The following is a 72,089-nucleotide window of genomic DNA, read 5'->3' as shown; positions in this document are numbered from 1 at the left end:
GTACCAGCAAAAAGAGACCAAAAGAAAAACACCCCAAGACACATCTCGTTACAATGACAAATCCCATAGATAGAGATAGAATACTGAAAGCAGCAAGATCAAAAAGGGAAATTACATTCAAAGGAGAATCTCTAAGACTTACAGCAGACATGTCACAAGAAACTCTCAAGGCCAAAAGACAGTGGTGGGATATTGTGACAAGACTGAATGAAATGAATGCCTCACCAAGAATACTGCACCCAGCCCGACTCACATTCAGGTTTGAAGGAAGAATACATAGCTTCATGGATAAACAACAGCTCAGAAACTTCACAGATGATAAACCAGCCTTAAAGGAAAAACTGACAGGTCTACTCTAAGACAAGAGAGACCAACAAACACAGCAAACTTATCTACAAAGATAACATTAAATCCTATGACAATCATCTCCCTCAATGTCAATGGACTAAATTCACCAATTAAAAGACACAGAGTGGCAAAATGGGTCAAAAAACTTGAATCCAACCTTCTGCTGCCTACAAGAAACACATCTGAATAGTCATAACAAACATAGACTCAAAATCAAAGGCTGGAGGAAAATCATCCAAGCAAACAACACCCTCAAAAAAGCTGGGGTGGCCATATTAATATGATGGCATGATGACACCAACTCTATATTCAGAAAAGTGGTAAGGGGCAAAGATGGACACTATGTACTAATCAAGGGATATGTGTAACAGGAAGAAATCAGAATATTAAACATATATGCACCCAATGAGAGACCAGAAAAATATCTAATAAAGTTACTGACAACTCTGAAAGAAGACATCAATAACAACACAATAATTGTGGGAGACCTCAACATGGCCCTATCAACATTTGTTATGTCAACCAGATTGAAACCCAACCAAAACATACTAGCCCTGAAAAGAGTTATGGAAGAAAGAGGACTAGTAGATATATACAGGACACTCCATCCCAAAAAACCTGGATACACATTCGTTTCCAATGTACATGGGTTATTCTCCAGGATAGACTACATGCTGACACATAAAACATACCTCCATAAAATCAAGAGGATAGAAATTTTGCAAGCTACCTTTGCTGACCACAAGGCTCTGAAATTAGATGTGAACTACAAAGCCACACAAAAGAAAAACTTTAACAATTGGAAATTAAACACCCTGCTACTGAACAACCAGTGGGTCCGAGATGAAATCAAAAAGGAAATAAAAACTTTCCTAAAAACAAATGATAATGAAGACACAAACTGCCAGAATCTATGGGACAGAGCAAAAGCGGTCCTGAGAGAAAAATTTATAGCTCTACAAGCACACATCAGGAAGGAAGAAGGGGCATACCTGAATAACTTAATGACGCAGCTCAAAAAATTAGAAAATGACCAACAAAAGGAACCAAAAATAGGAAGACAGAAGAAAATAACAAAGCTGAAAGCAGCTTTTTTTGGTGGAAAACCAAAAAAAACAATCCGAAAAATCAACGAAAGCAGAAGTTAGTTCTTTAAAAAAATAAACAAGATTGATAGACCATTGGCAAAACTCACAAAGAAAGAGAGAAATCTGATAACCCATATTAGAAATTAAAAGGGGGAGATCATGACAGATATTGCAGAGATCCAAAGGGTAATCAGAGACTACTTTGAGAAACTTTATGCTACTAAACATGAGAACCTAGAAGAAATGGAAAAATTCTTGGACACTTATAACCTTCCACATTTAAGTAAGGAGGATGTAGCATATATAAACACCCCATCACTACTGAGGAAGTTGAAACTGTAATCAAACATCTGCCCAAAATAAAAAGCCCAGGCACAGATGGATTTTCTAATGAATTTTTTCAAATCTTTCAAGAGGAGCTACTACCAATCCTAGCCAAGCTCTTCCATGAAATTGAAAAAACGGGAACACTCCCAAACAGCTTTTATGAAGCCAACATCACCTTGATACGAAAACCAGACAGAGACACTGCCAAAAAAGAAAATTACAGACCAATATCCCTGATGAATGCTGATGCAAAGATCTTCAACAAAATCCTGGCAAATAGTATCCAATGCATCATCAAGATCATACACTACGACCAAGTAGGTTTCATCCCAGGAATGCAAGGATGGTTTAACAGCCATAAATTTATCAACATCATACACAACATCAACAACAAAAATAAAAATCACATGATCATATTAATAGATGCAGAGAAAGCATTTGATAAGGTCCAACACCCATTCTTGATCAAAGCTCTCAGCAAGATGGGAATGGAAGGAACCTTTCTCAGTCTAGTTGAAGCCATCTACCACAAGCCAATGGCAAATATTATCCTCAATGGAGAAAAACTAAAAGCCTTTCCTCTAAATTCGGGTACAAGACAAGGCTGTCCGCTCTCACCATTCCTCTTTAAGATAGCACTGGAAGTTCTTGCTATAGCAATCAGGCAAGAAAAAGAGATCAAAAGAATTCAGATAGGAAAGGAAGAAGTCAAGCTCTCATTGTTTGCAGACGACATGATACTCTACTTAGAAAACCCTAAAGACTCTACCAAAAAGCTTCTAGAAACAATAGATTCATATAGCAAGGTGGCAGGCTACAAAATCAACCTACAAAAATCAATGGCCTTTTTATACACCAATAATGATAGGGAAGAGATGGAAGTCAGGAAGGCAATCCCATTCACAATAGTGCCACACAAACTCAAATATCTTGGAGTCAACTTGACCAAAGACATGAAGGACCTATACAAAGAAAACTATAACACCCTGCTCCAAGAAATAAGAGAGGACACACGGAAATGGAAACACATACCGTGCTCATGGATTGGCAGGATTAACATCATTAAAATGGCAATACTCCCCAAAGCATTATACAGATTTAATGTGATTCCCTTAAAAATACCCATGAAATTCTTCAAAGAAGTGGATCAAACACTTATCAAGTTCACCTGGAACAATAAACACCCTCGAATAGCTAAAACACTCCTAGGGAAAAGGAAAAATGGGAGGCATTACTTTCCCCAAATTTAAACTGTACTACAAAGCAATAGTTATCAAAATAGCATGGTATTGAAATAAAGACAGACCCTCAGATCAGTGGAATAGGCTTGAGTTCTCAGAGAACATTCCCCAGACATACAATTACCTAATTTTTGACAAAGGAGCAAGAAATCCTAAGTGGAGCAGGGAAAATCTCTTCAACAAGTGGTGCTGGCAGAACTGGTTAGCCACTTGCAAAAAAGTGAACATAGACCCCCAGTTAACATCATGTACGAAGGTAAAATCCAAATGGATTAAAGACCTTGATATTAGACCTGATACTATAAGGTATATAAAACAACACGTCGGTAAAACACACCATGACATTGAGACTAAAGGCATCTTCAAGGAGGAAACTGCACTTTCCAAACAAGTGGAAGCAGAGATCAACAGATGGGAATACATTAAACTGAGAAGCTTCTACATCTCAAAAGAAATAGTGCCCAGGATACAAGAGTCACCCACCGAGTGGGAGAAACTATTCACCCAACACCCTTCAGATAAGGGGCTAATATCCAAAATATACAGGGCATTGACAGAACTTTACAAGAAAAAAACATCTAATCCCATTAAAAAATGGGGAGAAGAAATGAACAGACACTTTGATAAAAAAAAAAAGAGTAATACAAATGGCCAAAAGGCACATGAAAAAAATGCTCCTTGTCACTAATCATCAGGGAGATGCAAATCAAAACAACAATGAGATACCACCTCACACCACAGAAATTGGTGCACATCACAAAGAATGAGAACAATCAGTGCTGGCAGGGATGTGGAGAGAAAGAAACTCTTATCCACTGCTGGTGGGAATGCCATCTAGTACAACCTCTATGGAAAGTGATATGGAGATTCCTCCAAAATTGGAAATTGAGCTCCCATTTGACCCAGCTATTCCACTCCTAGGAATATACCCTAAGAACACAAGAATACAATACAAAAACCCCTTCCTCACACCTATATTTATTGCAGCACTATTCACAATAGCCAGGCTCTGGAAACAACCAAGATGCCCTTCAACAGACGAATGGCTAAAGAAACTGTGGTACATATACACAATGGAATATTATGCAGCTGTCAGGAGAGATGAAGTCATGAAATTTTCCTATGCATAGATGTACATGGAATCTATCATGCTGAGTGAAATAAGTCAGAGGGAGAGAGAGACACACACTTAATAGTCTCACTCATCTATGGGTTTTAAGAAAAAAAAAAGTCAGTTTTGTAACAATCCTCAGAGACAATGAGAGGAGGGCTGGAACACCAGCTCACTTCATGAAGCTCACCACTAAGAGTGGTGAGTACAGCTATAGAAATAACCACACAGAGAACTACCATAATCATGTGAATGAAGGAGGGAACTGGAAAGCCTGTCTGGAGTACAGGTGGGGGTGGGGTGGGATGGAGGGAGATTTGGGACATTGGTGGTGGGAATGTTGCACTGGTGAAGGGAGTGTTCTTTACATGACTGAAACCTAATCACAATCATTTATGTAATCAAGATGTTTAAATAAAGAAAAAAATGAAAAAAAAAAAAAAAAGAAAGTAGAAGATTCAGTAACTTCTGTGCACCCCACCCACATCAGGAGAGAGGGGAAACACCTCACCACTGACCTCCCAATAGCTGTGCCTAGTGGGCGGTGATTGTTAAAGGAGCATGGGAGATGTAGTTTATACAACACCTCCCCACCCTATTGCAGAGCAAGAAAAAGAAGGGGCAAGTCTAAGTACAAATACAATGACCTTCAACTCTTCCGGGACTCAGATAATGTTCCCAGGCCATTAGGCCCACAATCCTTGTTGTGAATAGCTTGAATCCACCCACGGGCAAATGTGTTTGTGGGCTAGGCTATTGCAAGAGGAGGACCCTGGTCAGTTACAGGTGCTGAGGACCTTCCACAGATATCAGAGCACCTCACTGAGTGGCAGGTCTCCCCTGGTTCTTGAATCAGGGCTGGTCACCCTTCAAGCTCCCTTCTTGGGCCAGGAAAACAGGTCCTCTAACATGTGTGTATATGCCCCTTCACTGAAGCAGCAAGACCAGGAGGGAGCTTTTATTTCCTGCCATCAACAGAGCCCAGGTGAAAGCAATAGGGGTAGGCGTGCGCTACATGGTCGTCCCTCAGCCTCTGGCCTCTTCTCCTGGCTTGGGACACATGAGAGAGGCCAAACAGCCTACCTCATTTGACAGGTGAGGAAATTGAGGCCTAGCCTAGAGAAAGCTTTGTTCACGGGTCTATGGGGGGCAGAGGGACTATCTCCAGTGTCTCTCTCTTTTTAAGGGCACCTGCCCCACAGGCCCAAGTGTCACAAAATACTTAGAATTTGGGGAAAATTCTAGGAACTCTTGCTTTCCACCATGTAACAGAAGAGAGAGAAGAACTGGAAAGAAATTATTTCAGGCTGTTGGAGTGAGAGTGGAATGGGTAGGGTGCTTGCCTACTGTACTTGCATGCCTCCAATGCAGGTTTGAACTCTGGTATCCCATATACTCCCCTTAGCACATCCAGGAGTAATTCCTGAATGCAGAGCCAGGAGTAATCACTAAGCATTGCCAGGTGTGGCTCCAAAATAAGTAAAACAAATAAACAAACAAACAAAAAAGAAATCCTGCAGGAGGGATTAGAGACACCAACAATCCACACAAGTCATAAGTAAATTGGTCCCTAACCTGAACTGTCCTTCAGGGACTTCTCAGAAGGGGACTGAGAGAAAAGCTCCAGGAACGCAGTCACAGTGAGGACCTTACTTCAGATCTCAAGAACCTACCAGCAACTATAATTGATGAGTTTGTGCTTCCCTGTTCCAGGAACAGGAATTGACTCATTTCAACCTCCCATTGGCTCTAAGGAGAGGTGAGCAGGATTGTATACTGATGAAGTATCAATGATACCAAGAAGTTAACTAACTCATCCAAGGCCACACAGCTACCAAGTCATAGAACTGGTATTTGAACTATGAAACCTGGCTTCTGATTGTCTGTTTTTTTTCATACATCTCCACTCCTTCAGCTTCTAACACTCCTATATATCAGTATCTGTACTATAGTGATGAAAACGCTGATATGGTGGGGCCAAAGAGATAGTATGCAGATAGGGCACTTGCCATGACCAATGACCTGGTTTCAATTTCCTGAGCCCACCAGGAGTGATTTATGGGTATAGAGCCAGGAGAAAGAAAAAAAAAAAAACGTGCACTGTTAGGTATGGCCCCAAGCAAACAAACAAACAAAAAGTAAAAATAAAATGCTGTGATGCCAGGAGGAACTTGCTTGAGATTTAAATCAGCAACAAGCTAACAGTTGTGCTCTATTTTGGATCAGGTTCAAACAGCAATTCCTTACCTCACAACCTGTCCCTGGAGAAAAACAGGACATGCAAGGGGCTGACCTCTCACCTGGTGTGATGTGCTCAGAGTGGGTAGGTATGTGTTGAGCTCCTTGGAACAGGAGCGCATGTCATCTATGCATGAACCCATAGAGGAGGATGGTTTCCCCCATTATACAGATGAGAAACTGAAGAGAAGTCACACACAGTGATATCATTTGGCCCCAAGTCCTGAGTTGAGGCTTCTTGCACTGAACTCGCTGCCCCATTAGCATATGAGTAACTGGTGAGTTACTCTTGTGGGTGGGACTCCCTGCCATAGCCCACGCTGAATGACTTTTTGAAAGCTCTTGATGGACCTCAGTGAGGATTGAAGAGGACACTGCTCTGTGGAAAAGAGAAGGAGGCTCATGGAAGAGTTGACCCGGGGCTGGACCCCGAAGGTGAGTTCAATAATGAATGTTGCTGATGGGGGCCAAGACCCCAGCTCTGCATAGGGGCCACCTTGTTGCCAGAAACTGCCAGGGTCAGTTCTGCTGTGGGTCAGGATGAGACGGGCAATGGGAAGAGGAGAGTGGGAGGTGCAGTACAAAAAGAAATAAATTGAAGGGAGGGTGGGGAGGAAGAGGAGAAGAGGGATGGGGACGAGGAAAGAGGAAAGGGAAGAGACAAAGGTGAGGAAGAAAGAAGAGGAAAGGGAGGAGGAGGATAAATAGGAAAAAGAAGAGTAAGAAAGGAAAGAGAGGATGAAAGAGAAGAAGGAGCAAAAGGAGGAGAGGAAAGAGAAGAAGAAAGAGGGGTGAAGTGAGGCAGGAGAAGGAATAGAAGAGGACTGGGAGGAGAAGGAAGCTTAGGCAGAAGGGTAGGAAAGAAAGGAGAGATGAGAAGACATTTTAGTAATTGGAGGAGAAGAATTTGAGTTCATTTTAACCTCCCCTTTTCTGGATCCCTCAGTGTACCCTCTTTCCTGACCCTCCCGATGAGATTGCCTTTCTAACAATGAGATCAGCATCTTGTACCATAATTTAAGATAATAATTTAAAAACTATATATTTTAGAGCATGGATGACTAAAATGATAGTCCCCTTCACTTTTTTTTTTTTTTTTTTTGGTTTTTAGGTCACACCCGGCAGTGCTCAGGGGTTCCTCTTGTTTCTACACTCAGAAATCGCGCCTGGCAGGCTCGGGGGACCATATGGGATGCTGGAATTTGAACCACCGACCTTCTGCATGCAAAGCAAATGCCTTACCTCCATGCTATCTCTCCAGCTCCTCCCCTTCACATTTCAAGATGGGCAAATTGGACTTGTGAAGAATGATCTGGGCTCCAGGAAAGGCACCAGAGCAGGAAAAGTAGCCTCAGCCTTCTGTGCAAACACGACAGCCTGACGTCACTGAAAGGCCAACAACCTGCTCCAGCAGTCTCTTCTGGGACCCTGGGAAGGAGCTCACCCCTTTCTTAGTTCCTGCACAAAGTTGGAGTAGGGGAAGGCTTGTGGGTTTCATGGGACTCAATGGAAAGATGAGGGTGTCACACCAAGAACAACTTCTGATAACACGTTTTCAGGGGTCACTGAATCTTGAAGTCAGGGTGCTGGCTGCACTTGGGGCCCAGAAAGCCTGGCAGGGGGTTTCAACAGGGCTTTCTGCCCTGTAGTGAGAAGTATCTGCTGCTGTGGGCCTCACCTACAGCCCACAGACACCTTATGCAGAACCCCTCCTGCCTCTCCTCTTCTGTCTCCTCCTCCCCCTCTTTCCTTCCTCCCTCCCTTCCCTCCTTCTATCCTTTCTTCAACCTCTCCTTCTTCTCCTCTCTCCCCCATCTCTCAGATCTCTCTCCCTCCTTCCCTCCTGCCATCTCTCCTCCTGCTTCTTCCATTTTCCTGCCTTCTCTTCTCCTCATAGTTCCTTCCTTTCATCCCTCCTCCCTTCCTTTTTCTTCTTCCCCTCTCTCTCCTCCTCCCTATTTTTATATACAACCTTTTGCCTTCTTCCCTCTTCCCATCCTTCCTCCCTCCCTCCATCTTTCTTCCCTCCCTACTTCCTTTTCCTTTTCTCTCTCCCTTCCTCTTTCTCCCCTGCCTTTGGTCCTCATTTCCTAACAGTCAAAACCAACTCTGTGCCAACCCATTTTCCAAATTCTGATGAACAAGACCAAATTGTCCAGGTGTCCCCATCATTTACAGTTCATGAACCAACACGCCCACCACAGAGACTACAAGTTGCAGGAAGAAATGTGCAGGGGGGTTCTGACTTCAAGAAGGCAGGATAGGTTAGAGGTGACCACGGAGGAGTCCAGGAAGACAGAAACACACAGAAGGAGGTAAAGTGAGGGCAGGGAAAGTGGAGAAAAGCCTTCCCTGGGGTGATAGATGCTGTCTGGCTGCCCTCGGGACTGGACCATAAAGGCAGGTAGAGATGTCTCAGGAAGGGAAGCTGCAGCATTGGGGGTGGCCCTGCGTGGCTCTGCTGGGCCACACCCTTACCTCACAGGCATCGTACTCTAGCAGTGCACGTAGGAGCAGCTCCTCAAGGAACACTAACTCTCATCACCCCTGCTGGTGCCTCTCTGCCAAGTGTTATTACCCCCTTTTTGCACCAGGGAAAAATATGCTTCCATTTCCATTGATCCATCCTGAATCAATGCTTTTAAAAAATCTCACGCACATTTGGCTTAAGAGCCCAGGCCTGCATTTTATGTTCTGACATGGTGTCATCGATCGCAGGCATGAGCGTGTGCCCCACCTGCCGGAGCCACCCACCCACCCCCATGGCCAGCCAGGTCGCAGTGCGTCCTTAATGGCCTTGCCCCCGCCAGCACCTTCCATGCCTCCCTTGGCCCTCAGCACGGGGCCCTTTCTCGGGTTTTTTGAAAGAATCGATAAGGTGCTGAGGCCTCCCACCGCCGCCTGTCACTCACACTCGGCCGCACCATAAATTATGTATCTGCCTCGCTCCCTCTCCTGTGCTCTCATTTCTATTGCATTTGTCGGGGCTCAGCGATGGTTGACTCTTCTCCGCCTCTAAAGCAGGCGTTTGGAGGAACTTGAGTGAGAACCTAGATGGGGATGCAGGGGTAGGAAGAGAGTATATTCTGGGGTGGAGGGCAGAGGGGGACAGAAAGGGATTGGGTTTTGGAGCTCAAGAAGGCTGAGTGCTTCCAGGGCACTTTCCCATGAGTGTGGAGAGATCAGAGCTCCAGACTCAGCTAGGAAGAAATAATTTTTTAAAGGTTTTCTTTTATTTATTTTGCTGGGGGAACCACACCTAATGGTACTCAGGGCTTTTTCCTGACTCTGTGCTCAGGGGTCACCCTGAGGAGTATCAGGGACTATATAGGATACAGGGGATTGAAGCCAGGTTGGCTGTGTACAAGGCAAGTGCCCTACCTACTGTACTATGCACCAGGGGAGGAATTTCTTTCAGAGAAAGAAGGAAAAGAATGAAGGTGGCTTATGAAAAAGAACATCACTTGCTGGGTCTCAGGCCTGACTCTTAGATCTCCAGGAGCTTGGGGAAGGCTGGGGGCAAGTCCAGTGAGTTGAGATCTATTCACTGGCACTGGGCTTTTCATACTCAGGGATCTACGTGAGTGATGTGACTGCATGTACTACATCTGTGTCCTTTCTCAGATGTGTAGCCAGGAGAGCAAAGTAGCTGGTACTTGTAAAGTACTGTGGTCAGTTATGGAGTCTTACTGGTCTGGCAACAACTGCAAACCTATTGCCCTCCCTATCTAAAGAGAAGCAAACTGAGGCCAGAGAAGTTAATTCAGTTGCTCAAGAAAACACAGCTGGAAGGGAAGAAATAGGAAACTTAGGCATACTGGGCACCAGAAGTAATGCTCTTCGTAGCTTAGTTTGCTTAGCTTTTTGCTGCCAAGGCCCCTTCTAAGTCTTTTCTGCCTTAATTCTCTCAGTATCTATTTCCACAGCCTTGGGACTCCTTTCCTGTTATACTCCCTACCCTGATTCTTCCCCTAAAACCCTGATCAGTGTTTCACTGTCCCATTCTTTTTTTTGTTTTGTTTTGTTTTGGGGCCACACCCGGTGACTCTCAGGGGTTACTCCTGGCTAAGCGCTCAGAAATTGCTCCTGGCTTCGGGGACCATATGAAACGCTGGGGGATCGAACCATAATACATCTAGGTCAGCTGTGTGCAAGGCAAACACCCTACTGCTATGCCACTGCTCCAGCCCCTCACTGCCCCATTCTTGCCAGCTTTCCCACCTCCACTTTTCACCGCCATGTCCTCTTTGTTACTGACATTGCATATTAGTCAGAAATGGAATTAGCATGTTTTCACACCCAATAACTTTAGCAATAAAACCTAGAACTGGATTTGAGTCAAAAATCCAAGTTATACTCTTTGCCTGGTAGTAGGGCCTGTCATAACTCCTTTCCTTCATTTTACCCTGTTTCCTCATCTGTAAAGTAGGTGTGAGATATCTGTTCTCTGGCCCTCCCAATTTTGATAGAAAAAGAGGTAGAGAAATGGACTTCTTCAGGATTACACTAGATAATGAATGGGAAAGTAGTTTGAAGCTCTAACACACCCTAGACTGAATAATAGGTATTTGTGCCAACACGAGAATGCATTTGTCTCACCTTAGAGAAAAATAAATTTCTCCAAGTAACACTAGAATGACACTCATGAGAGTGTCCAGCTTGGAAGTGCTCCATTCTATCTTAGGGGAAGTGGGAATTAATCTTGGAAGTGGGGACCAATCAGTGTCTTCTTTGTTCTACAGATGTGTGTGGATTCTGTTTAAGCCAAGATCTTGCCCATGCCAGAACTCCAAACCTACTGGTGCCTCAAAACTGTCGATATCTGTTCCATTGCCTAGGTACAGTCTGGCACACAGCAGGTGCTAACCAAGTGAATACTTACTATCTAGGTTCCCTCACTTAAAGGGCTGTTGTACAGTGGGGTGGGGGGAGAGCATGCATTCATACATATGTGAGAAAGTGGGCCTTCACTCTCTCTCCAAAAACTGACTGGAGGAGTACTTCTGGATTTCATGATGAATAAAAGAGAGCCCCTCTCTCACCCCAAAGATTTCACACAGTCTGCAGTAGAGAGGAAGACACTGGGAAAGATCAGTGATTCCAACATAAAGTGTGAAGTAAGAAACAGACCCTGCCAAGAAAGAAAAGAGTAAAAAGAGAAAGAAGTGAAGATGGAGGAAAGGGAGGTAGTGGAAACAGGAAAACGAAGCCTCTCAAGTTGCCCTGAGGGCTCAGACAGGCAAGACTATGAAGTGGAGAGATCTAGAAGCAATTGCCCCTACCTACAGGGGTCAGGAGTGAGCCATCTGCAGATGATTGCCTGGCTATGAAACTGGAAATACAAAATGGTTGAAGACTTTCTGATTTCTGTAACTACAGTGCAGGTCAAAATCAAACTCGCCAGTTTGCAGCCCTGGTTTCTCAGAGGCAATTATTCTCTCCTAGAAGCTTTCTAGGAGGCAATTAATTCCTTTCCAGGGAATACTTCCTGGTGGCTTTTGTGACAGATCTTGAAGTAGTATGACTGACATGAGGTGTTGGGAAGAAAGGTAAGATGAAATCAAGGGAAAAAAATATCCCATTCACCTCTGCTAAAATCTGGAATGAAAGTGGGGAGCGGGGAGGAGGCAGGAGGATTCATTGCTTTTTGATTGCTTGCTAATAGGGGGTGTGAAAACTGGGAAGAGAGCAAAGACAAGGCTGGAGATGATCATAGACAAGTTTCTACATTGGGCTGGGGTGTTGAGGCTGAAACAAGCTGCCATGTCTAAGAGCTGACACTCAGGTTGCTTGCTGGGGGCTTCTGCTTGCTCCATCTCTGCAAGTCTTTACCATATCCCCATTCTACAGAAGAGAAAAGGAAGGCTTGGAGCCTTTTCAAAATCGGCATTCATACAGCTGGTAAGCAGCAGAGGAGATCCCAAAGTCTTTGTTCTTGACCACCTTGCTCTGCTGCAAGAGTAGAAAGAACAGTGGATTTTGACTGGGTCATCACCTGGACCTACTGTTAAATTCTCTGACTTGCTTCCTCCCAGGGCCCCGCTTTTGTTTTATTGACATAAAGATTAGGTTTCCACATTTCTTGAGAAGTCTCCCCGCCCCTTTTTAAACACAGCTGTCTTTGAGTGTGGGGAGGAGGAGTGTTTTAAACAGGAGTTGTTTAACTAATTGCCAATTATCTCTGAATAGGGTATGGTTTCCAACAGCTGTAAGGGATTTTGGTCCCCATCCATTGCCTACTGTTGCTGGTACTTGGAGTGTGTTGAGATATTCTTGGCCTCTTGCTTCAAAGAGACAGTGTCTCACCCCTCTTCTATTCATGCCCATGGTCTCAGCCTTGCTTTTGTACAGACAGGCTGGTGTAGACAGTTCTATTTCTACTGTTAGAAGTAAAGTCGGTCTCTCTTTCTCTGTCTCTCTCTGTCTCTTTGTCTCTGTCTCTTTCTCATGCAGGAGCACATGTCTGCACCTCCAGGTTCCTGACTTATGCTGCTCCCTCAAGTGCATTCTAGCATCTTCCTTGTGTATAGATGGTTCTTGTTCAAATGGGAGGTCAGAGTTTTACCTCCTCTCTCCCAATCCCACAGTAAGCTCACAAGAAAATCTTCTAATGTGAGAAGCCAGAAGCCCCCTGTGCAGATGGGTGATGTTAATTGTCCCTTCTGGCTCTGTCTGCTGGATTCCTGGGAACAGGCCGAGGGGCAAACCTTTGTAAATGTTAATCTCCTTATGCTTAAGATAGCACACTGTCTTTGATGTTCCCAAACATGTTGACTCCTATCTTGGCTGAGGGTGTGTGGCCCAGACAGGCCAAATGCTTGTTTTGTCTTTCGTCTTCCTCCAGGAAGGCTCAGTGATAATATGTTCACCTCCAGCTGAAACACGAACAAGCCCCTTTTTCAGGAGCCAGATTTGGGGTGAAATTGGGGGGGGGGTGTTCATGAAGATGTAGTGACAAGAACTCAAGGCCACAGTATCTCCATCCCAGAAGCCTGAGTTGAGTCATTTCCTACCCCTGCCAAGACCCACCGGTAGATGGAATCACCCACACTTGACATAGAGAAGGATAAAAAAAGGAATCCCCACACCTCAACCCCACCACCCCTGACATAGAAGGGGATTAAAAGAGATAAAGAAATAAAACTATATCTGAGTGTTTAAAGTACAGCTAGTACCTATAACTTATAAACATATATAACATATAAACCTATAAACAAAAAAAAATGTATGCTTAAATACAATGTATGTTTGTTTATCCCTAGTGTAAAGTCCAAAATTAATACTCCTGGCCGTAGGTGATTTTCCAGATGCATTTCATCTGTGGTTCTTTCATCTTCAGCAGTACTCTCCATGGTTGCTGTGTTCCTCTCCAACAAACTGTGGAAGGAGAAAGGAGGCCATATATTCATTTTCTAAACTGTTGGTGCCTAGGAGACAATGTGTGTGACTTCCTATCATATTCCTTTAGAAAGAATAAGTCACATGACTTTACCTAACAGGAAACTGGGAAATGTAGTCTCAAACTATAACTGCTTTCTACTTACAGCCTGTATTAGGGGACTTAGGAACAACAAACTTTGGTGGGCAACTACTGTACTTGAACTATGAGAAGACAGCTGTGATGCTCAAAGAAGAGAGGCAGTGGAGAAGAGATTCAAAGGTGTCAATTGAGATTTTCCTTCTGTTGAGTCAATCCATCTTTCTGGAAAATTTAAAAATATTGTCAGTTTTCTACTCTGTAAGATGGACATAATGCAAAATGGAAAGAGAATAATGGGTGAGTGAGTATAATATATTACTAAACATTCTACTTGTAGTTGCCCATTAAATTTGAATGTTGAAATGCTTTTAGAAATATGTGTAGTAGTTGACGAGAGTGAGATTTCAACTTTATTTTTTGAATGGGCCAGGTTTTGCATTCAAACTTCTGGTTTTGCATTCAAGAATTACATTTGGTGGTGTTTGGGGGATCATATGGGATGCCTGATATTGAATCAGAGTCAGCTGTGTGCAAGAAAAATGTTCTACTCACTGTGCTATCACTCCCACCCTTAGATATTTCACCTTTCTCTAAAAAATAAAATTGAGAGAATGAACAATGCTGGGTCTCTACCTTCCTGGATGAGGACAATTATGTTGAGCATAATAATGTAGGAAGGGTTTAACTGTGAAGTTAAATCCCTCCCATTTTACAAACACTTCCTTATGTCTGATTTGTACATTGCCTCCTTCCTCCAAGGAGTGTCAGCAGGTAAGTCTGGGGCTCTGAGCTATCCAGAGTGTGTCACCCGTGTTCATGATAATGATCACATTCAATCCTCAGGAATGCTTCAATTTTCCTTTTCTGCATCCCAGAGAAGCCAGGCACGGCCAAATCTGTACCACAGTGGAGGAATATTGTGCATTGATTTAATTAACTGATGGACTCTTGAAATTGCTTATTAATAAAGGTTTATTTATTTAACTGTGATTTAAAAATCTTGGCAGATCATTCTGTTAGAGATATCACAGCATGAACTTTGGGATCTCATTTCATAATATAATGAATGAGAGTGTCTGCAGAAAGTTTTATTACAGATTTTGGAGCCCCGAGAGTCCGGAAATATGATGAGGAATTTGCCTGCCAAGACCAGTGCTAGGGTTGGGCCAGAGAGGTGCCGCAGCAGAATGGCATTTGCCTTGCACTGGCTGACCTAGGACGAACCACGGTTTGATCCCCTGGTGTCCCACATGGTTCCCCAAGCCAGGAGCGATTTCTGAGTGCATAGCCAGGAGTAACCCATGAGATTCACTGGGTGTGGCCCAAAAACAAAATAAAAAAAAAGACCACTGCTGGGAAGGAAGACTGACTGATAGCCCTAACTGATGGACAATGGTGGAGACTGAGGGGCCCAAGCCTTGTCAGGACAGCCAGGCTATCTCCTACCAATATTCATTTTGGATATTACTGAGATAGGAGATGGACACTCACAGAGGCCTTTAAACTGTCTGTAGACTGAGATAAGTTAAGAAAAGTTTACACAGGACTATGGTGCAGAACAGGGCAGAGTAGATAGCAGAGGCAATGAAGTAGCTATGGAGGAAAGGAACAGGAGTATAACTGAGTGAAGTCTTCCAAAAGAGGCTGCAATGTCTGATTCCAATAAACAATCCAACTCCAGCTTGAAACAACAAAGGTTTATTTTCTTTCTTGCTCACGGTACATATCTTTGATCGTCAGCAGAGTTCTCTGCTCCATGTTGTCCTCAGTCTGGGACCCACGCTGATAGAGCCTCCACCATCTGGAATATCATTACAGGAAGGGGGAAAGAGAAGAGAGTGGTGAATCATGTAGTAACTTTGGGAAAGCCCACCCAGAAGTGAAATGCAACCCTGCCCATGCACATGGCAGTAAAAGTCACGTGCCAGGCTTTCTGATCATGCCTAAGAGTAGAAAAACTAGAACACTGGGAATTTCCCTGACATCTACCTCTTGGAGAACTCAGGATTCTAAATCTCTCTAGTTGAGTAGATCTGTTCCAGACAAAGTTTATTCCAAGCACATAGTTTGCCAGACACAATCTTTTTATCTTCTCTCAGGTTTGTTCCCTTTCACATGGACTTCATCTTCAAATTTTATGTTCAAGATAAAGAAAAGAAAGCCTCTACCTCTCTTTAGATTTCATGAGACTCATAAGCCTGAACCTACTGGACGTAATTGGGTTGTATTGCATGCACCCTTTTGAACCAATCATTCAATCCAGAACGGTGGAATATCTGTTGAACCTGAGCATAGTCCTAGTTTGGTAACCAAAAATGAATTAACTTCCTCAGAAGGTTCCAGGAAAAAAGTGGCTCCTAAGAGAAATTCAAGATTCTGAGAAAGAATAGATGTCCAAAGAAAACCACACATGCCCACCACAGAATATAGACAAGATTCAACCAGTAAACTCCCAAGTATTTTACAAATCATCAGTGGCTGCCTGTAAAGGGTGATATAAAGTTTCCATATTTCACAACCATACTTGTAGTGAAACAATTGTGCTTTGCTTGATATATATCACTATCATATATACATATATGATTTGTTTTGTATATATCATATAGACATATATGATTGATTCCATATGAGATTTCCTTGGAACAAAAGTTCTATTATTTAAAAATTAAAAATGCAGGCATCTAAACACTGTTCTTTGGTTTCACATCCTTATTTTTTAAAATAAAGTGATATTCAGGCTTGCTCTTCAAGCCCATGTTTCCTTCATATCTCACTTGTTTGTCTCTGTTTATTTGCACTCAGGAGAAGTCTGAAATTCTCTGAAATTCATCTCTTTCTCTCCCCCCACATCCTTCTTTTTTTTCCCTCACATCCTTCGAAATAAATTTCAATACAAACTCTTGTTGAGAGGAGAGAGAGAGAGAGAGAGAGAGAGAGAGAGAGAGAGAGAGAGAGAGAGAGAGAGAGAGAGAGAGAGAGAGAGAAATTCAGAAAAAGCAACAGGCTTTTCCTCATTGATCAGAATTAGTCACATGACCTCCAAGCTGCAAAGCAGTCTGGGAAAATGACCATCTAGCACAAGGGAAGAAGCCTAGATTTTGATGGTTCTTCACGATACGTTTGGGCATATTGCCATCCCAAATCAAGCCAAGACTTTCTTTTCAGAAAGATAAGAGGAAGGAAATATTTTACTGAGTCAGCCATGATAATATGATCAGATCTCAGGGAAGATTCCTGTAAGTTTGAAATAGGCCTCTTGCTCCTGTTGGTTACTCCATTGGTCTGTCAAATTTATCTACAATAATCTCACAATAGTTCTATCAGCAGTGCATCAGACACTTTATCAGACACATAAAGCCTCTTTATGGCTTTGGGGCCGCATCTGGTGGTGTTCAGGGCTTACACCTGGCTTGGTGTTCAAAGATCATTTCTGGCAAAGCTTGGGGGAACCATATACAATACTGGCGATCCAAAACAGGTCAACTGAGTGCAAAGCAAGTGCCTGAACCCTAGTCCTATCTCTATGGTCTTACAGTGACATTTAAAGTGTCCACCAGAATGACTCATCACTGTAATTATGTCCTCATTATAGATGGAGAATCAGAACTTCGGTGATGAATTAAGTACCTAAGGCCATACAACTCATTAAGGATAGAAGCAGGGTTTTAACTAATACATAAATTTAGCCTTATTTATTGTTTGTTTGTTTTGGAGCCACAACTGGCAATGATCCCCAGGGCTTACTGTGCTCAGTAGTCACTCCTGGCAGGGGTCTGGGAATAATATGGGGTCATGGCATCAGCAGCATACAAGGTAAGAGCCTTGCTCACATGTGGAGCTCTCTGGCTCCACATCCCTTATCTTATACCTATAGAACAGAATGGGTAGACCATTGAGGGAGATTGAAGTTTCAGCGCAGACATTTCACATGTAGGTGAAGGAGGGGATAAAGTAAAGGCTCTGCCAGGTAGAGAGAGCAGTATGTATCAAGGCCCGGAGGCAAAACAGCAGGAGGTAATAGTGGGTTTCTAGGCATTTGAGTAAAGTTTGAAGGAGCATCACACTCTGAAAATTTTGCCTTGTATGAGGGCAGTTGAGAGCCATAACTATTTTAGGGATGGAGATGATCATCACATCAGCAGGGAAATAAACTTTGGGCTAGAGCTGGGTGGCCCCAGTGTAGAGCTGCTGGTGGCTTGGCTTATCGAGAAGTGGGAGGAAAAAGAAGAGATTTAAGGAAAGTTTGGTGGAGAGTGACTCCATCCAATCTGAACCCAGTGATCTGAAAGGAACAATTTGGAGAAAATGAATAAAGCTGAAACAACAAGTCCTTATGTGCCAACTTGCGGTACATTAGCTATGTGGGACACAGAGAGGAGAACAGAGAAAACACCCCAAGCATTCTTAGTCACATTTCAAGTATTCTCAGTCATAGGTTCTCAGGACTGTTGTTCCACCTGCCATTGTACTGGGAAGGTCTGAAGCTCAGAAGGGGCCAGTGAAACCTATGAAAGTGAGGAAAGCACTTTCTGAGGTGAGAAACACCAGATATTGTCCACCTGCCTCAGACAATACCCCAGCATTCAATTCAGAACAAATTTCAACTCAGCAGTGCAGATTTCAGGTCCAGCCAGAAGTCAAAATGGCACTTTATTGTCTTCTCAGCCTGTGCCCTGAGACTATAATTGCCTACTACCTGGCCCACTCCATACTCCAGAGCTAGACCTCAAGGCCTGATGCTAAGGGGAAGAACCCAGACAGAAGGGATTTAAGTGCTCATTCCACTCTCCTTAAAGTCTGTGTCTAAGAATGAATGTCCCCCAAAGAGAGATTGTTTTTGCAAAAGAAAAATAAAGACTGTCTGGCTAGATTTGAAGACATTTGGGTAGCACAGCAGTAAAATAATAGAACAGCCTGAGACAAAGAGACTATCAGAGCACAGAGCTCACAGATGTGTTTCTCTGGAGGATAATCTGGTTCTTAGTCCTACTCATGAAGGCCTCACAATATAAGAAATGTATCTGCTGACTTTGGTGCTCTGCCTTGATGAGCAACTTCCTAAAGCATGTCGCAGAAATGCTCACATGTTTTCCAATAAAACTCTCAAGACACAAACTTTTCATCATTCCTTTACTGTGGTAGACCTCAGGCCCAGAGAGTTGAGTTTCTTACCCAAGGTCACACAGCTTGTACACAAGAAAGGTAGGATGAAATCACACATTTCCCTGGCTTCAGATCCTACACAATGGGCTCCTTCTTGTTCAGAAGCACATAGAGTACCAAATGGAGAGAAATCAGTGTGGGCTGAAGTAACTAAGAAAATTCTAGAAAGTTCAGAAAGCAGTTTGGTTCAATCTTTGAAGGGCAGTGGGTTTAGATAAGCAGCTTGAATGCCTTTTCAGGGTAGAGGAATCAGCAAGGGACCTGGGCAGGGAGTTAAGTCAATGTTACTGAATGGCACCCACGGGGCCCTTGAGGCAAGGTCTGGAGCTGAGTGTGGTCTCAATGAGAAACTTGGAATAACAGGTAGGATTTGTACTTGGAAGATTCTGGAAGTGCAGTTTTGTCATGTTCCAGCAATCCAGCCTGCCACAGTCCCTCCTGGGGTTTTTTGCCTAATAAGGTTTAAGTGAGGAGGGGTGTCTGGAGACAGAGACCTCTTCAGGAGTGACTTCACAGCCTACCAGAGAAAGGATATTAACCTGGTTGGGGGAAGCAGAAAATGAATGCACTTTGGAGCGGAATTTTGTGAGATGCATCCCACCACCCAAATATCCCATTCCTCTCATCAAATTCAGGATTATGTCTTCCCAGCAGCATCAGACAACATTGGTTAGGGGTTGGGGGGAAGGTGGTGTGCCTCTCAGAAGTTCTTATGGGACATGTAGTACCAGAGATTGAACCCAAACTCGAGACTTCCACTTGCCAAGCATATGCTCTAACCCAGTGAGCGATCGCCCAACTCATCGAATAACATTTTAAGCTTAACAACTAACAGGCTCCTTATTATTCTCAATAGACTTGAGCTGTGAATAAATAGCCAGGAGAATAGCTAAGGCCTAAAGTCATGAAGGGCAGTGAGCTACTTCTGATTCCATTTCCGCACAAAAAGGAATCAGACATTCCTAAGTGGAGAGTGCAGTTTCTTCTGAGAGCTCTTTTAGCAACTGAGCCTGCAGTTCTTTAATTTCTTCATCTCTAAAATGGGGTCCATGTTAGTTAGTATCTATTCTATAAGGTTCACAGTGTCTGCTGCGGTCCCGTACTTAAATCTCTTATACAATAACTAACATAAACTGAGATTTTAAAAGAAAGATAGCTATTGTTATGGTTACAAAATAATTGCTGAGCTAATATGTTAATCCTTTAACTACCCTACTAGCAGCTTTTAGCAAGGGAATTGGTGCTGGAATTCTCCAAAGCCATTCTTTTTATCCCCAAGCTGGAGACAGGGGCCTTATGACTAATACATTTCTGAAGATGAAACGAATTCCACTCCATTCAAGAAGTTATGAATTGCCATCCCTCCTGCAATGAAGATTGTGAATTATAAATTGATAAGAGAGATAAGACAGATGGTAAATCATGAAAGCTAAACATATTTTTCTTGTTTGAAGTACTGATTGCTATTTTGAAAAGAAAAGAAAAGGAAAAACCTGTTCTACCTCCACAAGTCTCTGCTTGTGTGACACATGTCCACAATCGTGTCACCTCTAGAAGTTTTCATTACTCAGCATTTTGGGGAAGGAGTGATTGATGTAATTAAAGTTATTGGTAAAGAAAGACTCAGTTACCCAGGAGCAGATGAGTCAGCAGAAAGTTTAAGTAATGAAATAATGTTCCAAGAGTGATTCTTAAAATAAGCTTTAAAAAAAATTAAAAATCGGGAGACATCTTAACCGTGGCTGGTCAGCAAAACCATGTAAAGCACTTAAGAACTGGGGAAAACACACTACCCAATTTCAGAAATCCTCCGATGAAATTTCACAACCTCAGCTTCATATTTTTCTGAATTTGCTCATTTTACAGTCATTGAAAATGAGATATGGCTGTTTCGAAATTCCTATTTCTATGGCAAAATACAAACAAGCATGCAGGCTTGGAATCCTCTCATTTTTATTTCCATCAATGTTTATCGAATGCCCAGGCCACGCAAGTTTTGGGCTCTGTGAGCATACGGGGGCAGATATGCGTTGTCTGTACCCCTAAGGAGCAAGCTCACTGAGAATTCTGGAATAGATACAACGGAAGGAGCCTCACAAGGAACTGTGCTACTTGGCATACAGATGCTGTCAGAGTGGAAAGTGTATTATGGGAGGTTTCATAAGTGCTTTCACTGAGGCGTTAGATGAAGAAGGGCATGAGAAGGTGTTCTGAGGAGGGGATGAAGGCTGAAGTAGGTCTGGAGGAGAGAAAACTTCAGTGTGGGGCATGCTAAACTTGAATTACTTATGGTCCTAACAGCTGGAGAGATACTTCTTGGAGAAGACTATGTGGCTTAGAGAAGAGGTGAGTGTTAGGCTGGGCCAGATCAGGTGAGCAGCAACAGCACCTTGGAAGGCCATGGTGAGTGATGGCATGTTTCAGAGCAGAGAAGGGCTCACTTGATCAGCTGATTGTCTCCACACAGTGAGAAACAAAAAGGAATGCCACTGAGGGTTAGGATCATGGGGGAAGGCATTCTGACTTGGGTGACACAGCTATGAACTGCACTCTCCTGTTCACTTGCTGACACTAAACAAAGTTACTCTATGTTATTGCAGGAGGCTTTGGGGAAAGGGGAGTGGGGGGGTGGGATGTTCCACCAATAAAGGGACATTCAGGAGTACAGTGTTAGAAAGCTCTCAAAGAAAGATGGCTTCTGCCCCTCAAGATCAAAACTCACCCCCCCCCTGTCTTTGCTGTGAGAAAGGGAGTCAGGCCTTATATATAGACTAGGTGGAATGGGAGAAGCAAAGGTGCAGTAGGGGTGGGGATGGCTGGGTGGGGCTCCATGCAGTAGCATCTTCCCAGAAGCTCCTCCTGAGACAGGATGAGTGTTCCTAGACTTCCTGAGCTTTCAAGGAGAGTATGTGGACAGAGAAGCCTCCCAGGCTCTATCACCCTTCAGCTGTTTGATTCCCAGCACCACACATGGTTCCCCAAAGTCATTAGTGATCTCTAAGCCCAGCACAGAACCAGAAATAAACCCTAAATATCACTGGGTATGGCCCGAAAAAAAGGGGAGGAGAAGAAAGGAAGAAAGAAAGGAAGGAAGGAAGGAAGGAAGGAAGGAAGGAAGGAAGGAAGGAAGGAAGGAAGAAAGAAAGAAAGAAAGAAAGAAAGAAAGAAAGAAAGAAAGAAAGAAAGAAAGAAAGAAAGAAAGAAAGAGAGAGAGAGAGAGAAAGAAAGAAAGAAAGAAAGAAAGAAAGAAAGAAAGAAAGAAAGAAAGAAAGAAAGAAAGAAAGAAAGAAAGAAAGAAAGAAAGAAAGAAGAGAAAAAAGAAAGAAGAAAGGAAGGAAGAAAGAAAGAAAGAAAGAAAGAAAGAAAGAAAGAAAGAAAGAAAGAAAGAAAGAAAGAAAGAAAGAAAGAAAGAAAGAAAGAAAGAGAGAGAAAGGAAAGAAGTGAAATGTTCTTGAAGTGTTACTTCATCTCCTCTCTGGACCTCAATTTATGTGTCTGTAAAATGAGCAGTGAGTGTTTTCCAAGGTGTGGTCAGCACATCGGGGGTGGTGAGGAGAGGTACTCATATGGCCCCCATACCTGAGAGAAGTGTGTCAAATAGAAGGAATAGCTTGAGCAACAAAGGAACTTGAGAGTCCAAGCCAAGAACCAAGAACTAATTTCCTTCCTTCCTTCCTTCCTTCCTTCCTTCCTTCCTTCCTTCCTTCCTTCCTTCCTTCCTTTCTTCCTTCCTTCCTTCCTTCTTCCCTCTCTCCCCCACCCCATTTTTTTCAGGCCATACCCAGTGTTACTTAGGATTTATTCCTGGTCTGTGCTTTGAGATCACTAATGACAGTACTTTGAGGAACCATTTGTGTTGCTGGGAATCAAACTGGACCTCCTGCTTACAGTCTTTGCACTCAGCCCATGGAGCTGTCTCTACCTTATGTGCCTAATTCATTTGTTACTGATGCTTGGTTTTTGTGGATGGCAAAGGATGCTAGCAATTCAGTTACTGTAGCAGCACAATGTTCCCTCAGGAACAAATACTTGGAGATAATATGTGAAGGAAATTATTTGGAGTTACAGCCTGGAGGGTGGGGTTGAAAAAATATATTCTGAGCAGAGCAGGGAAAAGAAAGGCTGTTTCCTTGCAGTCTAAAGATCGATGGAAGTTTTTTTAGACATTCTTCACACGTGTTCTAGAAACTATTAGGCCTTTGCCAGGTTAAAAGGAAACATCCCAAAGAAAAAAAAAAGTAAAAAAGATCTGGAGAGAAAAACAACTCCAACCGACCTAAATAAACCCAGTCAATGATTTTTTTTTTCTGCCATATTCTTCATGAGAGCAAAGAAGTGGTGTTTATTCTAAATGAGCCCTTTTTTCCCAGTTACCACGAAGCCGGTCTTTTATGTGATCCAGGAAATTCAGACCTCAGTTACCAATGAACATCTTTGCACTTTGCAAATATGAGTATTGGGGGAAAATAGCCACCTATTACCACAGGATTTGGATTTAGACGCTGAATACAAATAGAGAGCAAATAAAACAAAACAAAACAAACAAAAAATAATCCCTTGTGGTTGGGTCTAAAAAAAGCCTCAGAAGTGACCACCGTGTGGTAAGTCTGAAGTCAAACTATGTTAGCTGGGACACACTGGGACACTGTAGAACTGTGAGGTTATAAGGAAGCTAGAGCTAACAGATGTCTCACTCTGCTTGAAAGATTTGAGAAGCTGTTCCTGAGGGCCTGTGGGTCCCCTTGGGGACAAAGCCACTGAGAGTTTGACAGAGAGAATAATAACGAAACCCAAGCTGAGAATCATCATACTATGAGTCAAGGAAAAGAGTGAGGAAGAGTCAGTCAAGCTGAGGCATTAAAAACAAACAAAAAATTTACACACACACACACACACATATACACACAGAAGATGCACAATTGTCACAGCTTAAATCTTTGGTGGGACTTGTGTAGAGTGTAAGGGGCAAAAGAAGGTTCATTTTGCTTGTGTGATGTGAGATCAATGTGTTCGGGGCAGATGATCACTTCCCACCACAGGAATGACAACCGTTTCCAATAACTATTCTTTAGGGCTGAAAACACTGGCTCACAGGGGCCATCGGCTGTTGGCCAGGTTTTTTTTCCTCACAGAGGAGAGTTTGGCGGAGAAAGCCTTGCCTATTTCTTCACACATGGAGGCCAGAGCAGGCAGCCTGTGTACTGTGGGCCATGGAGAAGATCTAAGCTCTCTACTGGTCCAACCTGAAAAATATCCTCCCCTGGATAACCTGTCTCAGTATCTGTGGATTCACACACCCCCCCATGTTTATAGTGAAGGCTATTTCTAGACCCATAAATGTCCCCAAGAACCTGGCTTGGATGAGGTAGAATGGGAGTCAGAGTTAGGAGACCTGGTTTCCAATTCTTTTCTGTTTACAAATTCACCAAGGAATATTGGGCAAGTCATTGTCATTTTCTGAACTCATTTATTCCGTGGGTTAAACATGTAAAAATTAGGGCCAGAGAGATAGCATGGAGGTAAAGCATTTGTCTTGCATGCAGAGAGTCAGTGGTTCGAATCCCAGCACCCCATATGGTCCCCCGAGCCTGCCAGGAGCGATTTCTGAGTGTAGAGCCAGGAGTTACCCCTGAGAGCTGCCAGGTGTGACCCAAAAAAAAAAAAAACAAAAAAAAATTAAAACTTAAAAACAACAACAACCACCAGAATATCCAATTGCATAAAACCCTGAGGACACAGGGTAGCCAGAGAGCCTTGGAATATATGGTTTTAGAGGCAAGAGGTGTCCCTTTTAGGTCTGTCTCAGATACTGGGGACCTGGCCACTGATCATTGGCCAACCCACATGTCCACTAAGGCAACTTCTTTGCACCAAGGGACTTGGGAGTTAGGTCAAAGACTCCATTTTTTACTCCCTCTGGGAAAAAAAAAACTCCTGTTCTTTTTTGCTGCTTAAAATTAACATCCCAGCATAACCCTCATAACTGTGGGTAAGGAAGTCCAAGGCCTTGGAAGCATCCAGAACTACTTCTGTCATTCCATGGAGCCAATTCACCAGGATAAGCCTATTGACTCCCCCACTTAAAATATAGCCCAACCCTTCACCCTTTTTCACACCTCTGTGTCTGCCTCCCAAGTACCATTCACAGCAACACCCACATGTGGTCCATGCCTCTCACACTCATGTCTTTACCTCTTACACACAAAAAAAAATGCCTTTGAATCATAACCAAGAACCCATCAACAACCCTACCCAGCCTGCCTCTCTTTTCTTGTGAGGAACCTCACAAGCCTCCATACAGCATGCATCTACTTTTGCTATATCCTATTCTTTCCCTCTGAGGTCTACTGCTCAAAGCAAGGATCCTTTCTCTTGGCTCAAATCCCTGCTCTCATCCTTGTATTTGCTATACAGTATACTGCTGCCTAGAACTCTCCACCTCACCATCTTAGTGCTGAGTCCCTAATCATCCTGGTTTCTGCTCAAATCTACCTTGTAGGAGGTAGGAGGCAGCACTCCCTAAGGATCACGTCCCCTTCCATGTTTTTCCCTACCTGATTCTCCTCCCAACCTTTACTTCTGATACATTGTTAGAGGCCACACTGGTTTCCACACCCATTTCGTTAGTGCCTGTCTCCCACACTAGTTGTCAGTGCCAGGAGGTCGTGGACTTTGTGTGGTTCATCACTGCATTCGTGGTCACAGTGCAGCAGGGAGACTAGGGTGCGCAGTGAGTATGTACAGGAGGAAGAGAAATGACGGCCACTCTAAGCTTCTCACCAGAGACGTTAATGCCAATGTCTTTTTGGTGCTCTGCTCCAGTAAGGCAGGTACTGGGCCAGAGGATAAAGGCAAAGCAATGGAAACATCTGAATGGGGCATGCAAAAGACTTTGAGGAAGCATAGGAAAGACCTGACCCTGCACTATAAGGTTATGTTTCTCAATGGAGACTGGGAAGGCACTCAGCAGCCCTATTTGCCGATTTCAAAATTATCTGTGCCTTTAGACAAAGGGTGGCTTATGAGCAAAAGGCGCTCTGGGTCAACTGGGGACTAGTCTAGAATTTGATTCTGTACCCATCTTAGGTGAGCTCCAGTACAGATCCACTTAACCCCCCCCCCCAATCAACTCTGATCTATCTGCCTTCCCTGACTCCCCAGTTTCCTTCTTTTCTGTCTCTCCATCTATAAAGTCTGAGTAGGAAGGGAGAGGAATGTTAAGGAACATCCCAAACTCCCCCTGAAACAGAACCAAAAGTCTCTATTCCTGGAACCCGGGGAGTGTACCTAGTCAAGTCATGGCGGAGGGGGGGTAACTAGAGGCACCCATTAGAGTCCTCACAAAACCAGAGGCCCAGTCTTCTGGATAGCACATGTTCAGAAAGGTTATCTGATCTGTTCAAGGGCACACAGCTTTGCTGCAGAAATGGGACGGTTTCCCTAAGTCCTATGCAGCCAACCAGACAGTGATAATGTCCCTGGAAATTATGTCCCTGGGAATGTCTCCATCTCCAAGCTGCCTGAAGTGCCCAGGGCACATTCAGGACCTAACCAGGAAACAGAAGCCTGCGGCCTCCAAGCCCTGACCTCCTGCTAAACCCGAGCCTCAGGCCTGCAGGGGGCGACGGTGGCACAGCGGGAGCCTGCGCCCCGAATCTGGGTCGTCTTCAGAAAGCCGCTAAAGGTCAAAGAAAGCTCCCAGCGCGGCGCAGGGTGCGAGAGGAACCCCTCGCAGACCCTCTAGCCCCCCACCCCAGGCTGACTCCCAGCTGCGTTGAGCGCCTCCGCCAGGCCGCCCGTGCGGACCAGAGCCCTTGCAATCCGTGTTTGATGAGCAGCGGCCAATAAATTCATTAATCATCATTTTATGCCTCATCAAACCCCCTCCAAGCCCCTCCATGGGAGTTACACAAATTAGCCCCTGAAAAGACAGTAATTTCAGTTTAGCGAGGTAAGTGCTTTCTGATGGGCTCGGCATACAGAGCTCCCCTGACAAGCCAATCCATCAGCGCGTCGGGGCTGGGGCGCGGCCCGGACACCCTGCCCAGCCGGGCCTCCCGGACCCAGACTTGTGCTGCCCAGTCTCACTGGCTCGGTGGCAAGTGCCCCCCACTACGGCCGCCTCTTGCGGCGTCTCCTTTGCACGCATTCTCGCGCGCAATGTACCGTCCGTCGGGCCTCTCTGGCCCTCAGCCACACGACCCCTTTCCTGGCCCTTCTGAGCAAAAGACAACCTTGGAGAAAAACCGAACCCCCAAAGTGGGCAGGGGTCTGAACGTCCCGTGAGTGACGGAGGAGGATCCCTGGTCGCTGATGTTCTGAACTCTGGTCCTTCTCCCACATCGCCTCTGGTTGGGATTCGGACCAAGCCTGACATTATTCCGGAGGGCAGAGCTTTGCGCAGACCTGAGTGCGGGAGGGCTCCCCGCAGATTCCGAAGAAACCCCGGGTTACCCAAGAAGGGTTGTGGGAACCGAGAAAGGGGGACCTTCTATCTAAAGCGGGGCTCTGCGGGAACCTAAAGGAGGGGTGGGAAGGGGCCAATGACTCTCCTAGCCTATGTCCGCCGCTTCACATTTTCTGCAACCGCCACCTGGAGTGAGAAACCAGGACAAGAGCATGAAGAGATTTCCTCTGAAATGGGAGTGATGGGAGCCTGGAGCTCTGGGTTAGAAAAGAAAGGAGAGAAAACCGGAGAAAACGGGCCAGGGGTATTGGCAAACCCGAGCCAACGTCGCATGTTCACCCTCTCCCGTCCTGGTGCACAGAGGCCCTAAGGTGGTCGGTGCCAGCGGGCAGCGCCCAGGTCAAAGAGTCGACCAAGAGGTCGTAACCCAGGAGGAGCCAGTAGGCCATTGCCCTCCCTCCATGGGTGAGCTGGAACGCCGGAGCAGCGCGCAGCTCCTTCATTAGCTTCCCCTCCACGCGGCGCTGCATGCCTCGGAAAATAAGTTAGCAAACGGGGAGCCGTTTATCTCTTTTATCTTGGGGCCTGATCCAATTAAATAAGTGCACATTTACATTTGCATCCATCAGGCGGGAGCGCTGAGAGCCCGGGGTTTGCTCGGAGCAAATAAAAGCAGATTTCACAGGGAAATAGTGGCGTCTGGGTGCGCGGGGCTCGTCCTGGCGCCGGAAACGAGCACGGACCCGCCGGGCGGCCTGCGAATTCAGAACTGGGTTTTTGCCCCCCACGGGAGGTCGGAAGGGCGGTCAGCCAGAGCTGCATCGGGTCCTTGAGAAGACATTTGGTAAAGACACAGCCTGGGCCGCCCCACCCCCTATCTGGTTCCCGGGGATCGAGTGGAATTTAGCAAGAAAACGAAAAGGTGATCCGTTCCGGTCAAGTTACAAAGGGAGACCACGGAGTGGGTCGAAAATAGCTTTCGCTAGTTTGGGGGGAAGGTTCCGATCGGATCCTAGATTCTTCCTGTTAGAGGCCCAGTAGCGAAAGATCCTAAGAGCCAGACATGGGGTACGTCCTGGCCTCCTCCCTAATGCCTGCCCTAGTGGGGTCACCAGTTGATACCACCCATTTTGCTTTCTGGAGGAGAGAGGAGGTCGCCCAGGTGAGCACCTCCTTGTTTGGCTACTCGGATCTCATCAAAGCTGCTTTCGAAATACAAGAGTTTGAAGCGATGGAGAACAGTTTGGTTTTCGTTTGTTTGTACTTTTTCCTAGAGATGTCCAAACTCTCCCAGGCCCAAAGCAGAAAGAAACGGTCTTTTGGGGGCGCAGCGGCGGGCTACCCCGGGATAAGTCAAACCACAAATTAAACAACTCTTCGGGGTCCAGGGTCGCGGCATGGAAAGAGCGGCAGCAACCAAAGCGCGTGCACCGGGATGGCGAGGGAGTTGGCGCTCTCTATCTGGGTTGCGCTCGGCTGCGGCCCCCTTTGGGGAGCTGGTTCAGCCGCCGACGAATTTCTCAATTGCCTGCAGTCTGCTTTTTGAGACGGCTCCCCAACCAAGGCCGTTACCACTGGTTTTAGACGTCCCAAACCCCCAAAGCCTGGGTCCTCAGCCGCAGCGAGGTGGATGGATGACTGTCAGCCGTTTAAGTTTGAACAACTGGAGGTTCAAAGCTAAGGCCCGGCTGTGGATGGGGTGCACCGCTGGGTCTAGCCTAAACTCGCCCTCTACGAATGGGTGAGACGCCCCGGGACCAGTAGGCGGCGCCCTGCCTAAGAAGCTGCAAACGCGACCGCTGCCCTCCTGGGAGCGCAATCACGTTCCTTTCACTTTGGGCGCTTTTGGCAAGGCGCTGTTCCGTACTGGTGGATAATTGTTGGGGCACAGGTAGGCCATGGAGCACCGTCTTGCAGAAACCGATCGTGCTATACCACCTGGCTCCACCCTCATCTTAAAGTCCCGGGGAAGGGCTGCAGAAATCTCCGGGAAGAATCAGAGGCTACAGAGGAGTGCAAATCCGGAGGCCTTCTTGCAGGCCTTACACGCAGACATCTCAAGCCCCCGGCACCCCAAGCTGAAAGGCACGAAGGCAGAAAAAAATTCCCTTATATTCCCGACCCCCATTTTGCCCCCTGTCTTTCGATGCCCAGGTATTGTGCCCTCGGGATCGACTTCACTCCTCAACTCTAAATACCTTTAAGCTCTGATTCAGCTCCTCACTGACGGGCCAGGGAAGGAATGCAATTCGTTCCTATTCCTCACTGTATGCATACACTCCCTCCCTGTAATCCCGCGATCCCTGTTATCATGGATTTTGTGCTCCCCGAGTCCCTCCTTACATGCCAAACTAGGTGCGGAATTCAGTAAGCCACCCAGCTGTGCACAGGTGGAAAACTCCAGCGCAGCGCGAGCACCTAAGTATACTGAACTCTGCCTTGTGCGATCTGGACACCGTTATCCAAACTTCCCTACACACGGGAGCGAGGCTCCCAAGAGCAGGTTTCTCCCAGCGCCTTCCAAATCATCACGTTCAACATGGCCCAAGACGTGGCCAAGCTGAAGGCTCTAGGAGAAACTTGGGTCCCTACAGCTATGTCATTAAGTCCAGGAATAAACGAGGGTGACACTGATTGAATGCTCCGAGCTCCAAACGGCTCGTCAAGCCTCCCTCTCCCCAAAACAGAAAAGCTTCTGACACCAGAAAAAAAAATAAATAAATAAAAACACGGGCCACAGAAACCCAGGTCTGCAAGAGAGAAAACCCCGAACTTCACCGGGACTTGTACTCAAAATGAAGAATGCAAAGAAAGCCTAGATTCTGCAGCTGGGCTGGAGGGATATGGACAGTGAGGCAGCAGACCCCCGACCCTCCTCCCAGACCCTGGCGTTTTTTTTTTCTCCCAGACTTGAAGGCTCCAGATGTCGCTTCTCAGTGTCGAGAAATGCTCAGAGCACAGGGTGCTAGGTTCCCGTTTCCAGGCGGCCCTGCCGGGCATTGGGCTCACAACCCCTAAGCTCAGCAACCGAGATCGAGGAGGTCGGAGCCGTGTTATTTGCATATTCCAGGGAACCCAAGGAGGCCTGTAATTTTCTTTTTAAAATCATTGGGCAAGGTTTAGGGCCAGAGCCTCCAAAGCCCCGCGGAGTTGATGTTAAAAACTCTCTTAAGAGAAGGGAATTGGGCTATTCTTTTTTTTAAGAGACGTTGACTCCTGGGGCTGCATATTCAAAAGGGGGGCAGTACTGACTGTGAACCAGGCCCTAGGATAGTGGATGGTGGGGTCTGGGGGATGGAGGGTAGGGCTAGTCATCTCTGGAATTCAATTGTTTTTTTAAAAAATCATTTATAATTAAAGGGACAAAATAAAATACGATCGGCTCATGCATATTTAATTATCCACACTTCCAGCTTTGAAACCATTTCCCTGCGTGAATTTTCTCACTCATTTAAACTCTGAAGTCGACCGCTGTTCGCGAAAACATCTGGACAATGCAGCTTTCAAACTTGTTTTAAATTCGAAAAGCTGAATGCGCTCTGTTGCCCGTTTGTTTGTTTTGTTTTTCTTTGCTTTAATAGCAAAAGTGAAAACTGAATGAAAGTTGGGGGGGGGGATGAGTCCAAGTAGGGTTCAAATCCAAGTGGGGTTCAAGTCATCTTGAGTAGAAATGCAAATATGTGCATTTTGATTTAGCCTAATTAAACCCGTGTTGTGTGCAAACACATTCTCTCGCCACTCTGGCTTGGTTTATGAGTGAAAATCAATTCCCTCCGTGCAATATATTTTTGTCATAAGCCCGCCCCCTCTCCCAGACCTCCAAAAATTTCCCACGAAGTAATGGGAAAGTTCCAGTCTCTTGTAAAACGGAGAGTGGGGGGGACACATGGGGACTACCTGGGTTTTCACAACTTTCAGGTTGGAGACACATTCCGTCTTTTCATTTTTTGCATAAATATGCAAGATTAAAACGAGAAATCAGAATCTCCAAAATCCTGCCGATCTCTTGACTCTGAGACAGGAAAAGTGCTAGAATACCCACAAACCTGAGGAGTCCATAATGTCCTCAATATCTAGAAAAATGGCGTGGAACTGTGGAAGACCATTTGCCTAAGAAAGGGGGGCCTTGTAGGGTGAAGGTGGGTTGGGGGTGTCTCGGGTATGTTCTAGGTTTCCTTAGCCCAAGCGCTGGTGTGCTTCCTCCCCCACTTCCGCCCACTGTCCAATCTCAGGCTTTGCCTTGTGCAGGCTTGAAATTCGGGACAAGTGTGACACCTACCTGTGAAAGGGGGTAACCGTCCCCTCTAGGGCCTGGAGGTCCCAGCCCCACAGCTGCGCGGGAATATGCCTACCACCCGCTCAGTCGTGGTTGGAACATTCACTAATTTAATCAAATCCAACGAAGAGATCAATGCCTAATTTTAAAGGGGTAGAGAAGGCAGTGTCTTGGGAAAGCTTTCTCCTAGGCTTCCCTGAACGCTCCCCGCCGCATTAGTCCAAGCACCTTTGAAATAGTAATAAGGGCTAAATCCGGCATAAAATCGAACTCATTAGCAAAGTTCACCAGCTGATTGCTTTGCATAAAACACGACACTGATTGGAAGTAATTAGGTTAAGCGATGGCGCTAGGGTGCTGAGTGTTTCTAGCTGCCTTTGCCATCTTGTCTCCCTTCTGGGCACAAGCTAGCGTCTCTCTTCTCAGTACTCCGGGCCCAATTTCCCCCAAGGAGCCCCCAGCCAGTGATCAAATCTGCATTCAGGGTAGCCAGGCTTCCCCAGCTTGAGGTCTAATTACGATTTCCTCCTCATCCCCAGGTTCCCAGCAACCTTTCATTGCCCACTTCGGGGAGAAAAGAAGTTGCCATTTGCACCTTTTGTCCAAGGCGGTGGACAGTTCGTGGAGGCTTCTTCAAAAAGTAATGAGTGGCTCTGATTATGTTAAAATCTGTTTTAATTAAATATTTCGCATTTTACAAAGGCGGCTGCAGTTTCTTTTAATTTTAAATCTAAGAGTATAACCTGTTTCCTTTCCATAATAATACTTTAGCTCATACCCAGAAAAATCAATAGGTGTAAAAAATTAAATTAAACTTGTATTTTTAAACTATGAAACACTTTTGGGGGGGAACACAAATGTATATATTTATATTACAAAAGAAACATTAAATGTCTGTACAGGTGTCTTATTTTCATAATTTACTTCAAAGATATTGAATTATCCATTTAAATACAAAAAAGGCTACATTAAATATACAGAATAAGATTTAATACAAATCCTTTTTTAAGCTTTTCTTTTTGGGTGGTTAAGACATTTTTATGTGTAGGAGATGTTTACATTTTTATGCCTTTCATCTCCATGAACTATAAACTTTTTAATAGGAGGGGTAGTTTCTCTCTCTTTTCTCTCTCTCTCTCTTGTTGATGGAAAAATAACTGCCAAGGCCATGATTTATTTTTAATAAATTAGCAAAGTCCGGGACCGCCACATCCCGCGTTAAATGTCGGACATACCTTTCTTCAATTCATAGGGAGAGTCTTTGCACAGGTCTAGCTGGGACTGGCTCCGCAGCATTTTCGGGTCTTTAGCCAAAGCGTCCGCTCGGTTCAACATGGTCTGGTTTAATCCATTGAAATGCGAGCCCGGACCGGTTGTGGGGCCGGGCCCGGGGCCCGGGTGGCCATGGAGATGTCCGAAGGATCCATAGTTCGTGTAGCCAGGATAGAAGGGCGCCGTGTAGTAGAGAGGCCGGGAGAGTACTGTCCCGCCTGGAAAGGGACACTGAGCCGAGGGGGAGCGCGATGGCGCTGGGGCCGGTGAAGCGCGGCTGCCTGCTAGCGCTGGCCCGGCCCCGGGCAAGGGGCCCGGTGGGCACGGCGAGCCCTCGCTCCCGCTGCCCCCGTCCTTGACCTTGTCCGAGGAGGTGGCGATCTCGGCCAGAGACCACAGTTTGGGCTTGGCTAGCACAGCCTGCGGAGGCGGGGGCGGTGGCGAGTGAATAACCGAGGGCCCACCAGTCCCCGGAGGCAGCTCTCCCGCGGTGGGGTGCGGGCCGGGGGCTGTTGCGCCCGAGGAGTAATGCGCTGCCGGCTCCTCCACCAGCCGGGCCGCTGCGGGCCCAGCCGGGGAGGGCCCAGCAGCTCGGGGGCCCCCGGGCAGCGTGTCCAGGCGGCCCTCCGAAGGCGGCTCCTTAAAATCCGAGTCGCTGAGGCTGCCCTCGGTCTCCTTTCCGGCGGGGGTGGGCGGCCCCTGCAACCGTTCGCAGCCAGCAGCCGCCTTCTGCTCCGCACCTCCTGCGGGCGAAACCCAGGCTGTGAGAGGCGCTGAGCCCGCCCCGCGGGGGGCCCAGCTCTCCCCGCCGCCAAATGCAAAGAGCCCGACCCACCATCTCCCAGCTTTGAGTGCCCCCAGCCCTCCCGCCAAGCCCAGAGTTTCCTTCCTTTGGAGACTCACCCCGCTACCAGCACGCAAGGCAGCAGTGCAATGCACCCCTTTCCCGCCTCCACCAACCTGCTTCAGGGCCCTCAGGGTCGCCCTTGTCCTCGGGTTTCTGGGGCTCGTCTTCGTCGTTCTTCTCCAGGTCGATGTTCTCTTCCTCCTCCTCGTCCTCGCTGCGGTTCCGCGGCGTCCACGTCATCTTGTTCTCCTTCTTGAGGCGCCGGCGCGCGTTGGCGAACCAGGTGGACACCTGGGTGAGGGTCATCTTGGTGATGATGGCCAGCATGATCTTCTCGCCCTTGGTGGGGTAGGGGTTCTTGCGGTGCTCGTTGAGCCAGGCTTTGAGCGTGGCCGTGGCGTCGCGTGTGGCATTTTTCCTGTAAGCGGGGTCCCCGTACGGGTAGGAGCCCAGAGGCGCGGCGTAAGGGTGGTACCCCAAGGAGCCCGCCATGCCCGGCGTGTGGTCGTAGGGCGAGCCCTGCAGGGAACAGGTAAAGAGAAGGTAAAGAAGGGGTTTGTAGGCAACCAGAGCAACTTTTCCCTGCACCGGCGGGGCTATGGGCATTGAGGCCCAAACTCTGGCTTCCCTTGCGGGTACAGCTGGAGCCTCCTTCCCAAGGATATCCTTCCTTCTCAGAAGGCAGTGGGGGGGGGGTGCCAACTCCTGAATTGGGTCTTAAGTGTGCGTATGGGGGTCCTCAAAAATGTCCTTATTTCAGTGCCAACCTGCAGGTCCCAGTTGGACAGGGAATGTTCACTTCCCCGGCGCAGCTTCACCACCGCTGCCAGGCCCTGCACCCAAAGAGGCCTGAGCAGACACAGCGAGTCTGTGATGAGCCCAGTGCTCCAAGGAGCCGCTCTTTAGGGGACGGGGAGAATGGGGGTCGACAAAGGAAATCAAGGCGCCCCCTCCACATTCCCAGCACCCCAGGGATAAGCAAACCAAAAGCTAAGCCTTGTCCCAACACACACAACCCTTGCAAAAATGTTTCCCCATACCGAAGCCACGGCGCTTTTCCAGAAAGCACACCAGGCCGAAAAATCCCGGATGCACCGCAGCTCCTCCAACTTTTCAGAAATTTAATACCCCCAAATAGGATTGCGGAGATAGGATTACGGATTTGCAACATTTTGTGGACGACTAATTAAAGGTGAAGCCAAGCACATTTACATAGAATTCGCACGCCTCTGCTCGGATTTCAGGTTCATTTCCTTTGAACTACTTTTTTCCCCCCCAAAGAGCAAAACCTAAGATGCTGCTGATGGTGGTGGTGATGATGATCATGAAAAGAGTTTGCAGGACGACCCGCAGTTCACGTTGGAATCACAAAAGCTGCTTATTAATTGCAGCGACTTGTCGGCCCTGCAAACCTTTCCTCTGGCTCAGCGGGTCGGAGCAAAGGCGCGGCTCTCGGGTGAGAACAACTCCGGAGCCCGAGGCCGGGCGAAACCCGGCGACACCAACGCACAAGTTTGCAGGGGCGGTGAAGCTGGGCCCGGGCCATCCGCAGGAGCCGCAGCGCCGAGGCCCGTGTCCCCCCCCCCCGCAAGTTCCCGCCCGCTCCGCCGGTCCCCGCGCGCGGCCCGAAGCGCTCGCGCTCACTCACCACGTACGAAGAGAAGGCGGCGGCCGCTGCAGCCGCGGGGTCGGCGCCGTACTGGAGGTGCGAGTTGTAGCCCGGCGAGGGCGCCGTGAAGGCGGTGGAGCCGGCGTAGGGCGAGAACGCGGAGCCCGACGAGGAGCGACCGAGCTCATCGGTGCGGGGCCCCGAGATGACGCTGGTACTGTAAGCCGGGCATGAGTAGAGCGCCAGCGAGGCGGACGGCTGGTACAAGTAGCCCTGCGGGTAGGACATGGCCACACAGGGGCATGGGGCGCGCCGCTCCGCGGCCGCCAACGAGCCGGGCGGCGCCCTGCTAGGGCGATCGGGCGGGCACCTGGCCTTCGGCTGCCCCGAGCCGCTTCTGCTGCTCCGGCCCCCGGCTCCCGGCTTCTCCTCGCTGGCTTCCCGCGCGCCTCTGGGCTGCGATCGCCGAGCCCCGCTGCTCTGCGCGCCGGGCTCGCCCCGGATGGGTTGGCCTCCCCCCGCCCCCACGGAGGCCTCCTCCCTGGCCGCTTTCTCTTTTTTTCCCCCCTTGCTCTTTGCACTGGGGGGCTCTGCTTTTGGCTTCGCAAAGGTCCTGCCAAGATGCTAAGTTGGAAATTGAGGATTCTGACGCCTTGTGCGCGCTTGAAGCTCCTCCTTCCCGGGGTGTAGTCGGTGGGAGGACTGGCAGGAGGCTCTGGGCGGCCGCAGCCAACCCGGCCGCCAGGCGCGCCCTGGCCCTCTCCCTCTTCCTCCTCGGCTCCCTCTCCCGCTCGCGGGCGCTCCCCTCGCCCCTCCCTCGCGCCCGCCTCTCAGGCGCGGCCCTCCTCCTCCTCCTCCTTTCACCCCCTCCTCGGCTTCTCCCCCCCTCCCCTGGCCGCTCTCGTCCTCGCTCGCTTTCAATCAGACTCGCGAGCGCCGGCCCCAGGACGACCGTCACCGTCCTGGAGTGCCCAGCTCCAACTTTCTGTATCTGCAGAAAGTCCGGGTGGAGCAGCGGTGCACCCGACGCACCCGGTGGCCAAGTCCCGCCGCCACTCCGAAGCACAAAGGGGGGACTTTCCGGAGGCGCACCCCGCGCACCGCGAACGAACGCTCGGATCGTTGCTTGACCACCGGAGTTAGCGGATTTCTGGTTAGCCAGGAGCCCGGGCTCGGAGACAGACAGATCGCCGCCCCACCGACTCCTGGCTTCTTCGCCTTCAAGACAAGAGGGGTTTGAGAACGACTTGGAGACACGAAATGAAGGTTCCCCGGGAGAGCCGGGTGGACGCCCGCACTCTCCGGGACAACGGTTCTGTTTTTGCTTTGCAACAGCAGCAGCAGCAGGTGGGCAAGATACAGGCCTTGGACATCTATCTGCACGTCTAGAGGCCAGCCCTCTGTCTATCTACCAAGCCACGGCCAGACAGCTGGGGAGGGTACGCCGCCGGGGACCCCACCCCGGACAGTGTGGGTAGTTTTCTGAAGGAGAAGTAAGTGGGACGGAGCTGAAGACTGAAGATGGACCCTGTTGGTGCGGATCTCCTGACCCCACCTAATCGCCAGGCTCCTCACCCTGGATGCCTCTTTCCGAACTTTCTCCCCGCCGGCCCGGGAAGGAGGAGGTGGCAACCGAGTCCCTTTTCCCCCCTTCTCAAGCATTCTCGCACCCGCCCACGTTCCACTGCAAACACTCTCCAGAGCAGAGCAGAGCAGTGCCCGGCCCAACCCAACCCAACCCAAGCCCTGTTTGCTCAGCGAGGCGCTGGCAAGACAAACACACACACACACACACACACACACACACACACACACACACACACACACACACACACACACACACCACCACCACACCACACAACTGAGTCACAACGCCCGAGCCCTGGCCCACGACGGTCACGCACTTAAGAATCCACAAAAAGCAACTAGCTCCTTGGCTCGGCTGCCCATCCACAACGTGCCGCCGCCACCACCACCACCAGCAGCGGCAGCCTCGGGCGCACTCGAGCTGGAGCTGTGTGTGGGACAGACAGACAGGGGCGCTGGTGAACCAGGACAGGGCGGGCGGACACAGTGTCGAAAAGCCGGCATTTTATTTTTTTAATAGGAGGGTCACGTGCCGGTGGCATGACGGCCCTCCACCAAAGTTTTCTCGGAACGATTCCGAAGGGCTATCTATAGGAACCCTCCTCTTTGCTCAGCTCCCCATCACCGCACACTGAACTTAATTGAGCCACCACCACCCTACAAGACTGGCACCCGCGCGGGCGCGAATCACGCAGGCGCGCTGACTCCGCCCCTCCCTTGCCAGGCCCCACCCACGCCATCAGGCCCCGCCTCTCTCCGCCCGCCCAGCCTCTCTGATTGGACGCTGGCCAGACATGGCCCCGCCCACCAGCGACGTGCACTCGCGTCGAGGCGCCTAGGGGCGGGGCCTAGGGGGCGGGGCGTCGGGCGCGCTATTGTCATGGAGACGGGAAAGCCGGTGGCTGGGGTGGCTGGCGTTGCCCGGGCTTGAAGTGTCTTGGCTGGCTGCAAGCGAAGCGAAAAGATCGGCCCTGATCAGAGAGCCTGAGGGGACAAGAAGGCGGGCCGGTTCACTGTCCGAGAGCGAGTGTTCTCCGGATGGGGTCCATGTAGGCCCTGAGCGCAAGGCAGAGTCCCCGCCCGCCTGGGCTCCTTGTCTCCCGCCTCTCCGGGCCCACAAGAGCCGGCTCTCGGCTTCGGGGCGCCGCCCCCACCCGCGGCTCCGCCTCGCCGCCTCAGCCCCTCGCGCTAACTAACGGTCGGGTGGCGGCCTGCGCGCGCCGCCCGCCGGGGGCTCGCACCAGCCACGAGGGAGCGTCCGCGGCCCGCCCGCCGCCCGCCCGCCCGCGCGCGGAGATGCAGAGAGGTGAGCCCGGGCGCCCGGTTTCGGAGCCCAGAACGGTGCAATGCAACCCCGCGCGGGGCCCGGCTTTCAGACCCTCTTCGGCTGCTGCAGGAAGTGCAGGAGATGCAGATGCAGCAGGGTTGGGTTGGATGCGCCCCCACTCCATCCGCACGCGGCCCGCCGGCCACCCCCTTTAGGGCTGGCGGGCCGCATGCAGGAGTGTCATCGGGCGGGCAAGCCACTCCACTCCACGGGTCACGGTCACGGGTGGGCGGTCACGGGGGCGTGTCTCTTGCCTCCACGCGCGGCGGCTTCCCCCCCTCTTGGGGTGCGGGGTTCAGGGCTGCCAAGCGGATTCTGCAATGGAGCCCCTAGCTAGAGGTCTGGGCCGCCCAGAGTGTGGGATCTGATCTGTCACCCAGACATCCTCATTACATCATCTCGCCGCCCCCCCCCCCGCTTTGTCAGTCCCCCTTATCTCCCCCTCCCCAACTTCTCCCTCTTCTACTGTCTCCTTTTCTCTTTTTTGGGGGGGTGTCCAGGACTGGAGGGGGAGAGGATCCTGAAAGATGCCTTTTCGACGCCTTTTCCAGTTGATGGTTCTGCGGCCGTGCTTGTCACCTCCGCTCTCCGTCAAATTTAAGGCTCATTTTCTTAAGGATGTCTCTATTTTCTGCTTTATTTGCACATTGATGGCTCCGCTGCTGCTGCTGCTGCTCGGCTGGCCACTGCCGCCCGCCCCGGCGGCCCTCCCCGGATAGACTCTCATGTTAATAACGTGCAAGGGAAGAGCCGATCATTGGCAAGCAGACGTGACTCAGATAGCATCTGGCAGCGTTGCTCAGTGTATTTATTTAGTTATTTATTTATTATTTTTTAATGTGAAAGCACTCACCTATTTTTACCCCTTTCCCCACTGGTCAACACGAACTCTGAACTTCAAAAAAAAAAATCTAGTTGATGGTGACTCTGCGTTCCCCTTTTCTTTCCCACCTTTCCTCCCTCTTTATTCATTAACTTTCACTTTTTGGAAGGAGGTCGTGAATCTTATTTCACTGTATTTGTTTCACTGGTTTTTAGCAGAGGTGGCAGCTAATGTGACTCTTAACTCCAGGTTACCAAGAAGACTATTGGGGAGGGGGGGGTCAGTGGGGATGCTATGACATTTGTTACCTTTGCAAACATGTTTTTAACTAACACTAACGGTAGGTATTTCTTAACGTGGGACTTTTGGGAAAAAAAAATCTAATTTAGAAAACTTCCTAAGGGTTTATTAGCTTATCATGTCTGTACCACCCATCCAGTACTGTGTAACTTTTTTGCAATTGGAAACTATCCAATAAAAGCCCCAATTGGATCACCCAGATTTGGCCATACAGCTTGCTCTTCAAGTTATGGTTGCACAGTTGTCATTGTTTAAATCAAGCGCAGAAGAGGTTATTCCTGTTTATTTAGTGTAATAACTGTTTATAGTTAAAACTTTAAAGACTCATAAAAAGTGGGTCTGCAGTGTTTTAAAGATCTCATCATTCTTATGGGAGAGACACAGCACCCAGCACTAGAAAAGGTAACAGATTGCTTCTGTCATATAGCTTTGCTGTTTTGGAGTGTACTTAAAGGATTATGATTGATAAGACTGTCTTGCCAGAGAATGTTGACACAGGTGTGCGTCGTTATCTTAATTAAGATCCTGAGAAAATGTTGTCTATAAAATGGTGACACAAGAAGGGCGGCATATTTTTGTACAGTTTTGCTCTTGGAGAATTTAATTGCGCCTGAACCCAACCTGACTTTGCACTTCCAGATTTTGTGAACACTTTGGCAACGGAACTTTTGGGGAGAGAAATAATAGTTTAATGTGAAGTGTTCTGGCATGTTCTAAAACTACTTGTGGCTTTTTTGGCAACACTTTGTCAGCCTCTCTCTCTCTCTCTCTCTCTCTCTCTCTCTCTCTCTCTCCCCTCCCCCTCAAATAATGGTTACTAATTTAGGATGAAAAGCACAAATAGGGCAGTATTTTTTTTAAACAAACCTATATTGGTAGTCAGAATGAATCTGTAGAGTAAGGCATGCTTTTATGTGCAGAAATAGGGATTTAGTAAAAAAGGTAAATATATGAGAAATTATGCCACTTTAGTTTTTGGAAAAGCTTTTAAGGCTGGTTTAAAGATCTAGAAACAATTTTGTTTTCATGTCACCAAATACTTATCTACATTGTTCATGCCATGCCCTGTTTTTATTTCCAGAAATAGAGAACCATTTTATTTCTTCCAAAATAATATTGTGTAACTTTGAATTGATGAGCAAGTGCAGAGTGCATTTAGCCTCTTATTAGTTTAAGGATCTGAATCATAATCTTGGTGACCACTAAAATAATATACTGTCCTTCATTTCAAACCTCTGAATACAAAAACAATAGCAAGACGGATGCTGTTGATTACATTACCCTTGACTTACCCAGCACCTAATACCCTTTAACATAAAGTATTGCATTAAGATTTCCTCCCCTCTCTTTGTAGCTCATGATTTCCTGGAAGCTGGCTGTCCATCAGGGTGTGTGTAAGATGTGTGAGTGTTTTTCTTTAATATTAAAATTCATTGTCGAAGAGGAAATGAAAGTGGAGGAGCCCATAGGCATATGATCGAAGAAGCCAGGTGTAGAGTCACAGCTCATTCATGACTCCAAGGAAAATTAGCTGCTAGAATTACATGGTCAACTAAAATCAAAGAAAGACTTATTTATATTTATTTGCTGAAACTAAAACAAGAACATTAATTTTGAAATAATTGCTTTATTTGTTCCCTAACTTCTCCATCAAAATTCTTTCTCTAGCAGCTAAGATCAGCATCCCTAGGCTATTATTTATGTACTATTTTCAAATTTATTTTGCAGGATTAAAAGAAATGAATAGGAATGTGAACTTATAATAGCCTACTGTTATTTGAACAAATAATTATATTTTGTTTACTATATAAATTTTTACATTGAATAAGTCTTTAAAATTTTGATTTATTCTTCTATTGATAGCAGACAGGCAAATGAAATAATATAATCCTAGCTGAATTAAACAAGTTATTTAAAATAGATTATAAAAACAGTATCATAATTTGGAATAATGTTTTAATGCTGAAATAATCTAGTCTATGCTATGAAGTAAAACTACCCTATCTTGGTGTATTTTACTTCAATGTCTACACTATATTGGCTCCTGTATTTTTAACATTATTGTAGTATATTTGTTGGCTGTTTCTTAGAAAAAGTTGTTCTTAATAGAATAACAGCTAATACACTAATAATGCAGCTAATAATAGAATAACAGCTAATACATAATAAGATGTAAAATCATGAAATTATTTTTGTCTTGTCCAATTATGAATCTTGTTTGTTTTCCTTGTACAGCTCAAAGTATGATACTTTCTGCATAAATCTGCAGCATTTTTATAGCAAGAATAGACCTAAAGCACCAATTTAGCAGGGCAAATTAACTTAGATGCTTCGAAATTGAAAACCAGTATATTCTAATGTAGTTTGAATGTAAGTGTTTATTAGTGAGGATGCACTTAACATTTGTTCAGAAGAAGGGAATACAATTTTCTCCTGAAGCTGTCATTTATGTAATCCATTTTTCTGGCCTTTTCTCAAGCTAATGATATTCCACACCTTGATACAGTCTTTATTTGTTTATTTGCCATAATATGGAGTGATACCTTGGAGAAAATTAGATTAGATACTCATATCTAATATCCCACAAGTATTTAGTCTTCTGTGCTTCGTTAAACAGAATCATTTCCATTTTCTGTGCAGGTGATAAGTATGATGCTTTAATAATACATTTGGATGTTTTCAGCTAAGTTTATTTCTGAAGTATGGGCTTCCTTCAGATGTTTGCCAAAATTTGTCTTTGCAATCCCCATGTTTATCTACAAGTGACTGCCCCCATCCCATGCAATGTGCTTTTGTGTGGAGTAGACACCAAATAGCATCAGTGTTGACTTTAGCAGAGTATCTATGTTGTAATAGAGCCTAAGTACAGAATGTAGAGAATGTCTCTTAAGATCTTTTATTATTAAAAAAATTTGCTATTGCATTATATAGATTCAGTAAATAGAGAAAATTGGAGTTATGGAAAATTAATGAATAATTTATTTTGAGTTATCATTGGTAATGAAATTTATAAATTTAGTGTTTCTCATAAAAATCAAGATTAAGCTTTATGATATTTTATATCCAGAACTAATATTTTAAGGAACTAATCTATCTATACCAAATTAAAAATTTTCAATTACTTTTGTTACCTGGATCCTTTAACTTCTTAAAGAATATATGTTTGTTTAGATATGTGTACATATTCATATATATATGTACTACAGCCATGGGTTCCAAGATCTTATAATAAAAAGAGGATGCATATATGATTAAGATATTTAAGGAAAATTGTCCTTTCTCATCAGAATAGGACCTATTGAATTAAAAAAGATGAGAAAAGTTCATTTTGAAGAATATTTGTATTGTCTAGTGGACTGAATAAGGAACTAGATTTAGTGATGAAGAACATTTTGTTAAATAAAAATAAAGCAGTATGTGACAAAAATCTATGCTAATGTTATAGATGGCAACTATAATTTGTTCAGCCTCTAGTAGGACAAATGTTTATTGTGAGTATTTTCAAAGACATTAAAGTGATTTTTAAATGTCATAAGAGGTAATATATAATTGTTTGCAAATAGGACGCTTGTGTTCCCCTGTGACTGATTTGGTATTATGGAGATGGGATTTTATATATGACCAAGAGCTGAAGAATTGTGGCGAGTTAAAAAATAAGCAACACAAATATCAAGAGAATGTTAAGCGGTGAGCAGTTTGATTCCTCTTTGTTTGCTTTAAGCTTAGGGATTTTTTTTTTCTCATCTAAGGGTAATACAAGAAAAAATGTAAACATATATGTAAATCAGTTGAGTTGTATATCTCTATCAGCCAGAATTTATATTTTATGCATGCTAATGGTATTCAAATGTATTACAGCAAATACTTGTTTTATATAAAATAGAGGTGTGTGATGGGGAGAGTTCTTCACTATTGGGAAAATGAAGCAAAATTGTGATCTGATTGATGGCTTATGATTGATGAATTGTGGACGTTTCACGAATTAAATGCACTTTAGTAGAAGTAGCCAGAGTATACTTTTTAGGAAAGTATCATTTAGGAAAAAATAAATTGAAGTATTGGTAATTAAACTGGAATTCTATACAGGTCATAAGTGATAGGAAGTTGAAGCTAACCCTTGCTGTTGTTTCTTTTTAAGAATCTACAGTTCATAATGGAGCTACTGACTATTGGAAGGAGGAGATTCTGAAGATAGGGAGGTAATATTATCTCTTTTAAAAGGATTCTTTCTTTTCTAATTCTGGGCCTTTATTACATATAGGAACTTTATCTAGTGGATAACAGTTTCTTTAAATTTGGGGTAAGAAAGCAATTTAATTTTCATCTACTAAGTTTTTGAGCTGCTCCTTAAAGCTTTTGGTCTGTGTAGGGTGTGCTGAGAAGTTCCAGGGAAGCAAACTCAGCACCCTTAAAATAGCTTCTTTCTGAGAATTAGGTCTGTGATGGTGGCCCACACACTTGAGTAGATGTCATTTTAATTTGTGGTGATGTATGTACATACGTGCGTCTTGCATGTTGCTTAACTGTCCTCATTTACGTCCCACTCCTTTGTTGCCTTCTGTGAGGAAATGTGCTCTCTGCAGGGCTATTCGATTTACTGCCAGCTACAACCAAACTCTGAGTGTGAGCCTTGGTGGTTGACAACTGGTTCTAGAACTCTGCCAAGGAGTTAGCTGGGCCCTGCCTGGCCCTGAAGGCCAGAAATACCAGGAAGGGGTTCCTTTCCTAGTTCACAAATGTGGGTCCCTTTCCAATCTTTACATAATTCTAGACTGTGGATAATACTTTTTCCTCTTTCTCTCACAAGGTTGGCTTGTTGTTTATTTTGCAGCTGTTGTGAGATTCACACGCAATGGAGATTTCTGTTTTATTCCGCATTATATCTTTGATAAGTTGCCCATATTCTCTTTCATTTTCAGAAATGTAATGTTGCTCTTTAAGAATGATCTGAGGTTCTTGAAGAACAAAAGTTATATTAAATTTTGTATTAATAAGATAATTTTCTGTTTTCTCATGCTAAACAACCAGATAGATTATGAATGTTTAGTTAAACACAGAGTAAGCATCCTTTTTAACAAGAATTATTATGTTTAAGAATGTTATTTATCTGCCACCCAAAAGTCTACTGGACTCTATCTTTGAGAGAGATTGATAGACTAATACAAGACTTCATATATCTAATTCTTTAATTAGAAAATTGATAAGCAGTATGGTACAAAAAAGAACTAGTATACATTGAAAAAACAAAAACCTCCCAGAAAGAAGACTGATAACACAATCAAATTATGTTTTTTGTTAGTACAATATGAAGGTGAAACATGCCAATCTCAGATTTTCTTATTCATGCCTAGGTAGAGGTTGGAAGCAGTTGAGGAACCCATTAAAATGTAGCATGTAAAAAAATGTCGATATCAACGTGATTACTCGAAATGCAATGTACATTTCTAATATTATTCAATATTATGACCTTGACCAACTTTTACACTTCATATAGTTGGGTTATTACTCTGGGGTTTGAGATAGCCTGTGTATAGACAGTCTATGGTATAGCTTGCATATGGGATGCAAGAGAATTTTGAATAAATTAGATGTTGGTGATTATCTTAAATAGGTTAAACTATTACAAGGTTGAAATATAATATTTATTAATAGAAGAAAATATAAAATTTAATTTCTGGGCAACTAAGACCTTTAAACCTACTTTAAAAGTATAATCTTGACATCTATGACTATTTTATCTCTTTTATGTAAGTAGAATTATAGATTTTCTAGAATCTAAATATCTTATGTATTAATTCAAAATTTTATTCTCTGTAATGGACTTTTAAAATAAGGGCTATTGATACTTTAGAGAATAAAATTTCAAGTCATGGGCTAATTTATTAAGCTCCAGTACATAGAAAAGCAGCCGTGATTAATTTTGAACTGTGAAGGAGGTAGGTAAAGCTGTTTTCAGCCGAAATTTACTAATGCAGCAACCATTTAAATTAAATGTTTGTTAACATAATAGTGATGGCATTTTCTCCTCCTCCTCCTTGTGGTTTTGTCCAACTAGATGTTACAGTGGCAGTTGCACTGACTGTTAAGTGTTTAAATGATGACACCATTATGTGAAGTGATTTTGAAATGAGAGATTCCAGCCAAGAATTACATCTGCTCCCATCTCCTTCAAATCATACTCTCTGGCAGTACAGATTATGATTGATTTGTTTGTGACAGATTGCAGGAAACAGTCATTGATTTTTCAATATTTTACCTTAAAATTATTTACAGTTGTAACCATGGGGAGGTATTTCCATGGGCTGTCAGCCCCTGAAAGACTAGGATAATATTCCCTGCTCTCTGACAAGACAAATTACCTGTAATGAGTGCAGTAGCTGAAGGGTATACTTTTATTTTAAAATATGTCAATAACCCCAGTGACTAAACGAATATTGATTTAGCATAATGAAGCCTGAGTAATGTGAAAATGAGCTTTTTCAAGGGGCATGGTAAAGACTTTCTTTTTCGCTGGTTCTAAGAAGCTTTTCATTCTTTTTAACTAGCTAGTGAAGATAAGGAGTTTATATGCAAACCACTAGAAATGATAGTGTTGTTTGTGATAACCAAGGTTCAAATATTTTGCCCTGGCTTTTATTGATTCCTTTTCAAATCTTATTTCGTGTCTTACTTTGAGTTATAGAACAGCTACTGATTTGCTTGATGTTATCTTTAACCAACTTAATATTTTAGCAGTTTCAATATATTTTGCATTAGAGCCTCTGGTAATGAATACTAAAATATAGCTAGATGTAAAATTATCTGTAGATGACATAATAATTATCTACAGACATTTAAAATGTAAAATTTTAGCATATAATGTGCTTTAGGATGGTTTCTAGTCCCTGGGTATCAGATTGGTTTTAGTGGAATGAAGATAAATTTACTTAAGTCCTAATATTTTGAGCATTGTTGCAAGTTTTTATTTTTTTGTGAGACTCCCACCCTTTAAAAAACGTTATATTCACTTTTTATGGATAAATACTAGTACATATAGGTACTTCAGTGAGAATGATAGTAGAGAAACAGAGAAGTAATTTATAATCCATCAAAGAATCTAAAGATTTTATACTTGAATACGTCTATGTATTTAACTCTGTTAACAGAAAACAGGCTAAACAATGCCTGCAATATTCAGTGAAAGATAAAGTATTTGAACAAAATGTCAAAACCAGCATTCCATGAGAAATGAACATATTTAATGAATATTATTAGTAATAAAACTTATTAAATGCAACAGATAAAATTTCTTTCATAAATTCTAAATGAGTTGTGATTTAAAGAAAATTAAGAAAGAAAAAAAAAAAAGAAAATTCAGGTAGCTCTTTGTGAGTGCTAGCTCTTATAGCCTGGCATTGGAAATGTGGCACGAAAATGAAAGATATCAACTTTTTTTAATAGAAAAAGAATTGTATAGACCAAAAATTATTCTTTTCTTTCTTTTTTTTTTTTTAAAGAGATTTGCCTAAGGGTATGACACAGATGATCTCTGTCACTGGTCTTAGTTGTGTACTGCAATAAACTGGATGCTTTATAAAATATAGGTCCCTGACTTCAGAGCTGTAGGGTTTTATTTGTCCTTTCTCCTGCCACCAAAGATTCTCCCTTTTTTCTATAACAGAGACTTGGAAAGATAGAAATCTGAGACATGAGCCATCATCAGCTGTAAATCTGGTAGCCCTAATTCTTCAATCATTACTTTAGTTTGTAGTTTTTATAAAGTCGGTATAGTATCTCTAGAACTCATAATGCCTTTCAGAAAAATAATGGACATAGATTATTTTATTCTATAATTTAAATAGAAGATATATATTTTTCAGATAAATCTGTGCTAAGAAATGATCAAATGTGCCTTATTTGCTGTGGAGTACAATAATTAATGTATTATAATCAGCCCCTTTCAACCCTATCATTTGTTTGAGCGTGTGTGTTTTACAGTATGTTGTAGGCCTATTTATGTGAATTGAATTTTTATGTTTAATTGTAAAACTATGTAAAATAAAATGAAATTCTTTCTGGGAAAATTGTTCTCTTCTGTCCATCTTTTCTTCTTTAGGAAAAAATATCCCTCCCTATTTTTCTTTTAGAAAAAAATACTATTTACATAACATATTTCTAAGCCATAAAAATCATTGCCTGGGGTTGATTGGTTAAAGCATTAATATTTTTGAAAAGGAGAAAATGCTCCCACTTAAAACTTTTTTCTCGTATTGGTATTTATTAAGATAAACAGTTTACTTTGTTACGGTCCATACCACTCTACTTAAATTTTTTTCAGAATTTATTTTACTGTGTTTGGTTTGACCTTCTATGATAACTTAATATAAGAACAAATTAGCATATAATTCTATTTTCCATGTGACCTGAACCGGTTTCAGAATTATACCACCACCTTTGGGGGATAATTTTATAGTTTTATGTAGACTCTGATATTAAGCATTTGCAAATGTTTAGTGCATCCTAGCTAGTGTGTTATCAGAAATGTTTTCAAGGAAGTAGTTAGAGAGAAAACACCCCACTTACTGAGTTATTAAAATGCCTCCAAAGGTAGCATTTTTAATTAGTGTACATAATTGATTAGTGATTTGTCTTCTTCCAAGCATAAAGCAGTATCACGAAGTTCAGTGCAGCCTGGGAGGTATAAAATATAGTGACAATGATCGTGACAATAAAATGGATTTTTTTTTCTTTTAGATTCAGCCATCAGTCTTTGAAATTTTCTGTGGTCTTTTTCAGTCTAGATGCAAAGGACATGGAAAAATCAAGTGCTCAAGTGGTTTAAATATGTTTTGAATGTCCCTATTTATAGACTACAGTATTTTTCCAATTAAAATTCTCAGTTGTTATAAAGAAGGGAGTTCTGCTCTTTTTGATCACCAATTTCATTAAAAATGCTTAATTGTAGAATACTACCAGTTACTTTTCTAATCAAAATATAGGTAAAACTAAAATCAATGTTATGCATTGGACTGTATAACTATTTGTTCCTGTAAAGGAGGTTAAAAATCCTGTTCCCCATCGTAGCATTTCTTCTTCCATCGTGATATTATTAGAGTAGCTTTAAAATTGCTTTCTAATGTGACTCCATTATAATTATGGGAGAAAAAGACTTGAAAGGTATTCGTGTGTATATATTAATTCTCTTTATTAGTCCCACTGGAGTAAAACATTTTCTCCTCAAACAATCTATTAGCTCAACTCAAGACTCCGGAAGATTTGCCTTAACTGGCAAAGCATTTGTTATGCGTTTGAACATTTATTTATTTTTTTTTTTTGTAAGGAAGGCTGCCGCCCACTTCTTTCACAAGTTCTTATATTTGGGTAGGCTAAATAATGGTGGATTGTCCTGCCATTGGGAAATTCCTTGTTGTGGTTGATGTGGTGGGTATAGGTAAATGGAAAAGGAAGGATCCCTCTGTGGTCTTGAGCTTCCGGCCTCTGTGATGGGAATACTGTAAAGGAGTACTTGTGACCAGATAATCCTGAGGAGATCCCCAGCTGCTAGTGACATTCTGAGAAACTGCTGTAAATTACTATGTGGTGAATGACAGAGTTTATAGTGGATCTACTTGTGCAATTTCTATGAATAATCCATGTGCTGTGATAAAGTCTTAAACTCAGCTCTCCAAATGCTGAATTTAGTGGGCTAGAATTTTGTGTTGTTTTTAATTAAACCTTATATTCTGAAGTCATGGTAGATTTTACAGCTTTTCTAAGTAATGGAGAGATCATTTGTACTTCTAGCCCAGTTTCCAACACCTTGAAGTTTATGGTACTATGTAGACAATGACATTGATAGTCAAGATACAGAACATTTCCCTCACAGCAAAGATTCCTCCCTTTGTCCTCATATTCACTGCCACTTATCTCCTGTGTCCGCCCCCCCTCCATAGCCCTAGAAATTACTAGTTTGTTCCTGATTTCTGTAATTTTTAGGACTGTTTCTATTGATGATACCTTACTAGATGAAACCATTGACAATTGGCGATTTGCACTTAACTTACTGTATTTACGTTCAATGCTTCACTTTTCGTGTATCAATCATTTGCTCTTTCTGATTCCCAAGTCATTAGTATTCTATTCTCTGGTTGTTGCACTGTTTGCTTAACAGTTCACCAGTGAGCTTGTTTGTTTCTGGTGTTTTATTACAAATAACTCTCTAAACATTCATGTGAACATAAGTTTTCATATTTCTGGGATAAATACCCAGGAGTGTGATTGTAGTTCATATGATTATTATTTAGAGCATTTCTTCTTTAAGACTAGAATTGAGTGTGTGTGTGTGTGTGTGTGTGTGTATGTGTGTGTGTAGGAAAGGAGATAAGAACACATATTTTTGTGCTGATGATCTTAGCATAACTAGATTTGTTTATATTTTAAAACATACAGATTAATAACTAATGACTAATTTGCAACTAGACGCTTAAGTTCACGTTTTTCACAGTCTAGATTTTTTTAAATTTAGGGAAGTATTCTTGAAAAAATGGTTTTAATGCCTGACACAATGTTTATGTAAAGGAAAGGTAGATATATACAATAGAGAAAAACTGCAAAGCTGAGAATGTTTTTGAGAAATTGCGGTGTGGGGAGTGATTGCATGTTACATTCAAGGAGATACTAAGGTAGTTTCTGAACGGATAGACCTTAGCTTTTGTTACTATCTATCATCTTGCCTGCAGGTTTTTACTTGTAGAATCAATTCATCTTTACAACCTCTCTTCAGTAGTGTTTCATTGAATGCTTACTAATTTCAACTCCCTACACAAAGTAGGACAAAGATAGAATTATCAAATGGCGTATCTTTTCAAGGTACCTACATCCTAAAAGTGCAACTCCTTAAAGGGGTGCTTAATAAAAGAAACAGCCCTATTTCAAATTCTAACGAAAATTTTATTTTTGCATTTGCCGAAATGATATGTGTGCAAAACTGGGTAAACTGCATTTGTGGAGATCTACTGAAATGACTTTCAAGAATGAATTTTTTACTCTGGTTTCCTACCACGAACTGTTAGTATTTTAGAACTCTCATTGAAGATTTAGCTCCATTTCTCTTTAGGAAACAATGGATTTTTAACTGTTAATAATGAGCCTCCCCCAAAATGAGTATTAACCGTTTTAAGTGGGTCACTAGTCTTACATGACCCCATGCTTCTAAATATAGTTTTATTTTTTATCCCACATAATCATGGTTACAGTGATATAAATGGTATAATATAATACAATCATCTTAGTTTGAATTATTACCTGGACAAGATGATAGTATGTATAGACGCAAACTTTAAAGACCAAAAATCATTTCCTAACAGCTATTGAAGCACCCCCAGTTCTAGAACTCTAGGTACTGGGAACCAAACATCACAATCCTGAGTTCTATTAGCATGTGGTTCTTTTAAATCCTTTAGGAAAATAGAAACTGTGATAGAGATCAATATGATTATGTACGCATTACTAGATATCCAGAACCTTCATGACTCAGGAGAGCTTGAAGCTGCTCTGCAGACCTCATAGAAAAAAAGGCCTGATGGATTTTTGAAGGAGCCTGTGGTGATACGGAGGAGGGGAAGGATGTCAGATAGGAAGAGGGAAATGAGCTGGAGTGTGGTTTTTTGAAAGTGGGGTGGAATCTGGTCTGGCTACAATTTCCTGATGCATCAAAGGGGTATGTCACTGCCCAAAAATATACTTAACAATTTCCTCTGTTTTAGGAACTCAATAGAAACAAGGCGTGCTTTATCAAAAGAATAGTTGAATTAAATATATGGGTTTGAGTGAAAAAATAAATAGATGCTCTTTCTCTTAAAACTAGGATTTAGACTTAGAGAGAGAGAAAGAAAAGAGTCAAAGAAAATATTTTTCTCCTTTTGTATTTGAGAAAGAATAATATACTGTATACTTTTATGGTGTCTTAAATACATAATCTATAAGCTTTCAAACTTTATTTTAGACTTAAAATAACAAAATGACTTGAAATCTTGGAAGAGCCCCAAAATTTAAATTAAGCTACAACATTACACAGAATAAAGCTACATAGAGAATATATTTGTAAGATTATATACAGAGTGGTGACTTTACTATGAAAATATTTTGATCAACCTAAAATGTTGGTATTTATATGCATTATATTCAATAAATTCAAGGTTATAAGAGAGCTAAATATCTTAAAAATTTGGACCAAATTTGGAGGCTAAAGTAGGAAGCTCTAATATGAAAGTCTAATAGGAAGTTCTAATGGAAGCCTAATCATATTAGACTCTGAGAATACAGAAAAATGACGAAATATAAGGGCCTTTTAGAAATGTAAGAACTTATTTTAATTTTTACAAATCATGTATTTGTACAAAATGATTGTAAAATACATTAAAATGAATATACTGGGAGCCGGAGAGATAGCACAGCGGTAGGGCATTTGCCTTGCATGTGCTGATGTGGGAGGGACCTGGTTCGATTCCCGGCACCCATATGGACCCCCAGCCTGCCAACGGTGATTTCTGAGTGCAGAGCCAAGGGTAACTCCTAAGCATCACTGGGTATGGCCCAACAACCAATTAATCAATAAAGTTTAAAAAAATAAATAAATAAAATGAATATAATGAATATTTTATAAGCAGATATTGATCCCAATATCTCCAACTATATGAACTAAACTGCCAAATGAGGAAGCAAAAAATTAAGTTTTATAAAAGGACAACATAGTCCTGTGACTTAAAAATTCTGACTATATATAATGACCAAGCACTATGGAATCATAATACTGTTTATATAGCAGTTAAAAAAATAAAACAGTGCAATTTTAGTCAGTTAAAAAAATTTTTTTACAAATACTGCAAATCATAGGTTTGTTCCCACTAGACTTCCTGACTCTACTGTGATTGCTGTATTCTCTGTATATATATTTTTAAATACCAGGCACTTTATAATTTTGTCTGTAATTGTTTATATATTTTTTCCACAAATGTTTTAGAGTAACTTAATGCTAAATTACCTTAACCCAGTTGCTATGTTTCAACTCTGTGTATGAATATATTGAATCATCAGTTGCAAGATACATTAGTAAACCATTTTATTTTTTTTTCCCAGGAGCTGCCTTCTTTAAAATACCTTTCAAACTCAATGCATAAAAATAAAGAGCCACTTCAACTTGTAGACTTTGAAGTTGGAGGTTTCTTTTCCAAATGAAGAAACCAAGTATTAGGAAGATAAAATGACTTGTTAGTAAAAAAAGATAATGAGAACCTTTTGACTCCAGAGTCAATGCTGTCTGCTTAAAGAAGCTTGTCCCCAATTCTGGAAATTTCATTTCCTAATCCTGCATTACAACCCTCTTCTTACTAATTCTATATGTCTCAGAAATAGCCATCTACTTGTCATTTAAATACATTGCAAAACATTTTGGGATCAAATGTGGGTGCAAGTAACAGGCTCAAATGTGTTAATCCCAGGATAGGATTTTTAACTGATAGAATGTTTTATTTATTATTATTTATGACTACCTACTGTGTTTATAAATTTGATATATCCAGGGATCAAGTATATATATGCTCTACATTTTTTTAACCTTCTTTTGCCTGAATTCACCTAAGTGGGTCATTGAACTCTAGCTAGAACAGAAAAATAGTGAGCATCATTGTCTCTGGAGTGAGAGGCATCCAACAGACCATCTGAGCACAACATGGTAAGGATCATGGAATCACAGTACCTAACCAAACCTGGCAGGTCAGTTGGGTCAGTGAGGGCAGAGAACATTTCCTGGAGGAAGGACTCTCTTGGCAATGGGATTAAAGACACTAGATAAGAGAGAATTTGGTATACTTGGATTCTGTGAATACTTTCTTGGTTTGAAAGATGCAGAAAGGGCCTGAGTGCAGGAGAGACAGAGAGCTCAGTCAGTGGTGACCAGGATAGAAAAAGAGAGAGAGAAAGAGAGAAAGAGAGAAAGAGAGAAAGAAAGAGAGAGAAGAGAGAGAGGGGAGAGAGGGGAGAGAGAGGAGAGAAGAGAGAAAGGGAAGAGAGGGGGGAGAGAGGGGAGAGAGAGAAAGAAAAGAGAGGAGAGGAGAAGAAAGAGAGGAAAGGAGAGAAGAGAGAGGGGGGAGAGAGGGAGGAGGGAGGGACGGAGGGAGGGAGGACTTGGACTTCATCCCAAAGTCACTTGTTCTTGGAGAGAATATTTTTGATGGTGTATGAGAAGAGCATTGGAGATTTACCAGACTTGGTGTTGAGATTCTAGTTTTATAATATTTGCCAGTATTTGTCTAGGTGAGAGGAGTGGGCTGAGTTCCAAAGTTACCTGGAAAGGACTGTTGACCATGAGTTGAAAGGAGTGAAATGCTAGAAACCAGAGCATGTGGCAGCCATTCACTTAGGAGGTCAGAAAAAGCTTACCAGTAAGGATTCTCTGAAGGCTTACCAATTTAGGAACCCAGGAGAAACAAAATATTCAGTGTGGCCATTGGTTTGTTAGGTGCTGCAGGTCTGTTCAATGGCCTTGCAATTCAGTCTAGTTGTAGTCAGGGAAATTATTCTTTCACATGATTGCAGTTTTTCTTCCCAAAATACTTTCTCCACTATTGAAAAATTCTAGGTTGTGTAATATAGCTGTTATGAAAAACCCATGTTAAGATGAACCATTCAGTACAGTTGGGTTATGTTTGTTTTGAGAAATACATTACTTAGAAATCTCTAAAGGCAGGAAAGAAAAGTGCGTTCCAACCTTAGTTGTCCCTATGACTTGTCAGTGAAGTAAGTTACCAAATTTCAATCATCCTTACCCATTGAAAGACAGAGTGAAGCAAAAGGTTCCCAAGAAAAAGACACTTGAGAATACTTTTGTTTTTAGAAACTTGAGTTTGAATTACAACATATGCTTTAGTGATTAGTGTGCAGTGTCATCTGGATCTTGTTACTGCAAATTCCACAAGAACTGATTCAGTGCCTGGGTACTAGACAGTGCTGGCCAGAGAATGGGGTCCACAGTACTGATCCTTCTCTCACAGAATTTCTGGTCTAGCTGGAGTTGCCTAAATTTAACCTATATGATATTCCTGTCTCTGTTTAGTGTCATTAACAACATTGTGATAGTCAATTTATAACTCTCAAATCTTAGAGTAATAAACATTTATACCCCCAGCAGTTACTGCCGTCTCCATGGGAGGAAAAAGGAAGAATTTACTACCCCATAAGTTGGGGCTGATGGAATTGTTCCTCAAAGAAGAGAACTGAAACATCTCTGGACTGTATCTCTAACATCTCTGGACTCCTGCCTTTTCTGAGGTAGTTAGACTTATCTACTTAAAAGAGGCAGAATAAAAAACATTGAGATTTTTTAAGTTTTTGACTTAGAATGAAGGTGAAATCTAATACTTCCTCAAAAAATTGGTCTTTGAAAATCTTGACATCTACTGAGAAGTTGAAGTAATGATTAGACCACTGCCAAACATTCTCTTTACTAGTACTTCCTTGACTAAACCCTGATATTGGGGTTTCGATACTCTACTGGACCAGCTCCTGATTACTCTCCTGTCATCTTTGTCATTGAGCTCACTGCTTTATCTGCCTTTTTGAGCATATTATCTTTAATTCATGGCTTTACTCTTGTTCCAGTTACTCTCAGTTTCTATCAGGGTATGTTACTTTACCTTCTATACCCTATCATTGCTCACCTTCATGCACTGCCACTATTAGGGATTCTTAGGGACATAACACTAAGGCATCACAGTCTCTTTGCCTAGATATGCTACAGTACAGAATACAATCCTATGGTCCATGGGCTATAGCAGACCACTGACTTTAACTTTAGAGTTTTATCACCCAAAGTCAATGGAGTAGATTAGAGTTTATTCAGTTTATATTAGAATTTACCCGTTTTATGAGTTTAGATAATAATAAATGACACCATTGTAGTGCTATACATAATAGTTTCACTGCCTAAATATTTCCATGTTCTTCATATCCTGGTGCCCACTAACCAGTGGCAACTTCTGGTGTTTTAATTGTCTCTATGGTTTTCCTTTTATAGATATTATATAGTCAGAGTTATACAGTATGAAGCATTTCCAGATTAATGTTTTTACTTCGTAATATGTCTATAAGTTTCTTTCACATATTTTTAGAGCTTTATAGTTTCTTTTATAGGCTTGGATATTATTCCATTACCTGAACTGTCACTGTTTGTCCATTCACCAAAGAAAGGAATCTTAATTATTTCCAAGTGTTGGCAGTTATAAAGCCAATATCTATGTTCAGTATAACTACAAGACTAGGAGATTAATAAAATGAGTTTTTAAAAATCTCAAACAATGTTACAAAAGTGACTGTCATTTTGCATTCCCATCAGTAATAGATGAGCTTTTCTGTTGCTTCATATCCTTAGCAGCATTTGATGGTGTCTGTATTTCAAAATTTTGCTATTCTGATGGAAGTGTAGGAAAATCTCATTGTTCTTTCACTCCATTTTTCTGATGTCTTAGAGTGTCTAGAATGTTTTTGTTTTTGATTGTGGGTCATATTCAGTGGTGCTCAGTTTTCATTCTTCACTCAGGGATCACTTCTGGTGGGCTGGGGAGATCATATAGGGTATCAGAGTTCACACCCAGGGTTGGCAGCATACAAGATCCCTACCTCATATATACTATTGCTCTGTCCCAGTTGAGTATCTTATGTTTCAATGTCTCCTGTATATCTTTGAATATATTTCTATTAAGGCCCTTGGTTTGTTTATATGTTTACTTGTTTGTTTATGGGTTTTGGGCCACACCTGGTGGTACTCAGGATTTATTCCTAGCTCTACTCAGGGATTACTCCTTTTGGGGCTTAGGCTACCATTTGGGATGCTGGGGATTGAATCTGGGTCTGCCATATGCAAGGAAAATGCCTTACCATAATACTACCTCTCTGCCCTCTTTGGTTGATTTTTAAAATTGAGTTGCCATTTTTTAATGTTTAAGAATTATTTGTATATCTTAGATAAAAGTTCTTTGTCATATGTATTTTTTGAGATATTTTCTAATTTCTGGCTTGTATTTTCATCCTCTTAACAATGTCTTTAACCAAGCATCAATTTTAAGTTCTAATGAAATCTCACTTTTATCAATTCTTTCTCTTACACATTATATGCCTTTGGTGGTTTCTGAAAAGTTAAGTTGGAATCATGTGTTTTTAAGATTTTTCTGGATAAATCTCCTATTTATCTTATAGGAGTTTTTGATTTTTGTGTTTTACATTTAGGTCTCTGATAAATTTTGAATTTTTTATTATGATATAAACATGTCTATAGAATTAATCCTCATGTTCTAGAGCCATAACACTGGAAAAATGCAGGTCTAGAAGCAAACATAGATCTAGGAAATAATCCACACACACACACAAAGAGGCAGAAACGGATTCAGGAATTTCAACACATAAAAGCCTTCAGCTCTTAAGAAGCAGCAAGCTCCATGGAAGTACAGAAATGCAAGAGAGCATTTCCTTGAAAATCTGAGTATTCTGAAGGAAGAAACCACACCCAGAGGTGGGTTTAGGTGGTCTAAACCCCAATCCAAGGTGCTACATTCAAAGATGTTTCCAACCAGTGAGTAACAAGGTGTATTCTGAGTAAGATGGAATCAAATCAATCACACAATCCAGTTAATCCCACATCTCCCCTTAATTGACTATAGAAATAAATACAGAAATAAGAGTTAAAATACACACCACATGGGAAGGAGATATGACTCAAAAATAAAAGGGATGTGGCAGGAGCGATAGCACAGCAGTAGGGTGTTTGCCTTGCACGTGGCCGACACAGGACAGGACAGGTCTTGGTTTGATCCTTGGTGTCTCATATGGTCCCCTGAGCCTGCCAGGGATGATTTCTGAGCACAGAGCCAGAAGTAACCTCTGAACGCTGCCAGGTGTGACCCAATAAATAAATTAATAAATAAAGGGGATGGCATAATTTTTCATAGGCATAGCCAAAGTTGAAAAATTAGGAAGTTAAACTTTGGGCCTAAGAAACAGGGAGTCCCTACCCATGAAGTTCTTGCCATATGACCAACTATAGGCCCCAGCACATTAATTTGTCTAACTTCAAAGTCTTTCTTTAAGGTCCCAGGAAGGATTCTTCTTCAACATGGTCTTCACTGTCAGATTTCAGAACTTATAGATATTGGTGTTAACAATCTGCCTTTATGGTTTCCCTGTCTTGTCAGGGATAACCAGGCTTGGCTGATGTAATGATGTGAAGGTCTAGTCAATTTGAACCGGAAAGTGGCGTTAAACTTCTCATTCTCTGTAGGAGTGCCCTGGTAGGAGGGAATCACTCCCAAGTAACTCCAGAACTTTTCTTGAAGCTGATTAAAGAGTAAGTCAAGTCATTATGGCAATTGTTCAGAGTGGAAGGCCCCTTGTAATCAGAAATTACTGAGTTCTCATCCCTAATGGATAACTCCTCTTAATATCTAATATTTTTCTATTTTAATTTGTGCCCTTGCAAAAAGAACTGTGCTACAGAATACTATTGAGGCCTAAGGAGAAATAATAACAAACCAAACAATTCCAATAGCCTAATTTTACAAAAAAAATTTCAAGGGTACTATCTATCTCGAATACAGACAGGGGATGGGAAGGAGGGAGGGGGAGTATTGGGGATGGGAATGTTGCACTGGTGAAGGGGGGTGTTCTGTTTATGACTGAAATCCAACTACAATCATGTTTGTAATCATGGTGCTTAAAGAATTAAAAAAAATAAGTATACAAAGGAGAGATATATCCCTTATAAGTCTTAAGAAATTGTCTAATTAGTATATAAATTCTGAATCATAATTTCAGTCAGCCACGTCATCTTGTGGAATCTGAGAAAACAGTTTGCAGCAGTCATAGATCTGGAGATGTCCTAGAGCCGAGGATCTCTCAAAAACTAAAACCAGTCATGAACAACAGTTTTAAGGTGAAGTCAAGTGGCAAAAGAGGCAATTGCCGAGAACCTATTAGCAATCGTGGTGTGACTGCAGACCATAACTCAAGTGACTCGACAGCATCAGCAACCAGAGCGATGATACTGTGCTGCATGAGCCTCTAGAGAGGACCATGATGAACATTTCACACGCCAATGGTGTTGCCTGAGCCCCACACTCCAATCAATGGGCACTTCTCAGCAATGACATCATCTTCATCCTGTGATGGATACTGGAGCCAAGCTGGAGTTGGATATTCCCACCAGCAGCCTATTGGAAGGGGGTTAATGAGAAATAACTAAAGGTAAAAAGCTAACGAGGGAGATTTACCAGTAACAAATCAGAGTTGGGAGAATAAAAGAAATAGAGGAAATAAAGGAAATAGAGGACTAAGTGCAATAGAAGGAAATGCTGAGATACCACATTTACAGACATTACAAATGGCACAGATGGATAGTAAACAGGTGGCCACCACGCTTACATCCAATATACACACAAAAGGATCAATCCAAAGTTGCACCTAGAAATTCACCCAGATTAAACAGGTCAAAGCGCTTCTAAATATAAAGCCAGCATGTCGGGTGTGAAACTTTTCCAGTTCCTTGGAGAATTTAATGTTGATGAAGTGGGACTTTGCTGAATATAAAAGTTCCAAGGCCTAGGTTGAATACAGAACATTCTTAAAACAATCATAATTTTCAAGTTTAGAATATTAAGTAATATGGTTAATGAGCATGTAAAAGGTATTATCTGTACTTCAAAGTATAGTATCATAAGTTTCAGACATCCAAAGTTTCTTTCTTGAAAGCAAACTGTGAATAACATATGATATAGTAAAACCCATCAAGAATTAGAAGTAAATTGTAAATGACATACTCAGTGACGGAGCATTGTGGTATGAGTATCTGTGGAGAGATACATGAGATCATACAAGCAGGTATGATCAACTGAAAAAAGATTAATGTAAAATCTTTGTTAAGACATTATTATGAGCACTGTATTAAGAAGTCCAATACAATATATCACTTGTATCACAAAACTAAGGCATCCAAACTATCCACAGATCACTGAACAGAAACATTAAAGGTTATGCAAATAGGAATTAAGACATTCAAACATTCAGTGAGCACTGTAGTAAGAATCTATATATTCTAACCCACCTTACAGCTGTTTACCTGTTGATTAAAACATTAGAACATTATTATAGGAATCTCTAAAAAGCATTCAGTTAAGCATCTGGTAGTTTAAACAGCTGTATTTGTTGCCATAGAGCTCTTTGAAGTATAAAAAAGAAAATACGCTGCTGAAGATTTTATAGATAAGTTGGAGATTTCAGAAACTTCTTCATCCTCAGATTTAAACCAATGTCTTGCTAAATTCTAACAATGTGCTGTGCAATGACCTTTTTTTTAATACTCAACTGAAAATGATTAATTTAAAATATTTGAGACATGGGCCTGGAGAGATAGCACAGCAGCGTTTGCCTTGCAAGCAGCCGATCCAGGACCAAAGGTGTTGGTTCGAATCCCGGTGTCCCATATGGTCCCCCGTGCCTGCCAGGAGCTATTTCTGAGCAGACAGCCAGGAGTAACCCCTGAGCACTGCTGGGTGTGGCCTAAAAACCAAAAAAAAAATATTTAAGACATTATCAGAATGAACACTGTATTAGGAGTCCAGCATAATATATCACTTATATTGCCCAATAATCCAATTGTGTCTAGACTTTTTGCACATGGATATCCATTTGTCCCACACCATTTATTAGAAAATATTCTTGCTCCATTGTATTGCCTTTACTCCGTTGTCAAAGCTTAAAGTATATTCTTTATCTATTTTTTGGAGGTCAAAAGCTTAGTTAAAATATATTCTTATATATCTATTTTTTGGGATGCCGGGATTCGAACCACCATCCATCTGCATGCAAGGCAAACAAACACCCTACCACTGTGTGCTATCTCTCCAGTCCCTACATATCTATTTTTGCATCTGTTTTTGGATCATTATATTTTTCTAGAGGATCACTGCATAGTTTTATGAATGCCCTTTTTCCATGATCAATATCTTTTCTTTGAAGTCTGTTCTATGTACAATTAATAGTTATATTTATTTTCTTAAGTATTTTTAATAACCAAATTGCAGGGGCCGGCGAGGTGGTGCTGGAGGTAAGGTGTCTGCCTTGCAAGCACTAGCCAAGGAAGGACCTAGGTTCGATCCCCCGGTGTCCCATATGGTCCCACCAAGCCAGAGGCGATTTCTGAGCGCTTAGCCAGAAGTAACCCCTGAGCATCAAACGGGTGTGGCCCCCCAAAAAACCAAATACTCAAATTGCAAAGTTATAATTTATTTCATAATTGAGTTTCAGGCATACGATATTCCAACATCAGTACCCTCATCAGTATTCATTTTCCTTCACCAATGTACCCAGTTTTCCTCTTGACCCCAAGGCTTCCTCCATAGCAAACATTTTAGCATTTTTTTCTATTTTGTTTCCCTTTCCCCCTACTTTTTGGCATTGCGGTTTACAGTGCTACTGAGAGGGACTCAAGCATATCACTTTGCCTTTCAGTGCCCAGTACTCATCCAGAGTAACCACTTTCTTCTATCATTGTCATAGGATCCTTTCCTGACCTATTGCCCTTCTCTCTCCAGTAGCCAACTTCTTACAAAGGACCAGTTATGGTCTTTTGTTTCTATGTCTTTTACCATGTTATTTCCCTACTATGTTTCTTTCTACTCACATTTGATTGAGATCATTCTGTTTGTCCCTCTCCCTCTGACTCATTTCATTCAGCACAGTACTCTCCAGATCCATCCATGTAGCATAAAAATTACCATGACTTCATCTTTTCTTATGACCAAGTAGTATTCCATTGTGTATATGGGTGTATCAAAGTTTCTTTATTCAATCATTTGTTCTTGGCCACAGGTTATTTCCAAATGTTGGCCATTGTGACTATATTAATTATTTATCAAATGAGTAGTGAGCAAATATTTTCCTGAAGTCTGTTGGTTGTCTTGTTACTCTGGTCCTTGTTTCCTTTGAGGTTTTGAAGTTTCTTAATTTAATGCAGTTCTATTGTCTTTCTTTGTCTTCACTTCCACTTGCTTTGTCAGTGGCATTTCATCCTTAAGGGTGTTTTTAGCTTAAATGTCAATGAGAGTTCCACCTATTTCCCTCTATATGTATCTGTGGATTCAGATCTGATATCAAGGTCTTTTGGGGGAGGTGGTCCACACCCAGTGATACTCAGGGGTTACTCATGGCTGTGTGCTCAGAAACCTGCTCCTGGCTCAGGGGATCATATGGGATGCCAGAAATCAAACCCAGTCCGTCCTAGATGGGCCACTTGCAAGGCAAATGCCTTAACTCTGTGCTATCACTCTGGCCCTACGATATCAAGGTCTTTAATTCATATTGAGTTGACTCTTGTGCATGGTCTTAGAAAAAAATCTGAGTTCTTTTTTTTTTTTTTGTATGTGGCTGGCCAGCTTTCTCAACACTAGCTCCTGAAGAAATTTTCCTTGCTTCATTTCATGTGTTTTGCTCCTTTTTTGAAAATTAACTGACCATGTACCTGATATTTTTTTTCTTTTGGTCTTTTTCTTAACATATCAATATATGTGTCTGAAAAGATTGTATAATGGGTAGGACATTTGCTTTGCATGTGGCCAACCTAAATTCAATCTCTATTATCGCATATAGTCCTCTAGGATTACCAGGAATAATTCTGTAGTACAGAGCCAGGAGTAACCCCTGAGCATCACCAGGTGTAGCCCCAAAACACAAAAACAAAAAATCAGTACACTTTTTGTTTTAATATTTGTGTCGTAATTTTAATTTTTTTAGTAATTGTCCTAGACTTTGCAATATATATGTACTCTAGTCCACATCCTGTTAAAATAATTCTAGCCTGCCTCACAGGTAAAGCCAGTATTTGTAATTACTAAGTAATCTTAATTCCTCCTGTCTGTTCCTAGTATCATTTGACTTATTAATTTTAAAGTTACACATACTTAGATATATGTACATATATATGTATATATACATATATGTATATCTATATTTACATACATATGCAACATTACCAACAATCAAATGCAGTTTCTAGTATTTCCTTAAACAAATTGTTCCAGATAACTCCTTATATCAAATAAAAAGAGAAAAATAGGGACTATAGGGGCCAGAGTGATAGCACAGTGTCAGGGCATTTGCCTTGCACATGGCCCAACACAGGATGAACACCAGTTTGAATCCTGGCATCCCATATGGTCCCCTGAGCCTGCCAGAGGTGATTTCTTAGTGCAGATCCAGAAGTAACCCCCAAGCACCACTAGGTGTGGCCCAAAAACAAACAAACAAACAAAAAGTAGGGACTATAGATATAGGTAAGTGTAGAACAAGTTTGCATCTCATAGCTCCTGAAGCAACACTAAGTGCCATCCTGTTGACTCCCTAGCCCCAGAAGATGTAGCCCTGGTGGGCTCTGATCACTGAGAAGCACACGCATCTCTGGGAGTGGTCTTGGGGACCCTGAAGATAAAATGAGTCCTATTTTTTTAAAATAAAATGAAAGATCTTTTTAGTCATATTTTCACTAAATTTTTTGTCTCTTTATATAGTTGTGAACTTTTGGTCTACACCACTTTCCCTTTCTCTAAAGAACTCTTAAGCAAGCTCACTGGCAACAAATCATCTCAATTTTTGTCTAAATTTATTTTTAAAAGTATTTCTATTGAAGGATAATTTCTTAGGTAGAATATTTGAGATTGGGGCCCGGAGAGATAGCACAGTGGTGTTTGCCTTGCAAGCAAAAAAAAAGAATATTTGAGATTGATTTATTTTATTAAAATGCTGAATATTTTGTTTCACTATCTTGCATGTTTTTTTTTTATTTTTTTATTTTTTTGGTTTTTGGGCCACACCCGGTGGTGCTCAGGGGTTACTCCTGGCTGTCTGCTCAGAAATAGCTCCTGGCAGGCACGGGGGACCATATGGGACACCGGGATTCGAACCAACCACCTTTGGTCCTGAATCGGCTGCTTGCAAGGCAAACGCCGCTGTGCTATCTCTCCGGGCCCTATCTTGCATGTTTTTAATAAGTTTGATAGTATCTTTATAGACAGGATAATATTTTCCTCTCACTTTCAGGACTTTTTCTTTATTGCTTTTCTTCTATTATATCTTTGATATACTTTGAATTTTTATGTTTATATTGATTATTCTCTGAGTCTTCTGGATCTATGATTTTATATCTAACATTAATTTGGGGGGAAATTCTTGTTCTTTATTGCTTCAAATATTTTTATTCTTCTTGTATCTTTCCTTATGGAAATATGTACATTTTTTGTAGTTGTCCCACAATTCTTGGATATTCTATTCTACTCTTTCAGTCATTCTTTTCTTTTCAGCTTTGGATATTTTCTTTCTTTCTTTCTTTCTTTCTTTCTTTCTTTCTTTCTTTCTTTCTTTCTTTCTTTCTTTCTTTCTTTCTTTCTTTCTTTCTTTCTTTCTTTCTTTCTTTCTTCTTCCTTCTTCCTTCCTTCCTCCTTCCTTCCTTCCTTCCTTCCTTCCTTCCTTCCTTCCTTCCTTCCTTCCTTCCTTCCTTCCTTCCTTCCTTCCTTCCTTCCTTCCTTCCTTCCTTCTTTCTTTCTTTCTTTCTTTCTTTCTTTCTTTCTTTCTTTCTTTTTTTTGGTTTTTGGGCCACACCCGGCATTGCTCAGGGGTTACTCCTGGCTGTCTGCTCAGAAATAGCTCCTGGCAGGCACGGGGGACCATATGGACACTGGGATTCGAACCAACCACCTTTGGTCCTGGATTGGCTGCTTGCAAGGCAAACGCCACTGTGCTATCTCTCCGGGCCCAGTTTTGGATATTTCTATCACACTGTCTTTAAGCCATGCCCTTAGTCCTGTTTAGTCTATAATAAACTCTCATACATTATTCATTTCTTATTGCAATGATTTTCAAAGAACTTTCTTTGTCTATCTCTTTGCTTATAATACTTATTCTTGCAATTTATCTACTTTATTCTGTAGTCTGATCATAATTGTTTTCAATTTTCATTCTGATAATTCCAACCTCTGTTATTATTAGTTCTAGTTCTTCCTTTTTCTCTAAATTGTGTTTTGCATCATATCTTTTTATTGTTTTTGCTTTTTTTTTATCACCAGCTATGATATACAGAGTAATGGAACTCTTGAACTGAATAGACCTTTAATAATGTGGTGATAAAGCATGGGTAGGGAGACATGAAGCATTTTATGCACCAGTAGCTCTTGCCTGAACTTTGCAAATGCTTCTTGAAGCCCCTTACTCCAAATGGGACAGGATGACTTGTGTATTTTTCTCCTTTTCTGTGGAAAGCTAGAGTCAAGGTGAAGAGGGCATTTCCTTAACCCCTGATCAGTTGAACTCTGTTAAAACCCTAACAGGTTAGGCTCTATTAAATAGTTTTTTTCAGGGGAAAATATTAAGAATAGACTGCTCTGGCAAGTCTTTGCCTTCCTCCTGCCAGAAGCATCAGGCACCCTTTTCTATATTTCTTTTCTTTTCTTTTCTTTCTTTCTTTCTTTCTTTCTTTCTTTCTTTCTTTCTTTCTTTCTTTCTTTCTTTCTTTCTTTCTTTCTTTTTTCTTTCTTCTTTCTTTCTTTTCTCTTTCTTTCTTTCTTTCTTCTTCTTTCTTTCTTTCTTTTTTCTTTCTTTCTTTCTTTTTTTTTCTTCTTTCTTTCTCTTTCTCTTTCTTTCTTTTTTCTTTTTTTTTCTTCTTTCTTTCTTTTTTTTTTTTCTTTCTTTCTTTTTCTTTTTTCTTTCTTTCTTTTTTCTTTCTTTCTTTCTTTCTTTTCTTTCTTTCTTTCTTTCTTTTTTCTTCTTTCTTCTTCTTTCTTTTTCTTTCTTTCTTTCTTTCTTTCTTTCTTTCTTTCTTCTTTCTTTCTTTCTTTCTTCTTTCTTTCTTTCTTCTTTCTTTCTTTCTTTCTTTCTTTCTTTCTTTCTTTCTTTCTTTCTTTCTTTCTTTCTCTCTCTTTTTCTTTCTCTTTCTTTTCTTCTTTCTTGATATTTATTCTGAGAATTTAGTTGACCTCTTGGAGATGAAACTTACAAAAATGTGGGGGAACTTACTATTACTGGATCCCCCTGGAGGCATTTACTCCACAAGTTGTCTATTATGAGCCTCCAACAATTCATTTATGACATTTTAGATTCTCTTACTTTTACGTTGATTCCTGTGAGGTTTCTGTTTGTGAATTTCTGCTTTGTAAGTTATCATTTTCTGTGTTCACCTGCCTGTCTCTCCAATTTTAGGATTAGTAGTTTGCCCTATACGTGCACATCTCTTATGGATCTAACAAGATTGCTTTATTTTTTTGCTTTTTTGTGCTTGTTACTTGAGGTTCAAGTGGAATGGCAACTTTTAAGTATATTTATTAGACTAGAAACTGGAAGTTCACAAATATTTTTTATCAGCCTGTGACAATATGAAATACCAAAAATAAGAGAAAGATTTTCAGAACTTGCAGAGCATTTGACACCTAGTGCACAGTTTTTGGCAGAATTTGACAGAACATTAGTTTTCAGAAGACTAGAAATTGGAAAGAAAACAAGACAACAAATTGGTGCTTCATTGCAGATAGAGAAACATGGTTCAGGGAACCATGAAAAAAAATGATGATTTGGGGTGGAAGCTATGACATTTTTACAGAAGGTGTCCTGAGCATCAGAGAAGACATCAAACCACCTGGATGGAATGGGAAGATTCAGATTTGGGGAATGGCCATGGTGAGGATACAGTGGCCCCGGAGGAGCTTTGACATACCCCGTCTATCTACAGTGATTTGGTCCCTTTGATAGTATTCTTCCTGAAACAGTGGTCTGTTGGTATCACATCTTTGCTTATGTACTATATTATAGACCCCCCCTCTGTCCAACACTCATGTTCTTCCTGCTGTTTACAAGGCCATTCAACACTCAGCCAGTAGATTTTTCGATATTCTGTTTTTCTACTCCACTATGTATCCTGCTTTAAGTGGCTGGTTTCATAGGAGACCACAACATGCACTGTCACATCACTGCCAGAGACATGAAACCTCTTTTGTTAGGAAGGTCCTTCTTCCTCTCACTCTTGTCTGGTAAAATCCCACCCAATTTTAAACAACTTTTTGGAGACTTTCTTGTACTTGGCTGGCAGATGTTTAAGTCACATGAGTCCAGGTGCCCAGTCAGTATTGAAGTGTGATCTCCTTTCAAATTGGATCTCTTTCACTTCCCTTTTCTTGTCTTCAATGTCCAAATACCCCGACGAAAAGTTGGTGATACTCCTTATGTCTCTCTCATTTATATGACATAAAACCACTTATAAGACATATTTCCATTCAACAGCAACTTACTGAGCATCCACTTCATTTGTATGTTATAAAATGGAGGCCGAATGGAGTAGAATATTGTTTGATCATCACCTAAGGTAGGCAGGTTTTCCTACAGCTACATTTCATGAACTAAAAATGTAATATTTAGATTTTTGTCAAAAGTGTATATAGGTTAGCAGACTTATCTATCTCACTGTTTGTCTTTAGATTTTTAAGCTTGCATTTTAAAAAACCATTTAAAATAGGTTCATCAATTTTTATCTTATGAGTTATTTACTCTGGATTTGGTTATTGACCTATTCAGTCATTTTATGACATATATTTTCAGTGGAGACATTCAGACTAAGCTGTATTTATACCACAATACATTATCCATAAAACTATCTAACTACAGTAAAACCACAATAATCTGGAATCCTCAGAGAGTGGGTTAGACAAGTGAGCCAAGTTTTGAGATTTAGCATTAACTATTTGTGATTTAGAATCCTTTTAAAGTAGATCATAACTATATATCTGTCTTGGAAACAGTCTATCCAGTCAAATTGAATTTTAATAATAATCATGGATACTGATCAGAGTTGAACTGTATACTCTAGTCACATTATTGAATTGTATATCCAAATTCTCATCAAAGGACTTAGGTCTTAGTTTTGTCATTTTTATTTTACTTATTTCTAGTTTTTCATTGTTTTTGAAACTTTCTGAACCAGTAATATTCCATCAGTTGCTGTGAGCTATATATTTCTAGTTCTCTCTTTGTTCTTCACATTGTTGCCTTTCTGCTTCTGTGCACAGGTAGAGTAGACAGGTGAGGACAGCCACTTGCCAATTCTTATTCATTCCTCTATGGGTTTTCTGTGTTTCAGTCAGTTGGAGGTTGACATGGGAGAGTTGCTGTGGCCCCTCCCATCCACAAGTTCACCTATTGGCAGTGCATAGCTCTGGGCTAGTGGTTGAGAAAAAGTCAGCCAGGTAGATGTCCTTAAAAAGAGAAAATCAGGCTAATTCAAGTCTGGTTTTAAATTCATAGTTTGTTAAACAGTGCCTATTTTGTGCTAATATCCTTTTAATTCTGCTCTGCTTTTTTTTTAAAAAGAAAACATTGCTTTTATATATATAAATTGTATATTCTTTTTGGCTTGTGATCGATTGAATCCAGCATTAAAATCTTAATTCTTGGAACATATCACTACTTGAAATTGTGTAGTTCATACCCATTCTAATTTTATTTAATGTAAATTTTATTTAATGTTTATCATCTATAAAGGTGTTGCAGACATATTTCTTAGAAGCTTAGTAGAATAACAATGATAAGGAGCTTTCTTAAAGGTATTGGCAAATGACTATTAGCTAGAAGCCTTGGATGCTTTACATGTCCAGATGCTTTCTAGCTCCTTTTTTAAATTTTTTTTGGTTTTTGGGTCACACCTGCAGTGCTCAGGGGTCACTCCTGGTTCCACGCTCAGAAATTGCTCCTGGCAGGCTCAAGGGACCATATGGGACGCCAGGATTCTAACCACCAACCTTCTGCATGCAAGGCAAATGCCTTACCTCCATGCTATCTCTCCGGCCCCACTTTCAAGCTCTTTTAGGGCTTGATACAAATGATTTGTCCCTAGGTTAGGCCCAGGAGTGAGTGCTGGGATGCAGACACATCCCATGACTTGCCCAAGGTCTAACCGCCCTCCTCCCTAGTGATCTCTGGACTGAGCCCATTTTCTCTCTTCTCAGGCCAGTGAGTTTTCCCTGCTATCTCCTAGCCATTTTGGTAAATAATAGGAGCATATTGGATCTGCCAATCCCAGGGAGTGTATGTAGTTCCAGACATTCCAGAGCGAAAGGACAGGAACTTGATGTATAAGCAATCTTGAAGAAGTAGTCTGTCATCATCCACTCACTGGGATACTACTGCTCAGGGGGGTAGAAACTGCCTGTTTGGGATCTGAGGACTACATGGCAGTTTAAGGAAACAATTGGGGGCCTGAGGCTATTTATAGTGACTTTAATTATTATGTGGATAATTGTCCAATATAGAGAACCAAGTTTGGTTTGGGCCACATGTTAGTAGTCCATTAATGAAATTAGTTTTTAATTAATGTTTAGGAATAATTGCTGTTCTTCCTTCCTTCTTTCCTCCCTCCTTTTTTTCCTTCTTTCCTTTTTCCTTCTCTTCCTTTCTCCTTCCTTCATTTCTCCCTCTCTCTCTTCTTCCCTCCCTCCCTCTTTCCCTCTCTCCCTTCCTTCTCTCCCTTCTTCCTTCCTTCTTTCCTCTTTCCCTCCCTTCTTCTCTCCCTCCTTCCTTCACTCCCTTCCTCTCTTCTTCCTCCCCTACTCCCATCCTCCCTCCCTCCTTCCTTCACTCCCTCCTGTCCTCCCTCCCTTCTCTATATATACTCCATATATACTTTATTCTTACTTACATGTTTTAAAATACAGATGTCCTTTAGTCGGAAACAAAATAATTTCTGACAAAAACAATATGCATTGTTGGATTTAATACTTCACCTATGGTTTTGGATTTAATACTTCACCTGTGGATTATTTAGTCTTTTGTTTTAGGAATTGTTAAGGGTAACTATTAAATCAATATTTAAGGCCTTTTTAATTTTATTTTCCATATGAAATAATATTGAAATAAATCTTACATTTTGTTCTTTTTAATTTATATGTGTGGATATATATATTGCTAATGGACTGGCAATTGCTACCTGAGAAGCTGACCCAACACCACAGTCTTTTTTGTTTGTTTGTTTGTTTGTTTGTCTTGGGCCTCACCCGGTAACACTTAGGGGTTACTCCTGGCTATGCGCTCAGAAGTCGCTCCTGGCTTGGGGGACCATATGGGATGCTGGGGGATTGAAACGCGGTCCGTCCTAGGCTAGCGCTGGCAAGGCAGACACCTTACCTCTCGTGCCACAGCACCGGCCCCAACACCACAGTCTTAAAATATTCCTCTTATCCAGTTTAGTTTTGAAAGCAGACACACACACACACACACACACACACACACACACACACTACATGTATGCACACAAATTTAGGTTTCTATGTCTGTTTTAACAAGCACTGTCAAGTTAATTCAGTCATTAAAGATTTTTTTCTCAAGATGTTACCAACATCTTAGGAATATTAAAAAATTTAAACCTTCCAAATTGGTATGGAAATGATTGAATTTTCCCTATTAGTTTTTACCCCCTCTCTCCCAGAGTGATTCATTTCATTTGCAATGTCTTATTCATGATCCAGAGTACTTTTGCTGAGATTCCTAATTCAGTGAAACCTGTTTGGGGGATCATCTCTGTGAGAGAGACAGCTGCCGAACAGGCATCCACTTTCGGAGCATGGATTTTAGATTATGGCCAATCAAGAGTCAGCACTGAAGAACACCTGTCAGAGATGTTTTTCTACAAGGAGATGGTCTCTTTAATCAGATTTCACTGCTCTGCAGAAAAAAAAGGTTCATTTTTTAAATGTGGTAAATGGCATCTGCTTTTATGATTCATCCCTACCATACTTCTAAAGCTGAAAAAACAATTTAAGGCTTATTTATGACATTGTTCTGCAGCAGGAGAAAAAATTTCAACAAAGTGCTTAAAAGGAAAGGCTTCCCCAGACATTGGACTGATACCTTTCTCTTGTGAAAGAAATTGGAAAGTTTGTTTTGAACTTTTTAGCGTTAATATAATTAATGATACAAATTCTCTGGAGCCATTTTTTTTAAGTGTCTAAGTGGGCTTCTAAGCACACATAATGAATTCTGGGACAGTTGCTTCTGTTGAAATTTGCTGCATCTATCTTTGAACAACGCAAAGTATTATCGGTATTGACTGGTGTTTAGAGAAACTTGCAGACGGTTTTCAACTCTGCTCTAATTAGGGGTATGGTTAAGTACATAAAGGCACAGGTACTCTACAGCTGCAGACTCTATTGAGTTTAACTGTTAGAAGACAAACTTCATTTTGCAAACTATAATTTAATGGCCTACCAGTGTGCAGACCGGAATATCAGTTAATTTTCAAAACATTTTATTCTACACCAATTAGCTCAGGTCCTGGAGGGCAAAATGACAAGAGGTTACTCGTTCACTATGTATTTAATTAATTGAAAAATGCTCAAATTGCTTTTACAGTTGTTATTAAAAAGTAGAATCAGTGTTGCCAGTGCTCAACCATAATTGGAACCCCGGGGAATTAAATATTTAGCATTAGTAATGTAACAGCACTTAGGACACAAATTTCTATTTTCGTAATGAAAGCTATACACTGTGAGTGCAAGCGGCTGAAACGACAGCTGTGACAAGTGAAACGGCCTGGGATATTTCAATAAGACACCTCATTGGACAGCAAGTCTTACCACATTACTCGTTTGTAAGAGATCTGCAAGTTTAATTCCCACTAGAAAGCCGTTACCTAAGTATTTAGATGTCTAATTGCATGCAAGATGAACAGTTGGGCAAATGTCTTGCCATAAGTGGATGAAATGTATAGTGCTTTCTAAATAATCCTATATAAGTTCATGCCTCTGTCAATTTAAAAATAGTGGGACTGTCAGGGAATAAAGCTCTTGTTTGTTTTAAGTTTAATTACATTTTAAGCATAAATGCTTGCAGTGTTACAATGAAAAAAGTTGGATATTGGACTCTAATGAGCTGCAGTGGTAGACGGCTGGAGACCCTAAGGGATTCCCTTCGTAAATTAACTGGATAAAAGTACTTGGTTAGGATAGAGTTGATGGCTGAGCTGCTCTTAAAACCCAGTTATAGAGCTGTCTCTCACTCCTGTTTTCATTCAAAACAGGCCCTGCAGAGACTTTAACAGCCGCCTGTTACAACTGTTCAACTTGTCAAAATGTATTATATTACTCTACTAATAAATAGTATTAAAGGGCATTTGACTTCATTTCTCATTTTCAGAGAGGATCAGGTTGATAAACACAACTTATTTGGGTTGGCATTATTTTAATTTGTTTATGCCATCTAAGTAATATTGAAGGTCATGGTTTGAAATTTGCCAACATTCTTTTCCTGGGAATGTAAAACTTACAAAATAGTATGGACAATGAAAACAATTAATGGACACTATTATAAAATCTTTGTCCTTGAAGATGAGTGGCTTTGACATTTTTAGCCCTTGTTCAAAGTATTTGTAAAAGCCAAAGCCAAACTGACGTTCTTTAGAGCATAACTAGACTAATTCCTTTACCAGCCATTCAGTATTTTTTTTTTTGAAAAAAGAAGTGGTTAAACAAACTCATTTTGTAATTTTCTTTTGCTTACCATTGTCACAGATGATAATTTATATTTTGTAAATTTCAGAATAA

At 42.2% G+C, this 72,089-nt stretch overlaps 1 protein-coding gene and 1 long non-coding RNA gene across 3 annotated transcripts; one reads left to right on the top strand and one right to left on the bottom strand.

The window, feature by feature from the left end:
* Positions 1–15,515: 15,515 nt before the first annotated feature.
* On the bottom strand, positions 15,516–35,820 carry IRX5 (iroquois homeobox 5). 2 transcript variants are annotated; one of them, XM_049786077.1, is made up of 4 exons: positions 35,447–35,820; positions 33,912–34,317; positions 32,915–33,694; positions 15,516–15,634 (listed from the first exon to the last, which is right to left on the bottom strand). In XM_049786077.1, the coding sequence occupies exons 1-4, from the start codon at positions 35,693–35,695 to the stop codon at positions 15,570–15,572; spliced, it is 1,500 nt and encodes a 499-aa protein (XP_049642034.1). In that variant the 5' UTR covers positions 35,696–35,820; the 3' UTR covers positions 15,516–15,569. The 2 variants fall into 2 exon arrangements, with proteins under 2 accessions (XP_049642034.1, XP_049642035.1); XM_049786078.1 differs by lacking the exon at positions 15,516–15,634 and having other exon boundaries at positions 32,852–33,694; positions 35,447–35,812.
* Positions 35,821–40,757: 4,937 nt separating this feature from the next.
* On the top strand, positions 40,758–43,643 carry LOC126027133 (uncharacterized). The gene is made up of 3 exons (XR_007502208.1): positions 40,758–40,847; positions 43,008–43,131; positions 43,592–43,643. It is a non-coding gene; the product is annotated as an uncharacterized LOC126027133 (long non-coding RNA).
* The last annotated feature ends 28,446 nt before the right edge of the window (positions 43,644–72,089 follow it).

This window comes from Suncus etruscus, chromosome 14 (assembly GCF_024139225.1).
Source record: "Suncus etruscus isolate mSunEtr1 chromosome 14, mSunEtr1.pri.cur, whole genome shotgun sequence".
NCBI classification, from domain to species: Eukaryota; Metazoa; Chordata; class Mammalia; order Eulipotyphla; family Soricidae; genus Suncus; species Suncus etruscus.
The sequence above is the reverse complement of the archived record's forward strand: the minus strand, read 5'-3'. Positions and strand labels throughout refer to the sequence as shown.

What these genes read in the sequence shown, in the direction of transcription:
- IRX5 (XM_049786077.1), bottom strand. Translation starts at nt 35,695, where the DNA reads ATGTCCTACCCGCAGGGCTACTTGTACCAGCCGTCCGCCTCGCTGGCG. An exon ending in CCGCCTTCTCTTCGTACGTG is followed by an intron (nt 34,318 to 35,446) that starts GTGAGTGAGCGC and finishes TGTTCCCTGCAG; the next exon opens with GGCTCGCCCTACGACCACAC. An exon ending in TCCCTATGAATTGAAGAAAG is followed by an intron (nt 15,635 to 32,914) that starts GTATGTCCGACA and finishes ATGATATTCCAG; the next exon opens with ATGGTGGAGGCTCTATCAGC.